This window comes from Lytechinus pictus, chromosome 14, assembly GCF_037042905.1.
Source record: "Lytechinus pictus isolate F3 Inbred chromosome 14, Lp3.0, whole genome shotgun sequence".
In the NCBI taxonomy this organism is placed as follows: Eukaryota; Metazoa; Echinodermata; class Echinoidea; order Temnopleuroida; family Toxopneustidae; genus Lytechinus; species Lytechinus pictus.
In genome coordinates, this window is record NC_087258.1 from 17,369,274 (window position 1) to 17,441,362 (window position 72,089).

A 72,089-nucleotide genomic window follows, 5' to 3' on the forward strand; every position below is an offset into this window, starting at 1 on the left:
AGGTTTGGAGTATATGCTCATGCAGTATGGAGTCCATACTCCGGGTCCATACTTAAAGGACAAGTCCGTCCCAACATAAAATTGATTTTAATAAAAAAGAAAAATCCAACAAGCATAACACTGAAAATTTCATTAAAAAATATTGGAATTTTCTCTTCATTGACAAGTGAAACAACGATAATTCCTCCCTGAACATGTGAAATTAGTATTGTTTAATACTATATGGTTCAGTCAAGTTGGTCCTAATTGTCAAATATGTAAAACATGAAATATTGTATTATTCAAACAATCAAAAACAAACTAAAGAAATAGTGAGTGAAGGACATCATCGACTGTCTCACTTGCATGTCACTGAATTGTGCATATCACAGTTTTGTGAAAAATAAGCAAAACTTTAAAATGCCATAACTTTCTTATTTTATACATCCGATTTTGATGAAATTTTCAGCGTTATGCTAGTTTGATTTTTCTCTATTTATTCAAATCAACATTTTTTCTGGAGTGGACTTGACCTTTAAAGAAACATATTCAAGCACTAGAAAATGTACAAAGAAGGGCCACTAAGTTGGTACATGTACCTGAAGTCGGGCCTGAAGTAAAGAACCTTCCATATGAACAAAGATTGATTCAACTAAAACTTCCTACATTAGCATATATCGCCGTGCGCGAGGAGATATGATCGAAACATACAAGTTATTTCACAGGTATGACCAGGAGGTAGTGCCAGATTTGGGTCAGGTGCATGCGCCTACCAGAGGTCATGAAAAAAATTGTACATTCCGAGGTCAGTAACTGAGAAACGTAAGAATTAATTTTACATAAGAATGAGGAAACCTTGGAATAGTCTGAGTAATGAATAAGTAAATGCACCCAATGTCCACAGCTTCGAGAATGGACTGGATAAGTATTGGAGATGTGAACCTGTGAAGTACAAGTTTGATGCTGACCCACCAGGACATGGTCCGCCCAACTTAAAGAGGAGACAGAATTTGGAGCTGAATCGAGTCTTAGACTGCGTCCAGAAGCATCCATATAGTGCAGTCAATATAGGGTTTGACCCACCACTAATTGCAACATGAGATATTCCACTGCAATGCTTTCAAGGAAGGTCCCCTAAACAACATACTAAAAGTCCCAAGAAATCCAAGCAGAGGAAATTTATGAAATTTGCATATTATGCAAATTAGCCATAAAAAGTTAGAAAAATAGCCCAAAGATTACAAATTGAGCGTTCAAAACAATTTAATTTGAGCGAAAATTCATGATTAATACCTGAATTCAATGTTTATTGTCAAAAGTGCTAAAAAAATTGTTTGCATAATATGCAAATAAACATCCTTATATGGAAAAATGTCAAAGTCTTGTGATTTTCTCTCATTAACTACTTGAAAATTTCATTAATGGGGAAAATTACATGCTGCTATCGCTAAGGACGTTGAATACATTTGTATCCAGCTTAGTGTCTGTAGTGTAATTTGTATATTATGCAAATAAAAGTATCTAACATGTTATAAATATTCAAGAAAACACACTGGTGATACATCCCTCAAAAATTGTAAAGTAGATTATCTATTGAAATTGGAATATGGCAATACCTCACAAGAAGGTTACCATATTATAAGTCCTTAAATATACAGGCATATATAGGAAAATCACAAAATTCGCATTTTATGCAAATTAGCCATAATAAATTACAAATAAGGAAAATAATCCAAATATTGGAAATCAAGTGCAGAAAACAATACGAATTGAACTGAAGCCCATGATAAGTTTTACAAATTTATTTTTTTTTTAAATAAAAATTGTAAATAAATCTACCTCATTTGCATATACATGAGCATCTTTAAATGAAAAAAAAATCCAGAAACTTTGATTTTTCTCACAAAAACAGTTATGAAAACATTTCAGTCTAGATCAATATGTGATCACTAAGAATGGCAAATACATGAATAATCAGCTTAATATCTGAAGTGTAATTTACATAATCATTATGCAAATAAGCATCCGACATGTTATAAATATTCAAGGAACACATACGTGATGCTTTCCTCTAAAATTCCATGTAGAGTATGTGTATTAACTATGATGACCTTCCCTACTCTGGGCATGCTTAATAAGAGTAACAATGGGCATTTGCCTATACGAGCGACATGAAAGCCATTCATAAATTCATGATGAAGGCTTAAAGTGTATTATAGACATCTTTCTCAGATACAGGAATCGTGATTAGACGTTCTTGCTGAATCCAGTTGCTGCTTCATGATGAAGCATCCATTTTCCGTTCTTTCCTCTTTGATAAATCTCCTATGGCAACCATCTCCAGATATAAAGCTATAGTTTCTCCCGGGTAGTTTCTAAGTAAGTCGTATGCAGATAATAATATTAATTTCCTGATATTTATGGTAAACAGAAATTCCTCAGTGAGACAATGAACAAACCAGATGGAGGACTAAGCCAGATTATTGCCTTTCCAACAAGTGGACACAGCATAATGAGACAGTGTGTACCACTTCCAGGATTTATTTGCCACAATGGGTTACTCATGGGCATACTGTGAGGTTATCCAGAGGAATAAACCTTTTAGTAATTATGGTACGACTAAGGATGTTCTTCTGGAGGAATGCTGACTTTAATAGTGTCATGCAGATGTACTTTGGACAATCATACAACTCTCTGTACTGAAATCCGACAAGTCGAGCATAGGAGACTGAATGCCAATCAAGAGGACGTTAACAAGAACACACCGTTAACCATGTCTTCTTCCGACAAAAGTTGCCTCAATGGACAATGGTGTCGGAAGATGTCAAGAGTTTTAGAGAAAGGCTACGAAGGCTTGCACATTTTAGAGCTCCAAAAGCATCAGTAAGGTAAAGCTCAAACTTGCTACAATGCATTAAAGAGTAGACAAGCCTATAATACATAATTTGTTGACCGGATTGACAATGATCCAGGCTGTAACAATTAGCATGTTGGGAGCCCTTAATATCAATAGCTATGACTACATTGGAATATCATTATTAAAGGAAGGCAAAGATTTTTAGTCTTAGTATTCACCACTGATCATGATGACGCTGATCTACAAGTCCTGGGACCCAGTCCTGACCCAGATATGGCCAGATAACATATTGTTTAGTCAAGCAGGTGAAGCCATGCAGACTACTCCAGACGGAATCTCTGCTACACTTCTTAATGGGAGTATTCATCAGATCTTACCTGCCATAAGTTTGCTTTTCCTGGCCTCCCTTTATCATGTTTATACGGTGAAATTTCAAGAAAGTCTAAGTCGTTCCCATCCATATAAGAAAGTGTTGTCAACTCTTACAAACTACACATTGTGCTTTGTTCTTGCCAATCTCATCATCTTGTCAGACTAACAACGCGGCTTAGGAAGCGAAGAACATATTTCCAGTATTTTTCCTTGAATATAAATCATATTAGGATAGATTTGAATGCTTAGTGATAGCAGAATATTAATTTGAAAAACTTAAATGTTTTCACTGCAGTCAATGTGATAAAATTCAAAATTTCTTGACATTTTCCACATAAGGATACTTGCAGATTTGCTAGCTTTTTTAAATAAAGACATTGAACTTATTTATTCATCATGAATTTTTGTTCAAAATTACTCGCTGTGGACAATCAATTTGTAATCTTTGGATTAATTTCCTCATTTTCTATTTTTAAATGGCTAATTTGCATAATATGCAAATTAATTTTCAGGCATTGGGATGAATTCTCATGCTTAGTGATATAGTAGCATATCAATGTCAACATTAATTAAATGTTTTCAAGCAGTCTATATGAGAAAAATCATAATATCTTGACATTTTTTCTATATAAGGATGCTTATTTGCATAATATGCAAATGAGGTAGAATTTTTTGCACTTTTGATTAAAAACATTGAATTCAGTTATTTATCATGAATTTCCATTCAAATTGAATTGTTTTGGACATTTAATTTGTAATCTTTGGATTATTTCCCTTTTTTTTCTAATTTTTCATGGCTAATTTGTATAATATACAAATTTCATACATTTCCACTGCTTGGATTTCTTGGGAATTTTAGTATGTTGTTTAGGGGACCTTCCTCGAAAGCATTTCAGTGGAATATCTCGTGTTGCAATTAGTGGTGGGTTACCCCCCTATTCTGGCTAGATTGACTGGACTAATAAGTAAGTAAGTACGTAAGTAAGTAAGTAAGCAAGTAAGTAAGTAAGTAAATAAGTACAAACGTTTTGTTTTTAGTAAACAAGAACAGCATTACGGGAATTCCCCTAAATAATCCTTACGTCATTGTCCGTGCCGAATATTATTCTTTTTTCAAAGTCTCGATGATGAAATAAATTTTTCTTGAATATGAAGGAAAAATATAAAAGACATTGTAATGACTAATATATTAAAATTTAACAAAAATTAAACCCAAAGATATTTTATTCAAAACTATTTTGATGTTTCATAAGTCTTGAGAGGGAATGTCCATGAACCCAGTAATCGAAAATGAAAAATTAGACTCGTAATTTAGACCATGCAGTTAGCTTTATCCAACTCTGTGGCTATGGTATACCGAATCTTTAACGACGCAATAACATCGGCTCTTCTGGAGTTTTGTCTTTTAAAGTAAAAATACCTCGAGTATGTGAGTCGTTAAAATATAGCGTTCCAGTATTCTTCTCTGAACTATCCCAAATTCCAACTCTGATAGAAGTATGGAGTATCTGTGAAAAATGTCGCTCCGACACGGCTTACAAACCATAATTCGTGTGGTGCGTCGACGGGTGCAGCAACAAGCACAGCAGCACGCCCACGGACATGCAGGCCGACAGAAGCCCGATGTTGCGATTCCAGATCCCGCTCGACACTACAGTGCTAGACCCAATGTTGTTGCAAGTCCAAAGAAGTCACAGAATCTAGCAAACAGGGCTGCGCAAGTATGGAGATTGACACCGGCTTCGTTGCCTCGGATTCCTCTTGCAAGTGGAATTAGAAATGTTCCATTATCATCAAGACGTCCAGTGTTGCCATTATTGCTTGGGTTTGCAGGAATTGGATTTGTCAACCAAGACCAAGTCCAAAATTCTCGACATGGCGGAGCTGCAACTGCAAGGAATGGCATAGATCTCGATACAGCAATAGAACTTGTGCAGGTACAGATCCCTGTGCTATAGTGTGCTTTCACTCCAGTTAAGTGCCTAACGAAATCAAAGTAGTGTATCCCTTGGCCTAGACTGAAAAATCCGCTGTTCGGAGGAGTTTAAAAAAATATTTTCTGATCCAGGGGATTGATCTATCTATCTATCTATCTATCCATCCACCTAGTAGTATCTACATCATATATCTGTCTGTGTCTGTCTATCTATGTATCTATCTATCTTCTATCTATCTATCTGGATGTGTCTTACATCTTGTCTTGTAACATTGATCTATCTATCATCTGTCTGTCTGTCCGTCTGTCAGTCCATCCATCCATCTATCTATCTGGATGTGTCTTGCATCTTGTCTTGTAACATTGATAAGTCATTGTTTTTATGATATTTTGCAGTCCATCTTCAAGAATAACAGCATTAAACCAGAAGATGATCACATCCCAGACTACCCATCCAAGCTGGCCGGTTATACACTTTCAAAAACCATCATCGCCAAGGGAACAGAAGGGGTGGTCTTCGGTGCGAGGCAGCAAGTTACCCATCCTCCACACGAGGAAGATGAAGAGTTTGCTGACCCCTCTAATGGAAACCACCCCGTGTCCAATGAGTTAACAAATGGAGGGGTTGGACAGCAGCAAAATGAGGAGTTGCCTGTCTGTGATGATAAAGAGTGCAATCTAGCATTAAAGGTTTGTAGATTAAGAGAAAGGAGTTGTTAGTTTCACTCTCAAAGAGTGAAAGTCAATCTTGGCATCAGGTTGGTTGCAATACTATCATGAATCTGTGTAGCTTGCTAAGTGTGCAATCACAAGCGTTGAATATCATTTAAAAACTTTTAAGAGTGCTTAATGTGTTTATTAAAAGCCCAGCGCACACTATGCAATCCGATACGATGCAATTTTTTAATATTAAACCTTGTTTTGCATTAAATATGAAAGTACTAAGAAGTAAAAGTATTGTATTTAAAGTTCGGCCTAGTGTTAGGAATAATAAGATCATAATTATACTTTGCGGCAAGCCCTTTGTTCAGAGAAATGTCTAAATCAGCTTCAAGTTGCAGCCGATGATGACGTCATTAAGATTTGTCAATTGAATTTGACTGAATTTCGATTTTAGCTATTCCTACAAATATTCTGAGCTCTGATTGATGAGATTTTATTGGTTGGAATGTTCTAATCAAATGTTATTATAATTTCTTTGAAATTTGGATCGCATTGTGAATGCTAGGCTTAAAAATTATTAAGTTTTAATACATTTACTGCATGAAGCTAGTCAATGAAAATGTTCTTGTAAGAATAGAAATGTGGAAAATTACAAGAATATCTTACTTTACAGTAAGGAGCCTTTGCCATATCTACAGGCAGGTTTAAAAAAGTACACCCCAACAAAAGTTGATTTGAATGAAATAGAGAAAAAATCAAACAAGCATAATGATGAAATTGTTATAGATGGAATATAGAATACGAAAATGATGACATTTTAGTAATTAGTTTCACAAAATCGTTATATGCACATCCTGGGCGCCAGTGGGTGGTATGTAAATTAGGGAAACTTAAATGACATTCATCATATCTTTATGTATAAATTTATAATTTAACTGTATTGAAAGATGTAATTTCTTCTTTATATATAAATGAACCTACTTTGATTCCTCCCACAACACATGGAATTGCTATTGTTATAACCTGTAATCATTTAAACATAGAGTTTCTTTATTTTCAAATGATGCAAAAATAGAAATATTGAATTCAAACAACAAAATACCAAACAAGTAGTGTGTCACATCATTAACTTTCTCATTTGCCTATATCTGTGATGTAAATTTTCAACATAATGTTTGTATAATTTTTCTCTTTTATTTAAACCAGCTTTTTTGTTGGGTGAACTTCCCTTTGAGGGCAAGATGAAAATGATTGGTTTTTATTTTTTTTAAATCCAATGAACTTGCATATATTCTGTTACAAACTTGACAACTAAATCTCAGATAAATAGAATCGCCACTACTTTGATAGTAATTGGTTACAGTAATAAGTCCATCAGGTTGAGTGGATTTTTGTGACATACCAGAACAAAATGACCGTGTCTCTTTTGAACTAGGCAAATATCTTCCATTGATTTCTTCAGCAAAAATAACGGTATATTTACCCAGGGTAGCCACTTCAGTTCCGAAAGTGCACTGAGCGCTGGAAGGCAGCTTGAGCTAAAGCCAGGGTAATAATGATAATAATAAACAATATAATATTTTGAGATAGATGGCGCTATATAAATGGCTATTATTAGTAGTAGTGGTATTAGTATTATTATTATTATGTCACATGGACATTTTTTATTTTCTTTTACCCAACCTGATGGACTTATCTGCCAAAAATTGCTTCTTTTAGAAATCCACTTCCTGTTATTTTGCTGTGTTGAATTGGACTTCTTAGAGGGGAATCCAACCTTGGTCATAAAATGTTTTGTTGGAAAAGAGAAAAATAAGAAAAAACAAGAAAGAAAGAAATCGGATAAGAAATAAGAAAGTTATGGCTGCTTTAAAATTAAGATGCCTAAGACTATGTAAATTTCAAATTGACAGACTGAATTTGTAAATTATGACAAGGGGCAAGGATATCTTTCCCATCTAGGCTATATACTTAGTTATCAGGATTTTGTGGTTTCTCATAAATACCTATTCCCCTGGGGCAGTAATCAGAATAAAACCCAGGTAGCATATTGTTTTATGCCCTCATGGAAGAAAAATACAATTTGAAGTAGAACTTTTGAAAAAAAAATGACATTTTAGCCATTTGATATATTGGAGTAAGTGGAAGAGTAGTCCTTGCCTTACATCATGGGCGTAAATCCATGACGTCATGCTATTCAAGTGGGAGGATGGAACAATACATCATCCCCCCTGAACAATAGGTGTGACACAATAGTGATTTTTTACAACTTTGAAAAATTCATAACTTTTTTATTGTTTGTCCAAAATTGTTCAAAGTTTCACGTACCAACTTGTCTGATTTTACTTGTTCTTCTAAAACACAACTTTTTATTTGGGTAGGATTCCCTTTAATGTGGAACACGTATCTTTGATCCAATGATATTAACAGCTGCCCTTTCTATCATTTTTCTTTATAGATGATGTTTAATTACAACCTGGGATCCACCCCTGCTGATGTCTTGGCAGATTTTGAAGCGGAACGGCTCCCTCTGGTGATGGCGAAAGGGTCATTCTCTCGGTCTAACAAATTCAAAGGTGATACCAGGTATGGACTGTCAAACTTTGCTTATTAGTCACATAATGTCTGTTTATCTTTAGAAGACTATTATATCAGTGGGTATTGAGTTTGTTCCATGACATATGCTCCGGTTGACAATAGCTCTGCTCTAAATTCCACTAACTAACCAAAATGCTAACTTCAACCCTCAATTTAAGGGTAAATTGCCAATTCGTCAACCCACAACATGGTCTAGCTTCATTTAGTCAAATGCCATTCCGTCCATCAACATTCCGTCTAACAACCATTTGGTCCAATAACCAGTTGGTCCAATCATCACTTCGTCTAATCACCATTTCGTCTATTACCATTTCATCTAATAACCAGTTGGTCTAATACCCATTTCCTTTTCATTAATTTTGCTCAATTAAAAATTTAGTTTAATTATATATACCAAATGGTATATGGACTAAATGGCTATTAGACCAACTGGTTATTAGACATTAGACGGAATGGGCATTAGACTAAATGACAGTAGACCATGTGGGGAGAAGACGAACTGATGATAGACCAAATGGTAGTAGACAAGTTGGCAATTGGACTGGTTGGCATTAGACGAATTGGAAATAAACCAATTTAACAGTATACCCTAACTTAAGCCTAACCGTAAACCTAACATAAAACCCTATTGCAACCCTGAACCTATCCATAGATGAAGTAAAGCCTGGAGCAATTGTCACTGGAGCAAATGTTGTGTCACCATTGAATGAAGTAATATCTGTTTAATTTTATGAATGCCATTGGTCTTTTGTCAGATATTGATGATATGAGTGATGATGACTGAAATTTTGATATTGATGGTGATCATGTTGGGTGGTAGTCGTGGTGGTTGGGATGAGGATTTTTTTATACTGATGATGATGATGATGATGATGATGATGGTGGTGATGGTGATGATGATGGTGATGGTGATGATGATGATGATGGTGATGATGGTGATGGTGATGATGATGATGATGGTGATGATGATGGTGATGGTGATTGTGGTGATGGTGATGATGATGATGATGGTGATGATGGTGATGGTGATGATGATGGTGATGATGGTGATGAGTATGATGATGGTGATGATGGTGATGGTGATGATGATGATGATGGTGATGATGATGATGATGGTGATGATGGTGATGGTGATGATGATGGTGATGGTGATGATGATGATGATGGTGATGATGGTGATGGTGATGATGATGATGATGGTGATGATGGTGATGATGATGATGATGGTGATGGTGATGATGATGGTGATGATGGTGGTGATGATGATAATGGTGATGATGATGGTGATGATGATTATGATGATATGATGATGAAAATGATTGTGATGATGATGATTTTTGTGATGATGATGGTCGTGGTGATGACAATGATGGTGATGATGGTGTAAATGATAATGATTAATGTCACGACATGCTCTTGTGATTAATAATTAATATCTCAGAGGGCATACATGTAGGGTTAGAGTTAGGAAAATTTAGAGTTTTATGTTCAGAATAATATGAAGGATTAGGGTTTATTTGGTTTTAGAGGTTAGGGTCTTGGTTTGGCGTAACATGCAGATCTTCCATTTGAACAATTGTCGCTAGAGCAGATATAGAACCAATGATAATGATAAAAATGACTTAATGATATTGATGATGACAATGATAATGATAATGGTAATGAAAACAGCAATTATGATTATGAGGTGGTGTCATTTGTGATATGTTGTTTTCATTTAAATATTTGCTTCTAAGGGTACTTTGCATTAGCCATGCTTGGATAAAATAAAAATGGCTTTCATTATTTCTTAAAACCCTATATATATATATATATTGTGATAGAAATGGATGAAGAGAACAATGGTAGGCGTAGCTTAAATCAAGGTTCCCCAGAGCTATCTGCCCTTTGGAAAAATTGGGGATGCCGAAAAAATGTCTCTGCCGGGATTCGAACCCGGGCCCCCAGCTTGGAATGCATGTGCCTTAACCACTAGACCACAGAGTTAGTTGCACGGGCGATCCTGATCCGATTGACCATCAGATGAACAGATTTTCGACACTATACCAATTATAATTTCTCACATTTATATATAAAATGAAGGTCCTGCATCGGTTGTGGTAGTATATATAACAAAATGCAAGGTGAATAAAACAACCATAAAGAAAAATATATAACATTTATAACATTTATATATATATATATATATATATATATATATATATATACATATATGTATATATATATATATGATTATATATATATATATGATTATATATATATATATGATTATATCCTGGAATTTTCTATATATATATATATATATATATATATATATATAGCTTTATGAATAACCTTGACCCAAATTATAGTGGAATTTCAAGCTGCTCTCTTGGCATCTTTTTTTCCTTCATTTTTTTCTTTGAGCAGACCCAAGGATAGCCTTCATTCCAGTCACCCAAATATAGTTCTGATGCACGAGGCATTTGTGGATGACGTGAGTGTTCCTTGTCTTAGCTCTGCCGTCTCTATGTTTGACATGGCTCTACCAGCGAGGCTCAATCCGATAGGGGCAGGGGCAGACATCACCATGTTCATCGTCATGAAAAGGTAAGTCATCGCCATCGCTAGTCTTATCTAAATTTAGTTATTGGACATTCGGAAACCCACAAACGATGATTATATCCTGGAATTTTTCAGCTCATTCCATGTTTTGGTATATATTTAGTTTGGTATATATAAGTTTCAAGTGTATTTACTTAATTCACCATAAAAACATGGGCACATGAAAAGGAGAGTAATCATTAACAAAGGTGATGGTTTTGGGGACAACAAAAGAGCTTGAAGCCTTATAAACACCGACCCCTTTGTAAAAAAAAAGTTTAGCGAATACAGTATGTGTTACATAATGAAAATAATACACAACAAACAGATCGTTGGGGGGGGGGGGCAAAAAAAAGTAAAGTAGACAAAGAAGATATATTCAATATTAAATAAATATCATGCAGATATAAATTTTAAACTAAAATCGCAATATATATCCTGTAAAATACATTTTCATTTCATCTCCTCCACATCTAAACTGTGATGGGGCATACATTAGCATATGGTCTAGTAATGAATTAGAATAGTAATATTTCATTTGGGGGGAACTACCGAAGATGAATACAGGCTTTTAGCAAATCAATTTTCTTCCATGAATGAACTATGTTGTTGTCGTAACATGCAGGTACAGGACTTCGTTGAGAGATTACTTAGACGTGCAATGTGGTCTTTCCGACCGAACTCTCATGGTCATCGTGGCACAGTTACTTGAAGCGGTCTGTTACCTTGGTAACCAGGGCGTTGTCCATCGTGACCTCAAGAGCAACAACATTCTCGTTGATTACGAGGCAGGTCAGTAGGTTTCGATTCTATTGAAAGCCCTGCGCACTGCAGGCCGTGCTGCACCAGCCTGTGTTTGCTCAATCTTGAGATTTTAGCCCGATCGGCCCTCTTCGCGATTAATTTCGAGATTCAAGAAACCCCGTCTCCACCATCGCAAGAAGAGCGATTCGTGCTTAAGTGAGGCATCGATGCATTATGGTGTGATGCCGTGAATAAATAATCCCGAGTGCGTCTGCACCTGCGAATTAGCGGGATAATTCATGAAATAGCGCGCTATTTTGAAAACTCTGGCTGGAGCAGACGGCCCTAATGCAATTCGTTGATATTTGAATTTCAAAGAAATTGTAATAACATTTGAGATGAACATTCCAGCCGGTAAAATCTCAGTGATCAGTATAGTGGTAGGACTACTAAAAGAAAAATTCAGTCTAGTTTGAGCCTCCCTGTGGGAATAAAAGCAAATTCAATTTCAAATCGCGATTATTCAAATTCAAATTCAATTCGGGTTCATTATAATATACTCATCAAAAAGTTCAAAGGCTAACGATGGGAGTTCACAATCAAAAGCATAAAATATGACAGATAAAATAAACATATAACATGCAGTGAACATCGTTACACCAATTACAAAGAAGAAAATACATATGTTCCAAAATTCATTAACATTATAACAACAAAGTGAAATTTAAAGTGCAGGTGTATATATGAAACATCAGTGTAGGGGCATATAATGTTTGTTCAAAATCAAGAAATCCATTCCTACCCAACTCGACAAGTACACAATTTCCACATTTCCCCAGTGCGCACTGTTCTTGCCCTTAAATCATTTACTTTTACAGGGCCTTCCTTTTGGAATAATTTAGACACCCATATAATTGAGGCGCCCTCTTTATATTCTTTTAAATGTAGGCTGAAAATATTTCTTTTACAATTGTACGCTAGTGGGTAAGCGCCTTGCTCGAGTGACTATCATGTAGAACTCTTTATAATGTATTATTTTTCTACATTTGATTTATCTCGCTTCATTGCGTTAGGAGTTTTTAATCCTTGATTATTTTCTTCTGGGAACCTATATGTCTACAAGCTTTGCTTTTTAATAGGTTCCTCATATTTCACGATATTGTATTTCTTTGTAAAACACTACAACTATGTATTTTTTTGTCATCTCCTCATAATTATGTTCAAGATGTATGTTTTTGTGGAATGTGAAACAATAAATCAAATCAAATATAATGAAACATCGGCTGCGACTTGAAACCAATTTGGACTTTACTCTGACCACAAGGCTTGCAGCAAAGCAAAATTATGATTTTATTATTCCCAATATAATGCCGAATTTCAAATTAAATTGGTTTACTTCTTGGAATTTTCACATTTAATGCAGAATGCGAATTATTTGAAAAATTGCGTCGCATTGGATCGATTAATGTGCGCTGGGCTTAATGTCTTAGGAAAAATGTTACATGAGAGAAGTGGTAACTCTTCCAATGTCGGGACACTCTTTGCATACGAGTCCCACCTTTGTTCTGTGAGTTTTGTTGGCACCAGCGTTATGTCGCTATTCTTCAAACCGCTAAAATTTGCTATCTGAAGTCAAGAAAAGGGTTTAAGCAAAAGGTTATGCATACGAAATAAAGCAATTGCTAAGTCTTGATCCGTTGCTTGGCTGGAAATTGCTTGTGTTTGAGCATCTGACCCATTGATGATGATAACAATGATGAGGAGGAGGAGGAGGATAATGATGATGATGATGATATTAGAAGTAATGTTATGATAATAATGATAATGCTAATGATAATTTATTTTTGATGATAAATATGATATCAAAAGCAATGATATGAAAATGATCATAACGATTCTAATATTATCACGCTTGAATGAGTATAGTGCTTAACATAACAAAGCAATGTCTTAAAGTGCTTTACAGATATAGGTCTTATGACAATTATTTTCATAAAAACTGAATTTCAATCTCAAGCCGAAAATATCTTTTCTCTCTGATTAGCCTTTCTCTTGTGGTCCAGTGGCACTACATTCATCTATCGTTAAAACTATATGATGGGGTGACCATAATTTGCGCATATTATAAAATTCATCATGAAGTTGATATTCAATAAAAAATTTCTCACATTTCACACACAATTACTTAAAATCATGAATACCAAATGGAAGGCAAGATCCTAGAGTCAAAATCACTCGATGGAATTCTTAAGTAGGTCAAGAATTACGCTGGTATCGTGATCTCAAAATTCTATGGCGATCAAGTAGTGCACGCTCGGCTGAAAAAGTGTCATAAAAAAGTGTGACCTTAATTTGCGCACAATCGTTTTGCAAAGCTTTAGAAAAGAAATCAAACAGATAAAGGTAAGATGATTGTAACAAATGGAGCTTAAAATGCCATAAAATCGGTTGGAATCACATTTTACTTGCTTGTGTGATGATCTCTGCTCTCAAAATGGTGATTTCTTGATGCTTGTTTAGAAGTTCGGATTTTCTCGGAATAGATATTTTTGCAAATATTTTCACAAATAGAGATCTTATCTTAGAAAAAATTACCATATTGGGTAATTTTAGGTCGCTTTTTCTGTTGGTCTTATCAGATTTTCAAGATATTCATGACTTTTTGAGATATGCGACAGTGTGCAAAATAAGTTAATGCGTGACATATGGTCACACCACTATACCCCTCTGTTATAAAACAGGAACACCACTATACCCCTCTGTTATAAAACAGTAAAACAGTTGTGCTCAAAAGTTAGTGAACCCCACCAGAAAATGCACTCCTTCATGCTGAGTGTTGAATGGAGACAACAATACTGCAATGTCCGGCAAGCCCAGAGATACAAACTTTATTTTATCACCTGACTTCACAATCGAATATCTCAAAGATGTCATAACTTGAATACTTTTAAATATATTCATTTTCTGATGGGGTTCACTAACTCTTTAGCACCACTGTTTATATTTCAAGAGGGGTATAGCGGCCCTGATTTCGTCTTCCTCGTTAGAAAAGTGGTCAGCGCCTGGCAGCTTCCGATGAAAGATTGTGGTATAAGATTTCGACTGTACTTATCCTTATCTGGTGTAATAGTGTAAACCAAACTCTTACTGGGGCTCTGCCCGGTAGGAAATACATATTTTACTTGTTTTAAGATAATTTCATGTCCCAAAGTCACTCATGATGTAGATGAAGACAAATGAACGTTTTAACAAAGTAAAATGACCCAGAATTGGCAATATAAACAATATTAACTGAAAACTGACCTGCCGAGTCACGCTGTGCTTGGGCACATGGAGTCCCTTCCTCTCTCCCTCCCTCATCCTGTCAAAGTCGCTACTCCAGGAGGAACGCCTTGTTTACTGTCGGCTTACTCAACCTCATTTGTCCAGTAGTGGTGGAAAGCAAAGACACAATTCAGGTTTCGACGCGAGGTTCCCGGGGGGGGGGGGGGGCAGTCAATTATATTGCTGTACACATGCGTGACCAAAAAAACGTGTTTAAAAGGGTGTTTTTTTTTTTTCATTTTTGGACGCGGGCCGCGCGTGCACTCCTTAAGGGTATAAAAAACACTGATTTTCCGAAAAGGGGTAGTTTTGAAAGACTGGTGAATGGTCAATCACAGGGTCAAACGTATTTAGGGTATGTTTTTTTTTTCAAGACTAGTCAAACGTGTTTAGGGTATGTTTTTTCCCCGGGGTCATATTCTGGCGACAACTTGTTTAGGGGCCAAAATGTGTAAATAAAGCCCACGAAAAACTTGTTTAGGGGGTTATGTTGCACACAGAGAAAAACTTGTTTAGAGGGTGTTTGGAAATAAATTGGTCACGCGTGTGTACAGCAATACATTTGACTGCCCCCCCCCCCCCCCCCGGCGAGGTTTTCGTCATGGATTAGTATGAACTGAACGTTAAAACAGAGGGTCGTGAGTTCAAATCCCAGCCATGGCACAGTTCCCTTCAGCACCCACTCAACTGGCTTCACACAACCCAGGTGAGGTAAATGGGTACCTGGCAGGAATTACTTCCTTGCAATGCTTGTGCCCTGGAAATGGCCAACAGGCTATAGCTAGGGTAACAATGTCCAAGTCCTCTTGGAGCGCATAGAGATTTCGTACCATAATGTGATGTGCGTTATACATGAGCTGTTTATTATTATTTTAACTTTTAGTGTCTGGAGCATCTCCTCATGTTGTGGTAGCTGACTTTGGATGCGCGCTTTCTCTGCGTGGGCGAAATCTGATGGATTCCGTGAGTGTCGATGACAGGAATAGGCAAGGCAATTCAGCACTTATGGCACCAGAGGTGAGTATAGATATCTGCCCAACTTTGGCAAAAGGAAGCAAGTGACACATCAGTCAAATATGAGTTATTGTTGTTTCTGAATCACCCATTGTACGTTGCATGTTCAGGCAAAATTTGGGGAAGAAATGATCGTTCTATGGAAAGATATTGAAGAAAATATGCTGTTAAATTGCATTGAAGCCTATGTAAATGACGAACACACATTGCTCATTACCGCAAATGTTACTTTTGGAACTTGCTTCCATTTGCCAAAGTACGGCAGATAATTGTCTTTGAGTAAAGTGTCTGCATGTCAAACCAAATGTCGTAGGTTCAAGTCCCCCCGCCCCGGCGGATGTCTGAAGCCTGTGTTAAGTGTAACCGTGTCCCTCCCCTGTTCCATAGATGTAGGCTATGTTACAGTGGACTCCACTCCGTCCCTCAGATAGGACGTTAAATGGTTGCCACTTGTAGAGGAGAGTCATCGCCTATGCATGTTAAGAACCCACTGCACTATTCGTATAAGAGTAGGGGGTAAACACCCGTGTAGTGGTCCACCTGTATTCCCCCAATCAATCGCGATTACCGCAAGTTCGCTTTTCGCCTCCCAGGCACAGGTGATGCCAAAGAAATAAAATAATAATATCATTAAAGGGATGCTCTAGGATGAAAATATTTATATCTAAATAAATAGAGTATAATTCACAGAGAAAAATGCTGAAAATTTCATCAAAATCGGATAACAAATGAGGAAGTAAGTGAATTTTAAATTTTATAAATATTTTGTGAAAACAGTTATATGCACATCGTCATGAATATTCATTAGGTGGGCTGATGATGTCACATCCCCTCTTTCTTTTTTCTTATGTTACTACATGAAATCATAAATTTTTCTGTAAATGATGTGTCTCCATTATGATGAAATAAGTTGTGGCAATAAATAACTAATGCACTTAATCAGTTGTCAATCCAATTGTTTTAATTCTTGGTAGAGAAATTTTGAATAAACCTAATTTCATAGAATAAAATACAAAAGAACAAGTGGGGATATGACATCATTAGCCCACATAATGGATATTCATGACAACATGCCTAGAACTGTTTCACTGGAATAATGCAAATCTTTAAAATTCAATAACTTTGTTATTTGTTATCCGATTTTGATCAAATTTTCAGCATTTTGCTTTGTGAATTTTACTCTATATATTGAGATAGAAATATCTCCAGCCTGGACCATCCCTTTAACGATTCTCAAAAGAGGTTTCAATTGTACCATGGTACAAAACCATTGACTATGCCGATTTTTGTACATTATTAGCCCATTTCATCGGCAAATGGCGCTAAAAGGAAGCATGATAATTTGAGAAATCTGCGTAGTCCATGGTTTTGTAGCATGGTAAGATTGAAACCTCTTTTGGGGTTACTGGCCATTAGGTTCAAGTAATCGTAGAGGTTTCTGGATTGGGGTCCATGTGTGTTATTATTGCTATTGCGTGGAGCGTTGTGGCCCAGTGGATTAGTCTTCAGACTTTGAAACAGAGGGTCGTGGGTTCAAATCCCAGCCATGGCGTAATTTACTTCGGCAAGAAATTTATCCACATTGTGCTGCACTCGACCCAGGTGAGGTGAATGGGTACCCGGTAGGATTTATTCCTTGAATGCTTCAGCGCCTATATGGCCGCTCAGCTACAGCTGGGGTAATAATACCAAGTATATTTTCAGCGCCTTGAGCACATAATCAATGTGGATTTGGCGCTTTAGAAATACTCTATATTATTATTATTATTATTATTATGAATGAAATATTGGCAATGTCTCCAACAGTATCGGTATACAAATGGTTCATGCACATGTGTTCATTATTACTGTTTGCATAATTGACGAATTAAGACATGCATCATTTGTTTTATACAACCCTTCTAGATCGTGTTATTTGACAAAATAGAAAGAAAGAAAAGAAAAGAAGGAATTAGAATATATTTAACCCCGGTATTTGCCTTTGTCCGGCAACTCCTTTTCTCTGATATTGATAATATGATTATTTTTCCCCACGTATGAAAGCAGTTGTTATTATTATTATATGTTTGGCGTCACCTGTGCCTGGGAGGCGAAAAGCGAACTGAATCAGTATGACTGGCAAGTCTCTCCTCCCGATACAACTGATTGGGGGGAGTGCAGGTGGACTACTACACCGGGGTTTCCCCCTACTCTTATACAAATAGTGCAGTAGGTTCTTAATGTGCAAAAGTGGTGACTCTCCTCTACTATCTGAGGGATGGAGTGTTTTCCATTGTAACATAGCCCGCATCTATGAAACATGGGAGAGACGTTTACACACAATGCACTGGCTTCAGTCATCCAGCCGGGGAGGACTCGAACCCACGATCTTTGGTTCGACGGGCAGACGCGTTACCGACTGAGCCAACAACGCTCTGTTCTCATTCTTTTGTGACAGTTGCGCAAACACACACACACACACATACACAATGTACATACATGTACACACACATGCTCAGTGGTACACACTCAGGCAGAGAGCTCACCGTGCAATGGAAAAATTAAAAATGCACAGTCGCCGTGCAATTGAAAACAAAATATGCATGCAGCACAAAATGGATCAAATGTTACATGGCTTTCAACCAATCAAATAACAAGAATCTTTGCGTGAGTTGTATGATAATAATTACTACATTAGGAACTTCAGATAACATAAATAAGCATCATATTCATAACAATAATGAAAGTAACAGTGATAATGATTAAAAAACAAGGATAATGATAATGATGAATATGAATATGACTACTATTAATAAAAACAATAATAATGATGACAGCAATAAAAGTAATAACTAGTTTTAGCACCAGTATTTCTTTACTTTGAATTCACAATTACAATATTGTCACCTGTATCAGACATCTTAGCTGGTAATTTACAAAACAGTATTGCCCTAGATTTCATAAATATTGAGAATGGATAGGTATATTTATTATGTCTTCGGTCTCTATGTGCGTACTGACTTGGCATGCAGAGACGACGCAAAATATACCTTTGTGTTTTCCCTGGTCTGATATTCGGGCATCTCAGAGACACATAGAAAGAGATACGCATCATATTACTTACTTGGATTTACTTGGATGTTGAGACGTGAAGCAATATGCATATGTGCCCCTCATTGATTTCCTTATCTTTGGTAAGGTCTGTACTTCAGAGGATGGTTGTGCCAAAATTTTTCAAGTCTGGATTTGAACTGATTTAGACTAGTTGCACTTACAACTGACTCAGGCAGGGAATTCCATATTGATCCACACAGCACAATATACATCATAATGTCAAACAAGATGAGACAAACACTCTGAGACATCACAATGGTAAAGCTTAGAGACACAGCCTGCTCAACATGAAAAATAGAATCACATTTGATTTTACTCTAGATGTCTGATTTGGATAATGATAAAAATACTGACTAGCTCTTTTTTCGAGAAGTATCAAATATATTGCCCTTAAAAGAACCATATTGCCCTCGTTTGCAGACTCTGGCCAATATGATTCTATTGCGGGCAATACATTTGATGTTCCCCTCAAGGCCAGTCAATATTATGTAAATAAGGCTCCACACTAACTTTTTTTTTTGTGGCCCGATCGGTTCACCAAAATCATAAATTTCATATTCTTGGTGGACCTAAAGCAAATTTGGTGGCCCTAAAACAATAGATAACATTACAATTTCTTAAAACTTTGGTAGCCCAACCAGGCCACCAAGTGTGGGCGATTACAGAATTTTGGTGGCCCTGACTCTTATTTTTGGTTGCCCCGGGCAACTGCTACTGTCGAGCCCTATATTGTGTATTTCTTGGAAGACAGAATTAAATAATCATAAAAACAATCCTTAAATGTCATTATGATATATCTTTTAAAAACTCCTATATTTTTGGCAAAATTGCATTTAGGTTAAAAAAGGATACCGTGACAGTTGCCTCTGTTACCATGACTACCTTAAGGCAGACGTTTGGGCAGTTGGAGCTATCATCTATGAAGTTTGCGGTCAGAAAAACCCATTTTACTCTGATCGAATGAACAGCGATGGCCATGAATATGGCAATCTTCCCCAACTGCAAAGTCAAGCTGTGGGACTTAAGATAGTAACCGAACTTCTCCTAGAAAAAGATCCAAAGCAAGTGAGTAAGAAAGAGAAGGAGTGTGTTACCATGTTCTTGTGTCATTATATTCCAAATAATTTAATAGTCAACCTGCACCGGCCGCACATCTAATGGATTGTGATGTCAAACGTTGATCCAAGTTGCAAATAAACCATTGTTGTGACATCGGGCACCAATGTCATAAAATATTATATTTATTATCATATGAATGGTGTTTTTGTGAATTATTCTGTAGTTGTTTTCAAAGTCAGCGCTGCTGCTATATTGAATCATGTAATGCAGGTGAGACTGCCAGAGATGCTCCACTTGTTTTATTTCCAGGAATTATTCAAAATGTAATCTTTTTATCGATGTGCAATGTAGATTAGGTGGGGGGTGTAACTTCAAAAGATCCAAAGGGTATGCATGCTATTTACAATCAATCGTAACTTTTTGTTCATAGATTCCTATAGATTAACAGTTAAGCTTAATTGTATGATTTATCGTATCTTTTATGTTACACCCTCAAAATTTGGTCTAACAACCATTTGGTCCCATCATCACTTTGTCTCATCACCATTTCGTCTATGACCATTTCATCTCATAACCAGTGGGTCTTACAGAGCTGCCAAGTACATGTAGTACGATTTTTCCGTATTTAGTACGTTTTTGCAACCAAAATACGGCAGTACGTTTCTTCTTTAAAAAATATGTTTTTTGTATTTAAAAAAAATCGAAATTTATTGAGAAAAATCATCTCTATATGTCTCTATTTCATAAAACGTACACAAATATGGTTATTAGATCAATGTAATTTCAGGTAACTTGTTTTTTTTTTCAATCATTTTGTAAAAACCAGGGTGAGATATACACAAGTTTCAATGTTTTTTTTTTTCCATCTGCAAGAGCAGTGCACATTTTAGCTTGAATGCAGCTTAAGCGCCGTGATGGGCGAGTGCGCCAAGCATTTTATTATGAAATACACTTTTTTGGGGAAAAATACAAAATATTTATCTCACACGGTAAAAATACTGATATTTTTAGTCAAAATACTGATTTTGGGGGATAAGAATACTGAAAATGCAAAATACAACTTGGCAGCTCTGGTCTTATATCCATTTTATTTTCATTCATTTTGCACAATTAACACTTAGTCCAATTAGACCAATTGGACGAATTGGCAGTAGACGAATCGGAAATAAACCATCAGACGGTCGTGTGTTTGAATCCCACCATGGCCTAGCATCCTTTGGCAAGGCATCAATCCACACTTTGCCACTCGCCACTCAGGTGTTAAATGGGTACCCGGTAGGATGCAATAGCCTATGTGATATGTCTAGCAATTGAGTCTTGGAACTCTTGTTGGAATGCTCCCAAGGGAGTGGAGAAAGTGCGTAGATTGTGTGTGGGCATGAAAAGATCCGATGACCTGGGTAATGATAATTACACTGTAAAGAAGCACTTAGAAGCACAAGGTATTAAGTGCTATATAGATGTAAATATTATTTTTATTATTATTATTATAATAATTATTATTGTTAATATTGTTATTATCATTATTGATATTATTCGTATTATTATTATTATTAATTCAATTCAATTTCATTTATTTACCATATAAAAATATTTAAATACAATACAAAATAACATATATAAATGTATAGACATAGCAACAAATAAATACAATTTATACATTCATATAAGAGATGACCATATGGTAAGAGGCAACCAAAAAGCTTAAAATCTTGTAGGCAGGTGTCCCTTTACAAATATCAAATTTTAACATAAACAAGTCAAATAGATCTATGTAATTATTGTACACATTCACACATCATACATAGAATCACCCACACCTAGCACACATCCATGATACATTTCACTCAAACAAGAGAGAGAGAGAGGGAGAATATGTTAAGAAAACTACTATTACTATTACTAGCAAAGCCCGTGGAAATTCCACGGGTTTTGGGGGGTGTGATTAAGTTACCGGTAAATAGAATTTGTTGTAGATTGACAGGTTTATTCAAGATAGGGAAAGAAATAAACATTTGAATTTTTTAAGAGAACATTTTAGAAGGTTGTGGTTGTGGTTTGAAAGGAATGTGTAAGTTAGGTTTTTATTTGAAGTCGTAATTATTTTTGAAAAATATATGATTGATTAAAGGTAATAGGACTTCGCCTTCGCCGTAGTTGCGATATGGACTGAAGTTAGCGATCATAATGATGTGAAACTGCCGCGCGGACACACAGGCGGCGCGGCGCAAACTGCCCCATCCTTCGCGAGGCAGGTTCACATTATTATGATTGCTAACTTCAGTCCATATCACAACTACGGCGAAGGCGAAGTCCCACTGAGAATTCAAACGGCGTCGAGATCGAAGCCGAAATACACTCGTTTTCGATGCTCGATGTGGCTGAAATTCAGGTTATGGATTGAGTAGACATTTGGGAATAAATATGGACAAAATTTTTGCGAAAATTATTATATTATGCCAAAATTAATTGGCGAAAATCGCCCGGTGCGAAAGTGCATTTCAGTTGTGACAGAATGCCAAAATCTCATTTCACGTTCACTTTAAATTCTACACATGATTCAAATCAAAGATCTCGCCATGTTTTTTTCAGCGAGTGTCACACTGACACACAGTCTACGGAGCGGTAGATCTAACTTATACGTACCACTCTCGTCAACTGTACATTTCTGTGCAAATTCAATGAAGTTGACTTCTTTATAAATGCACATTGAATAACTGATGCAGTCATGTGCGGTTGCCATATTTTCAATAAAATAAAATGCAATCTTACCTTACTTTTTACGTCTTCTTACTTCTTGCTTAGCAACCTCTCCGTAAGTGTACACGTTACATAAACACGTACATCAAACTCCTCTTTTTCACGATCGAAAGAGCCAACAAATCTCCAGTTCTACCCACGCCAATACCGAAATCATATCACGTACCCGGCCGAGCGTGGCTGCTGGCTGACCAATCAGAACGCGGCGTTCGGAGACGACCCACGTGACGCGTATGTCGTCTGTAATGGTTGAATGTCGGGCTACAACACGGTGGAAGAATCGGACGACGACTTCGTTGTGCGTTGTCGTAATGGGCTGTGAGTGTGGCGAGTCCGTGAAGAGTGGAAGGCCCAACACGCGGTGCGATTTTGAAGCCCGGGCGTGGCGGATCCTGGGAGGAGATACGGTTCAACCGATCACCCCCCTTTGGGCTTAGAGTACTATAGCAGAGCCCGTGGAAATTCCACGGGTTTTGGGGGTGTGATTAAGTTAAATAGAATTTGTTGTAGATTGACAGGTTTATTCAAGATAGGGAAAGAAATTAACACTTGAATTTTTTAAGAGATCATTTTAGAAGGTTGTGGTTTGAAAGGAATGTGAAAGTTAGGTTTTATTTGAAGTCGTAATTTGTTTTGAAAAATATATGATTGATTAAAGGTAATAGTGAGAAAGTAAAAAGTGATAAAGAGTTTAGGATTTTGGTTAATAAAAGAAAGACAGATAAGAGAATCAAAATGCTATTAAAGTTGGATGAATATGATATTTAGTTAAAGTAGGGTTTAAAAATATTGCCCCTCATTTTAACTATAAAAAGGGAAGTTAAAAAAGTATTTGGTTTTGGAGGATTTACATTAACCCTTTTATTTACTTGTTCAACGTATTTCATTGCATTAGCTGATATTGATTTTTAGCTCCCGCCTTTTATTTTTGTTATTTTTTTTTACTGTTTTTTATTTCTATAGGTCCTAAAAAGTAAAGAAGGAAGAAAACATTTAAAAAAGACGCAAGTTTATTTATTTTTTTTATTATTATTTTTTGTCCCCTTTATCACTAAAAAAAGGATTAAAGAAACAAAATAATAAGTATAAAGGAAAGGAAGGACGAAAGAAAAGAAAGAAGTGAAAGGTAAAGAAAGGATAAATAAAAGGGAAAAAAGAAAGAACAAAGTGAAAGGAGTCAAAGGGAAAAAATATAAAATAAAAAGAAAAAGAAAAAAAGTATGAAAGCAATGGGGCAAAATCAAAGAAGCCGTAGTTGCGATATGGACTGAAGTTAGCGATCATAATGATGTGAACCTGCCGCGCGGACACACAGGCGGCGCGGCGCAAACTGCCCCATCCTTCGCGAGACAGGTTCACATTATTATGATCGCTAACTTTAGTCCATATCGCAACTACGGCGAAGGCGAAGTCCAACTGAGAATTCAAACGAAGGCGTCGAGATCGGCTGAAATTCAGGTTATGGATTGATTAGACATTTGGGAATAAAATTATTATATTGTGCCAAAATTAATTGGCGAAAATCGCCCGGTGCGAAAGTGCATTTCAGTTGTGACAGAATGCCAAAATATCTACACATGATTCAAATCAAAGATCTCGCCATGTTTTTTTTAGCGAGTGTCACACTGATACACAGTGTGCGGAGCGGTAGATCTAACTTATACGTACCGCTCTCGTCAACTGTACATTTCTGTGCAAATTCAATGAAGTTGACTTCGATAAGTGATGCAGTCATGTGCGGTTGCCATATTTTCAATAAAATAAAATGCAATCTTAACTTACTTTTTACGTCTTTTTACTTCTTGCTTAGCAACCTCTCCGTAAGTGTACACGTTACTTCTTGTTAAGCACTGTTCACATCAGTAAACACGTACATCAAACTCCTCTTTTTCACGATCGAAAGAATCCCACGCCAGTACCGAAATCATATCACGTAGCCGGCCGTGCTGGCTGACCAATCAGAACGCGGCGTTCGGAGCGAGACGACCCACGTGACGCGTCTGTCGTCTGTAATGGTTGAATGTCGGGCTACAACACGCAAGTCTACGGCGATTTTCGGTGGAAGAATCGGACGACGACTTCGTTGTGCGATGTCGTCATGGGCTGCGAGTGTGGCGAGTCCGTGAAGAGTGGAAGGCCCGACACGCGGTGCGATTTTGAAGCCCGGGCGTGGCAGATCCTGGGAAGAGATACGGTTCAACCGATCACCCCCCTTGGGGCTTAGAGTATTCATGTATAAGATTAATGTTATTAGTATTACTACTACTACTATTACTATTGCTTTTATTGTTATCGTTATTATTATTAGGTGGTCTGTCTATGACAGATCACCTCTTATGTTTGTCCGAATTTTCTTTCTTTATTTTTATTTATTTTTATTTCTTATTTTTATTTCCTCCATTTCTTGTGGACAGCAAATCTCAGAAAGTTCATATTCAATAATCATCAAAATATCACCACATATCAACATCAATAAGACCTCAATTCTGCAAGAATCTTAATGTCATGACGTCATCATGACGTCATCTAGACGCCATTTTGTAAAATCACATTATCAATCATATCTCCATTATCAATTATCAAAAATAAATCAAATTCACATGACATAAACTTCAGATCAAGGGTCATCAGGTCATGTCATCAAAGGTCACCTGAAGGTCACGACGCGCGCGTCAAAATTTTAAAATGCTAAAAATCACTTTTTGACCAAAACAGAGTACGTTTTAGGTCATTTTAAGCATTTCAAAAAATTGCGCGCGCAAACGTTTCCGCGCGTAACGCCTTGAATGCAACTCAGAAACACCGTTTTTTTTATTTCATTGCATTGATCATATAATTTTGAGCAATTTGATACCTTGATCAACCTTCTACGACCATTAATAAGGAAATTAACACCCGTTAAAGTTTGCAGCACGTGTGCGCGCGAGCTCTCACTATAGGCCATATATGGGCAAAAACATGCCTATAGAAAATCCGCTGTAGCTCTTCAGAACGCATGGGGACCCCCAATTTTTTTTTCATATTTTGATAGAGTATGAACTAGAGATATAATTTCATGTCTCATTTGACCCTCAATTATATTATGACGTCATCAAAATGGCGTCGGAATTCAAAAAATCCATTTTGCCTATTATGACGTCATTATAATTATGCAAATCTTGCTCTAACTCCGTGAATATTGGTCAATTTTCACCCAATTTTTGATATGTTGTAGCTTAGTTCTTACTCTTTTTGAGTTATTGCCTTTATTTTTCATTTTGATAGACAAATCATCCTCAAAAATTGCAAATAATAATGGCATGTCATTTTTACTCATTTTGCGTGTAATCTCTATGGGACATGACTTTTTCTCAAAACTAGATTCTACATTCTTCTATTTCGTAAGCCATATCTCCAATTTTTGTTGCTAGTTATCCCTGAGCTTTTAGTATGTTGTAGCTGAGATTCTAAGCTTTCGGTTGCGATTCCTTCATTTTCCGATCAGATGTCGGGATCATGCCCGTAATTCACTTGCAAGATTGGATTTGAGATTCTGGTGTTTTGCTTACGTGTTAAGTCTATGGGAAATATTCTAGCTCAATCGGTTAGGCGTCAGACTTACTTCTCATTCCATCATGCAGGCAGGGGTTCGAGTCCGCGGGTGAACATGATTTTTTTTTTTTTTTTTTTTTTTTTAGCTATCTTGCCCACGATCAATTATAAGAATTCTAACAAATAATAGCTAAAATATTGCAAAATAAAACAGATTATAATTACTTTTTTATATCATATCTATTTATCTGTCTGTCTATCTACCTACATGACATATCTATCTCTCTGTCTAATATATATCTTTCTGTTTGAATACGTCCCTCTCTCTCTATCTATCCATATGTCTGTCTGTCTATCTACCTACATTGTATATCTATCTGTCTGTTTATCTCTCTCTCTCTCTCTCTGTCTAATATATATGTATCTATCTGTTTAGATATGTCTATCTATCTATCCATCCATCTGCCTGTCTCTATCTATCTATCTATATATCTATCTATCTATCTGTCTGTCTGTCTCTCTATCTATCTATCTGTCTATCTATCTATCTATCTATCTATATGTCTGTCTCTCTATTCATCTATATGTCTGTCTCTCTATCTATCTCTGTCTCGATCTCTATCAATCTATATGTCTGTCTCTGTATCTATCTATATGTCTATCTATCTATCTATCTATCTATCTATCTATCTATCTATATATCTATCTATATGTCTGTCTCTCTATCTATCTATATTTCTGTCTCTCTGTCTATCTATATGTTTGTCTATCTATATGTCTGTCTATCTATCCATGAAGCTATCACGAGAAGGAGAACCATCTTCCAATTTCTCTCTTAATCCTTTGTTATCGCTTCCTTCGGGCGAAGGAACGATATCTAACATCAATTGGCGAGCCGCCAGGCGAAAGTTAGAGCCCGCTTACATAACGCGATAGGACCACGCAGCATGAAGCTATTACGAGATAGCTCGTAATAGCTTCATGATATGTCTGTCTCTCTATCTATATATATGTCTGTCTATCTATCTGTCTATCTATCTATCTGTCTGTCTCTCTTTCTATCTATATGTTTATATATGTTTTATTAATATAACCACCAATCATCTCTCTATCTATCTATATATCTATATATCTATCAATCTATCTCTCTATCTATAAGTCTGTCTCTCTATCTATCTATATGTCTGTCTCTCTATCTATATGTCTGTCTCTCTATATCTATCTATATATGTCTATGTTTTATTAATATAACCACCTATAATTTATCTCTCCATCCATCACTCCATCCATCTAATATAATTATCTTTCTTGTATGTATCTGTTTGATTATGTAAATCTGTTTGTGTATCTATTTTTCAATCTAATATCTGTTTAAATATTTTTTTCCTGTTTATCTATCTATACGACAGACCACCTAATTCGTCCGCATGACGAATTAAAATCTAGTTACTATTATTATTATTATTACTACTAGCAGAGCCCGTGGAAATTCCACGGGTTTTGGGGGTGTGATTAAGTTTAATAGAATTTGTTGTAGATTGACATGTTTATTCAAGATAGGGAAAGAAATAAACATTTGATTTTTTAAAGAGAAGGTTGTGGTTTGAAAGGAATGTGAAAGTTAGGTTTTTATTTGAAGTCGTAATTTGTTTTGAAAAATATATGATTGATTAAAGGTAATAGTGAGAAAGTAAAAAGTGATAAAGATATAGGATTATGGTTAATAAAAGAAATACAGATAAGAGAATTAAAATGCTATTGAAGTTGGACGAATATGATATTTAGTTAAAGTAGGGTTTAAAAATATTGCTCCTCATTTTAACTATAAAAAGGGAAGTTTAAACAGTATTTGGTTTTGGAGGATTTACATTAATCCTTTTATTTACTTGTTCAACGTATTTCATTGCATTAGCTGATATTCATTTTATCGCCCCCGCTTTTTAATTTTTTTTATTTATTTTTTTTTACTGTTTTTTATTTATATTGGTCCCTAAAATTAAAAAATGAAGAAAACATTTAAAAATGACGCAAGTTTATTTTTTTTAACTTATTATTATTTGTTTCCCCTTTGTCACAAAAAAAAAGGATTAAAGAAAGAAAATAATAAGGAAGTATAAAGGAAAGGAAGGACGAAAGAAAAGAAAGAAGAAGTGAAAGGTAGAGAAAGGATAAATTAAAGGAAAAAAAGAAAGAACAAAGTGAAAGGAGTCAAAGGGAAAAAAATGTAAAATAAAAGAAAAAGAAAAAAAGTATGAAAGCAATGGGGAAAAAACAAAGAAGCCGTAGTTGCGATATGGACTGAAGTTAGCGATCATAGTGAAGCACTGTGTGAATGTTGTGCGATCATGGAGCTATGGTGTGATGGTATTCTAATTAATTCATCATTTTTGTTAAAAGACTGTAAACCTGGTGGATGTGAGGGAGTGGCCTGGATGAAAGGAAAGTGAACATGTGTCCAATTACTGATTTGCATATGTGCATTCCCTACATTCCATGCAAAGAGTAAAGGAGAAGACCACCCCACCAAAAAATTAATTTGAATTTAAATAAAAATAAAGTATTGCAGAAAATTTCATAAGAACTATGATTTGAAATTTAAAAAATTACTATTTTGACATTGAGAAATTTGCCTAATTTTTGCCTTATTTTACAAAACAATTATATGCTCATCTTGGTCAATGTGCAAATTACAGAACCGATTATGTCACACACACACTCGAATTTCTTGTGTATTTTTGTTTGATACATGTACATGACATGTATATTTTATTTTAATTTTCTCATTTTCTTTAACAAATTTTGAGAGGGATTTCAATTCTCCATTAACATTCGTAGTTTCCATGAATGTAACATATTGTGATTCGATGAAGAGTTTTATATCAAATTTGCTCAAATTGATATAATAAAATGCAACCAAAATTTAGAAAGTAATGTGATGTGAGTGACATAATCAACTCTATTTGCATACCATTGTTTTGTGTATATAACTGTTTTGTGTTAAAAAGGGAAATATCTCTATTAATTCAAAGATTTTTTGTTGATGTGCACTTGACCTTTAACTCACTTCCCTTCCCACCCCTGCCCAAAGAAGAGTAATCAAGAACTTGAAGTAAGATTTAATCATAGTTATTAATAGCTCCATGATTTAATAATACAGGCCTAAATAGAAATTGACATGAAAGTAAAAAGAGAATAAAGCTGGATAGGAACGGGGAAGGAATATGATTTAAAGAAAAAGCAAAAATATATCCACACCACCCCCCCGAAAAAAAAAAAGTTCCAACGGGTTCGATCCAGGGTCCCTGCACTCGCCAAGCATTGTAAGTCGCCACAGATCGTAAGTCGCCACAGATCGCTCTCATATTGGAAGTGGGTTTTTAATGCTATATCGAATGTTGTAAGTCTGTGCGCCGCTGTTGACCAATCAGAATGCGGCGTTCGGAGCGAGACGACCCAAGTGACGCGTCTGTTGTCTGTCATGGTCGAATGTCGGGCTACAACACGCAAGTCTACGTGGATTTTCGGTGGAAGAATCGGACTACGATTTTGTGGTGCGAGCTCGTGATGGGCTGGGAGTGCAGCGAGTCCGTGAAGAGTGACAGGTGCGATTTTGGAGCCTTGGCGTGGCGGATCCTGGGAGGAGATACGGTTCAACCGATCATCCCCCTCCGGGCTTAGAGTATTCATGTAATAGATTGAGTAGAAGAGTGGTAATCGGTTGTCTCACGATGGATCAAACGTTTTTGGAAAGCGACGTTTCGTCTGCAAGCTGCTAGACTTCTTCAGGCAATGAACAAAGACGCTGCTAGGCACGGGTTATATAGCGAAACGTCGCTCTCCAACAACGTTTGATCCATCGTGATACAACCGATTACTACTCTTCTACTCAATCCTTTGCCACATTGAACCTCTTCCATCATTATTACTATTATTATTACTACTATTACTATTATTATCATTATTATTGTATCCCCAAACAGAGTTCAGAGGATACTATGGATTTGGCCTTGTCGCGCTGCGTCCGCCGCCGCCGCGTCCGCCGCTGCAGAGATTTTCTTGTGAGCGCTCTATCAGTTGCATTTCTTCTCCGATTATCTTCAAATTTGGCATGAAGGTAGAGTATGGTATAGCGAAGCCGCCTATAAATTTTGGTGTGGGTGGAGACATTGTTGCCATGGTAACAAGAGTTTTTGTCTCGCCCACCAGAGGTAAAGGTAGGGATCCAAATGTCGTCTGTCCGTTACAAACCTAATGACACATAAGTCCACAACCGTAAGTCGCTTTTCAACCAAACTTCGATGGTAGATGGACTTGGGGGACCTGCATGTTATGCTGTAGTCGGAGGTCACATGGTAAGATCAAAGGTCATTATCCAGTCAACGTTAAAGTTTACATGCAAGACTCTCTTATGACACCTAACTCCGCAACCTAAATCACTTTTCAACCAAACTTGGATGGTAGATGGACTTGGGGGACCTGGGGGACCTGCATGTTATGCTGTAGTCGGAGGTCACATGGTAAGATCAAAGGTCATTTTCAGGACAACGTTAAAGTTTACATGCAAGACTTTCTTATGACACCTAACTCCCCAACCTTAAGTCACTTTTCAACCAAACTTGGATGGTAGATGGACTTGGGGGACGTGCATGTTATGCTGCAGTCGGAGGTCACTTGGTAAGGTCAAAGGTCATTTTCAGGTCAACGTTAAAGTTTACATCCAAGACTCTCTTATGACACCTAACTCCGCAACCGTAAGTCACTTTTCAACCAAACTTGGATGGTAGATTTACTTAGGCGACCTGCATGTTATGCTGCAGTCGGAGATCACATGGTAAGGTCAAAGGTCATTTTAAGGTCAACATTAAAGTTTATGTGCAAGGCTCTTATGACAAGTAATATTCCATCCCAGTCATTTCACAATGAAGTTTCGATACAATTCTGTTGCATGCCCTCGCAAATCACGGTATTCCTGGGGACCGTTTCATCAACATTTTTGTCCGACAAGTTGTCAGGTCTGACATCTTTCCTTGATTCGGATTGGCTGAGAAGCACTGTTCCTATGGTGACTGTTGGATAAAATGGGACTTGTCGGATAAAACGTCCGACAAGTCCTTTCATGAAACACTCCCCTGGTTATTTTCATAAATGGGCGAGACACAATATTGCTTTTGCCTTGTGGAAATAGCAGAGATGTCCTTGTGAGCACTCTACCAGCTGCATTTCTTCTCCGATCATCTTCAAATGTGGCATGAAGGTCCATTATGGGAAAGCGTAGCGGCCTATTGATTTTGGAGTGGGTGGAGACATGGTTGCCATGGTAACAAGAGTTTTGTTGAATAGCAGATATGTCCTTGTGAGCACTCTACTAGCTGCATTTCTTCTCCGATCATCTTCAAATGTGGCATGAAGGTCCATTATGGTTAAGCAAAGCCGCCTAATGATTTTGGAGTGGGTGGAGACATGGTTGCCATGGGAACAAGAGTTTTGTTGAATAGCAGATATGTCCTTGTGAGCACTCTACTAGCTGCATTTCTTCTCCGATCATCTTCAAATGTGGCATGAAGGTCCATTATGGTTAAGCAAAGCCGTCTAATGATTTTGGAGTGGGTGGAGACATGGTTGCCATGGGAACAAGAGTTTTTGTGGAAATAGAAGAGATTTCCTTGTGAGTGCTCTACTGGCTGCATCTCTTCTCCAATTATCTTCAAATTTGTCATGAAGGTCCATTATGGTAAAGCAAAGCCGCCTAATGATTTTGGAGTGGGTGGAGACATGGTTGCCATGGTAACCATATTTTGGTGGAAAGTTTGGTAAAACCTGTAACATCTGCTTTTTTTCCAGTTTGTCAGAACAGTTGGCACACAGAAGCAATATTAGAAGGTGAAGCGAAGATGCCTATCATTTTTGGTGGGGGGTCTTAGGGTTAGGTTTACAAAATGTATCCAGATTACTCTATAATTTTATTCCCCAACAGGTGATACTGGGCAATATTTTAGCTTCTGCAGAGTCACACTGCTACGTCATATTATTGTCATCAAATTTGGTACCCACAGGCAAAATTTGGGCAGGGTCATTGTCGCCATAATGATTGTATTTATTTGTCCAATTCTGTGTGAGCTCTATATATTGCAATGACGGTTGACGCGGTGGGTTCGGGGGATACATGTATACTCGGCCGCGCGACCCGCCGAGCATCTCTAGTTATTATTAGTAGTAGTAGTAGTAGCAGTAGTAGTATTACTATTATTATTAGTAGTATTTTTTTCTTTTTTTTTCTTCTAGCGACCATCAGCTCAGGTAGCTGCAAACATCCTGCATCTGTTTCTGTGGCAACCATCAGTAAGCAGTCTCGTTCGGCTTTGTCAAGGCCAGTCTTCTGTCAACGATGAGCTGTCTGTCTGGATTATCAAGGTAAAGAATGGGGATGCTGGGATGAAGTCACTTTCGAAAATTTATATGAATACTATAGCATCCCAGTCATTTACAAAGCATTCCATGGGGTTATGATATTCCATGTGGCGTGCTTAATTTTAATTGCCCCTGATGTAAGTGTTTGTCTCACCTGCATAGCAGAGTGAGACTATAGGCACCGCTTTTCCGACGGCGGCGGCGTCAACACTAAATCTTAACCTGAGGTTAAGTTTTTGAAATGACAGCATAACTTAGAAAGTATATGGACCTAGTTCATGAAACTTGGCCATGAGGTTAATCAAGTATTACTGAACATCCTGCCTGAGTTTCATGTCACATGACCAAGGTCAAAGGTCATTTAGGGTCAATGAACTTTGGCCGAATTGAGGGTATCTGTTGAATTACCATCATAACTTTGAAAGTTTATGGATCTGATTCATGAAACTTGGACATAATAGTAATTAAGTATCACTAAACATCATGTGCAAGTTTCAGGTCACATGATTAAGGTCAAAGGTCATGTAAGGTCAATGAACTTTGGCCACGTTGGGGGTATTTGTTGAATTACCATCATATCTCTGTAAGTGTATTGGTCTAGTTCATAAAACGTGGAAATAAGAGTAACCAAGTATCACTGAACATCTTGTGCGAGTTATAGTAGTTTTCAAAATCAGCACTGCTGCTATATTGAATCGCGTGATGCAGGTGAGACCGCCAGAGGCATACCACTTGTTCCATTAAGACAGGGTCACATATCTTCAATTCTGGGACCGATAACATGAAGCTTTGCCATTGATTGTGGTGCTCATGTTAACAAGTAATCATACACAATATTCAATGCAATCAGTCATTGAAATCAGCCCATGATCAATCTCTATGCTTTATGTTAACGGCCCCTGATGAAAGTTTCTCCATTAAGACAGGGTCACATATCTTCGAGCTTGGGACCCATAACATGAAGCTTTGCCATTGATTGTGGGGCTCATTTTTACGACTGATCATATACAATATTAAATGCAATCAGTCACTGAAATCAGCCCATGATCAATCTCTATGCTTTATGTTAACGGCCCCTGATTTAAGTTTCTCCATTGAGACAGGGTCACATATCTCCAAGCCTGGGACCCATAATATAAAGCTTTGCCATTGATTGTGTGACTCAATTTTACATTTTATCATACACAATAGTCAATCCAATCAATCATAGGAATAAGCCCATGATCAATCTCTATGCTTTATGTGAACGGTCCCTTATGTAAGTTTCTCCATTGAGACAGGGTCACATATCTTCAAGCCTGGGACACATAACATGAAGCTTTGCCATCGATTGTGGGTCTCATTTTTACAATTGATCATAAACAATATTCAATGCAATCAGTCATTGAAATCAGATCTACGATCAATCTCTATGCTTTATGTTAACGGTCCCTGATGTAAGTTTCTCCATTAAGACAGGGTAGTCACATATCTTCAAGCCTGGGCCCCATAACATAAAGCTTTGCCATTGATTGTGGGGCTCATTTTTACAATTGATCATATACAATATTCAATGCAATCAGTCATTGAAATCAGATCCACGATCAATTACTATGCTTTATGTTAATGGCCCCTGATGTAAGTTTCTCCATGAAGGCAGGGTCACATGAAGCTTTGCCATTGAAAGTGGGGTTAATTTTTACAATTGATCATACACAATATTCTATGCAATCAGTCATTGAAATCAGCCCCATGATCAGTTATACTCTAATAAAACACATGTTCTGTTGTTTAAAGCTAAATTTGAGCTCTGGTATATAAAGATCATTTCAATAGGAAATGTTTGGTATCACTCCTTAAGTATTTATCATATGCCAGAATGCTGATTTGGAACAGCAAAGTTTAATCAAAACAATTCAGGCTTGCTTGAAAGTTTATTCGTTTCATTGTCACATGCTTTTCTTGGTGTAGCTAACAGGTAATAACATGTGGGACTACACTGTAAATGGATAAGCATTTTTTCAGTAATTTTTTTAAGCCGTGGTGTAGTGGTTCTGACTCTCGCCTTGTAAACAGAGGGTCGTGTGTTCGAATCCCACCGCGGTCTAGCGTCCTTTGGCAAGGCGTTAATCCACACTTTGCCACTCTCGACCCAGGTGCTAAATGGGTACCCGGTAGGATGTGAAAGATATTGTATGTTTGATTTTGCCAGCGCCATAATGAGGCTGCGATGAATGCAAGGAATGCTCCCCAGGGAGTGGAAATTGTGCACTTTACATGTGGGATTGAAATGAATCCAATGACCGGGGTAATAATATGCTGTAACGTGCTTTGAGCCACTCTGGGAAAAGCGCTATATAAAAATTGGCTATTATTATTATTATTATTAATTTTCTGATTTCAGTTGCTCATTACTCTGTAGTTATACATTTTCCTGAAAATTGTTTGGCAGATGTCATTTATTTGTTTATTTTATTTTTGTAATTCTGTGCAAATGTTCTTCAATTCTGTTAACAGTTTTTTCCTGTTGTTACCAGTGCCAGAGTATAATCTTTGATTCTCTCAATTTCCCAGGTCTGTATGCTGCATCAGGTTCAAAAGGGGACAGCATTGACACACCCTTTTAGGGGTCATGGCCCCAGTGGTACGTGGGAAAGAGTCGAAGAGAATCTTGTAGAGACGTTCTTGAATCGTGTCGCTACAGATAGTCTGATCGATGCAACACAATGCCTTATTGAAAGGGTTCGACCTCTCTTCACTGCCAGAACTACGGGAACAGCACAGCTGGCGGATCTGATGACAAGACAATATCAGTACACTTTGGACTTGAACCCCGTCGCTGTTTGAGTTTTCAGGTGTTTTACTTTTGATGCCTCTCTTAGTGACAGTCCGAATCTTGTGCATCTAACATTATACAAATCCAGCAATATATTTTGCCAGTAATGATGATAATAATAATGTTAGAAACACGTAATAATTTCTACTTTTTTCATTATGCATTTAACAATGAAATGTATTGAAGATAGCTTCCCACCAGGACATATGTTGGAAGACGAATATCAATATTTGTTGTAAAATTTGACAAATTGTAATATCACAGGACTTGATTGATCGTACGCTTGATTTTCACGATTGATTGTACATTGTAGTCAATGGAATCAATTGTAGAAAAATGTTCTACGAACACCATGAATAATTTAACTGCACACTGTTGTGTGAGGACATTGGTCTCGTTGATATGTAGAATGAAACAGGTTATCCAAAATTTTTTTTAAAATCGTAACCCTTTGAACCCAAAAATCTGTAATACCGGCTTCACCGTGTATATGCATATATGCATATACCCGAAAAGCCGAAATACCGGCTTCAAGTCGTGTGATTTGAAAAGCAAGGGTTTTTAAATATCAGGTGACATTAGAAAATAATGTCAACTAGAATTTTAATTTGTCATGAGGACGAATTAGGTGATCTGTCTCTGATTTCATGATCACGAAGACAATCAGCATGTTTATTGACATCAATACGATGATCATATTGAAAACTAAACTTTTATTACAAAAAGAACATGATGAATACTCTTGAAAAGAGAGAAATGAGAAACTTTGGAAAATAGGTGTAAATGATACACATGGTATATGTACATGTTATATTAAAAGGATTTTTAAAACTATTTTATTGTGCAATGTTATATACCTTGTAATGGTCATGAAGGACCATTTGTGAAATGTTGAAAAGAAAAAAAAAAAAAAAAATCTCATGTTCACCCCTGGGTTCCAACCCTCGACCCTAAGAACGCAAGTCTGATGCCTTATCAACTGAGCTACACTATTTCCCATAGACTTTACACATAAGCACTATTTCCCATAGACTTTACACATAAGCAAATTGAGAGGATCTCAATCCAATTTTGCAAGTGAAATACGGGCATGATCCCGGCATCTGATCGGAAAATGGAGACCACATTTGCGATAGCTTACAATCTCAGCTACAACATACTCCAAACTCAGAGAAAACCGACAAAAAGAAATGGAGATATGGCTCGTGAAATAGAGGAATGTAAAGTCCAGTTTTGAGAAAAAGTCATTTCCCATAGAGATTGCACACAAAATGAGCGAAAATGACTAACCCCTATAAATCGACATTTTCAGGGATAATCCGTTCCTTAAAATGTAAAAATGCCAACTCATTAGATAGAGTGAGTCCTCAGCTACAATATATAAAAAACTGAGCGAAAATTGACCCATATTTATGGAGTTAGAGTCAAATTTGCATAATTATGATGACGTCATAAGTAGCAAAATGGGAATTTTGAGTTCCGACGCCATTTTGATGACGTCATGATAAAATTTCGGGTCAAATGTGACATGAAATCATATATCCCATCCATACTCTATTCGAATATGAAAAAAAAATTGGGGGTCAATTGTTTACCTGAAATGCTATAATGAGTTTTGTATAGGCATGTTTTTGCACATATATTGTCTATGGTTAGTGCGTGCGCGCATGCGTGCTGTAAACTTTGATGGAGGCTAATTCCGTTATTACTTGTCGTAGAAGGTTGATCAAGGTATCAAATTACTCAGAATTATATTATCAATGCATTGGTATTTAAAAAAATGCCGATCCTATGTTGTATAGTGCCGTTATGCGCGAGAACGCGCGTGTAACCGTGCGCGCGCAAATTTTTGAAATGCTTAAAATGACCTGATTCGTACTCTACTTTGGTCAAAAAGTGATTTTGAGCATTTTAAAATTTTGACGCGCGCGTACGCGCACGTCGTGACCTTTACATGACCTTTGATGACATGGACAGTTGACCCTTGACCTGAAGTTAATGTGATGTAAATATGGTTAATTTTTGATAATTGATAATGAAGATATGATTGAAACTGTGATTTTACAAAATGGCGTCTAGATGACGTCATGATGACCTTTTGACCTTGAACTTGCTTTATACACATCACATGATAAGTCCTCATATCTGATGATATTTTGAAGATAATTGACGATGTAGATTTGGAGATTTTGTGCTAACAAGAAAAGGGCGGAAAATAAAGAAAAATAATAAATAAATAAAAAAGAAAATTCGTACGAAATTAAGAGTTGATCTGTCGATTGACAGATCACCTAATTATAGATATTTAGTCAAACACTTCAGTTTATAATTTTGTCGACGATTGGCTTTCATTTAACATTAAAAATGGCCAAAATATACCATCCTATCAAGAGGCTAATGCGATAATACACAGCGAGGTGTATACGGACCATGCGTAAGCTATTGTTGAATTTTACTTCCATCAAAGCAGTGATTTTGAGAAAAAATTGACAATATTGATTGAAAATTGAGATTGTCATTAGTACTGGAATCTAAACAACATCAGCCGGGCCAGGCCGGGTAACAGCGGAGTGAGGTGCAGCTGACATGGCTGGGCTTGAATCATGAGAACAGGACTTAATTAGGAAATCATTATTTCAAACGTCATTTGTTCTTTCATTTAAGGCCAAATAATTCAATGATGATGATATTAAACAAGATTAGCACTTGTAAGGGGCTTTCACAATTGCTTGTGTGATCGTTTGCGATCATTTGGTCACAATATATGTTGCACAGAACCGCAACGGTCGTAAGCAGTCATACCACAAATTGTGAAAGGGGCTTTAGGAAGCACTGCCAAACACTTGATGTACTAGTATATAGGTGTATGATGGGGTGTCCAAACTTCGCGGACTTTTAAAAAATATTCATCAGGCTTAAATTTGTTCACAAAATATTCATAATTTATACAAAACCAATTCAAGAAATATTTACCACATTGACGGCATGCAAGATCCTAAACTATAAAATCATGGACGAAAATGTAAAGTAGGTCAAGGGGTTTCGCCGGTATCGCTATCTCAAAATTCTATTCCGATCGGCGAATGCGCGCTGTGCTGGAAAACCGTTCTGAAAAGTGTGACCTAACTTCGCGGACCAAAGTTTTTGTGGAGATTTAAACAAAAACTCAAGCTCAAAAAGTGAAATATTTATACCAGATTGACAGCAAAATGCTATAGAATCAGTTAGTACCACATTTAACTCACATTTTTGATGATTTCTGCTTGCAAAATGGTGATATCGTGATGCTTGTTGAGAATATCAGATTTCTTCAAAACGGGCGCCAACGGTGACAAATTTGCCGATCTTTTGTCAATATTTTCATGATTACTGAACTCATCCTAAAGAAACTTACACCAAAGGGTAATTTTAGGTCGCTTTTCACGTTGATGATGTCAGATTTTAAGGATATCGGCTAGTTTTTGAGATAATGACCGTCCACGAAGTATGGACACGCGCGAAGTATGGACTCACTGCCATACAGTGTGTAGTCCTGTTCAGTTTGTTTGCCAACATTTATTTACATTGATTTCAATTATCAAAAAAGAAAAAGGGTGAAGCAATCATGGTACCAAGCAGGGCATAGCATTTGAAATGAAAACCTGTCCCATGGGATTTTAAATAGTTTAAAATGAAGCGAAAGCAGTAAATTCCATTTTTCATCTGTATTTCATCCAATGGGACATTTCAAAAAGACGCATGTGTGACACACTTAATTTCAGTTGCATGCTGTATATAATGCATCATCACATTGGTCAGATAATGTGGCTGAGTGAGATACACACTAGGGCCGTCTGCACCAGCCCGAGTTTTCAAATTAGCGTGCTATTTCTGATCCCGAAAATTATCCCGATCTGAACAACCTCGGGATTATTTGTAATGGAAATGCAATTATCGCGCTCGTTCGTAGGATTAATCTCAAGATCGCAATCCCAAGTCAACTTGGGATTATTTGCAAAATAGCGCGCTATTTTACGAATTATCCCGCTAATTCGCAGGTGCGGACGCATTCAGGATTATTTATCAACGGCGTCAGATCATAATGCATCGGTGTCTCGCTCGAACAGGAATTGCTTTTTTTGCAATGGTGGAGACGGGGTTTCGTTAATCGCGAAGAGGGCCGATCGGGCTAAAATCTCGGGCTGGTGCAACACTAGTCTGTTGGGCAAACCCTTCGCTCGAATTAAGGGTCTGAATGTGCAGCCTACTCATGCCTTGTGTACTAACAGCAAGTTTTGTATGTGCTAGTCTTTATGTGGAGGCACACTTGTTGATCAAAGTTCCAATCAGGGTCTGTGCCTGCAGACTAGTGCAACACCGCCTTATGACGCACACCATGTTCATATTATCCCCTGCTTAGTTGGGACATCCCCAGGGTGTGTGTGTGAGGCTGTGTGATTGGTCCAGTCATTTCAGATTTTTATGTTCATTTCCTGTAGCTTCTTTGTGATTGAGCCAATCACCTGAACATGCCTGTGAAGGACATGTGTAATAAACTGGGAAGTTTGTTTAAACCCATCTCATTTTCATTGGTCTTTCTTTTGTCATTTTGTGACTTTGGATTCTGAAACCAATCAATGCGGAGGCTGTATAGCCTCTGTGATTGAACCAATCTCTCAATTATTGACATGTGCTTTGTAAAGATTATTGAATCTAGCCTGTGTAAAAATATTGTTCATTTTGACTGAGTGGAATTTGTGCAATGCCCTTGTAAATTTTGATTTTTTTAAACCCAGTTCATCTTTGCTTATCATGTATTTTCCTTCATTATTTACATCTCATTTAACGTAGGGCCCCACTCACAATATTTGCTTATTAGGGGTCCTAGAAATCCTTATATATATCATGTATCTTTTTGTATCATCTGAGCATTGATTTGTATTCATATGTCTGATTTTTGAAGAAAAAAATTAACTTGAACTCATCTATGACTGAAATATTGAATTTTGAAGTTATGGGTATTTATTGCAACACAGGTAGTATATAGAATAAAATTTGGAATTTTTTTTTGGTCACTTTATTGTCCACTTTTTTAAGCTATAGAAAATTATTTCATGGTGCAATTTTTCACAACTTTTTAATTGCAACATTTAACATACACGTGGAGCGTTGTGGCCCAGTGGATTAGTCTTCGGACTTTGAAACAGAGGGTCGTGGGTTCGAATCCCAGCCATGGCGTAATTTCCTTCGGCAAGAAACTGATCCACAATGTGCTGCACTCAACCCAGGTGAGGTAAATGGGTACCGGTAGGAAGTAATTCCTTAAAAAGCTGTGTGCGCTATGAACGCCTAGCTTAGCCGGGTAATATAGGAGCGCCTTGAGCACCTAACAAGGTGGATATGTGCGCAATATAAATACCCTATATTATATTATTATATTACACAGAAACAAGTGAGTTTACTGCTCATGTTAAAAAAGATAGTGCTAGGCAATGACTTCAAACTGCAGTTTGGTTAATAATTATTTGATCAAGGTACCATGCTCCCATTCTATATGTTCTAATAATCATTTCCCATGCTGTATGTGTTATGGCAAAGTGAAGACAACTATATCAAAGGACAGGGGCGGATCCAGGATTTTTCAAAAGGGGGTTACACTTTCCCGATTGACAAGCAAAAAAAAAATCCTCATTTTCAAGGGGGGGGGGGCACGATTGTGTTTTAATGGCATTTTTACATTACAAATTTTAATTGTGCCTCTCAAAGGGGGGGGGGGGCACGAACCGGCTGTGCCTCCCATGGATCTGTCAGTGTTAAAGGGTATGGTAACCCTGAAGAAAAGTTTGGTGTAAAAATCTAAAAAATAATAAGAAACATTGGTTAAGGTTTGAGAAAAATCCGCTAAAGATTATGAAAGTTATTAGAATTTAAAGTTTTGGATTTGTGATGCATAAACGAGCTGCTGCCCCATATGTTATGTAATATAGAATGCATGAATTTCATTTTTTTATGGGTCCTGATGACTTATTTTTCTTTTCTTTTCATGACTGAGTGTTAATTTTTCTATTGATATACAAAAGGTAGAGTAAAAAATATTTGCAATTTTCTCACAAAATTGCATTTCATTGATTTTTTACCATTCTCTATGTCACAAATCAAATTATTAAAATTCTGATAACTTCCTTTTAAATTCTTTGATGGATTTTCTCAAACCTTCGGTAATATTTTTATTTATTTATTCTATTATTTTTTACAATAAACCTTTTTTAGGTTGAACTAATTCCCCTTTAACCCATCGAGCTCTATGCTCAGGCCAGGGCCCCGTAACACAAAGGTTAGCAATTAATGGCCAAGTTGAAAGAACATTTCTGATTGGTTCCTAGTCACTCATGTAACAATGATCTTGATAGGTCATTTCATATAGCAATTAATCGCTAACCCCGCGCTAACCTTTGTGTTACGGGGCCCCAGGTATGGAAAGACACGTACTGTCTGTAAACTGTATGCTATGCTGCATCTGGTTTAAAAGGGGGCAAGAAGGACATGCCCTGCTAGGGGTCACGACCCCAGTGGTACGTAGGAACGAGTTGATGAAAATCCCCGTGAAAATCAAAGAAGCTGTAGCCCCTCAAAGCAGTTGGTTCCGGAATTCAAAGTCACAAAAGTCTCAGTTTCAGTCTTCAACAAATGTTCATTCTTTGCTTAACTGCTCTTGAGTCCATTCATGCATTATGTTTTTTCGACCTCAATAGGTGTGTTTAAAATGCCCGGGGGCCACTTACATTCAGTGGCGTAACAGGCGGGGGGCAGGGGGGCAAGCTGCCCCCCATTGGCGGATTTCACCCGGAAAATAATAAACGGGGGGAAAGAAAAGGGAGGGGGGAAGAAAGGGAAGGGGGAAGGAAAGGGAAAGGAGGAAAGGGAAAAATCAAAAGAAAACGAAGAAATTATCATTTTTTTAATGGAAAAGGAAGGAAAGCGGGAAAAGGAACGAAAGAAGAACATTTGAGAAAGAACAAATCATTCCGAAATAGGCCTATGGAAAGCAATAGCATGATGGGAAATAAATTTAAAGATGACAAAATGGCAAACAATAGCGAGAAATGAAGGTTGAATGGAATTAGTCAAAAGCTAACTTGGAAAACAAAGAACAAGAAAAAAAAACTATTAATAACACGACCGGGCTGCCGAGGATTGAAAATAAAGAGCGGGTAGAAAGATGGACTGCAAGCATCCAACATTGTGCTATATAAGCTTGCTAAATTTTATGCAAAAAAGCTACCAGGGCTTTGCCCCAGACCCCTCGCAATAGGGGCTCTTCATCTATAGGCCTAACATTCAAATGGCTCTATAACGCCAACGCCCCCTGTAGGGACCCTTCCTACATTAAGCTTTTCATTCAATCACTGGCGTACATGTGTGGGGGCCTGGTTCCACACCTCAGGGGAAATAAAAGAAATTATAGGAGACAAAGTAATGAAACGAATGGAAACAATGAAATTTGTTATTTGCTGAATATAATGGAAAAATCTATCACCTAATTAGAATTCAATTTCAATAGGCAATTGATTTTTTTTCCAGCTCGCTTTGCTTGCTGGCGACTTTTTACAAATTTTCCCAGATTGCTATGTTTTGCCTTCTCAAAATATTTGGTTCATTACTCAACTGGGTTGAATAAATGTGCTGTGTAAAAGCTATATCCTGTATATACCCGCGATTTGATTAGAAATAGCGGCAATCTGCGAGGTTTAAATGGCTTTAATATAAAAAAGTTCCGGGGGCTCTGCCCAAGACCCCAACCGCATAGCACTGCCGTATATGAGTATGGAAGGGTTGGGCCATGGCCCCCAAAAGTTCTGCAAACAAGAAAAAAAAAAGGAGGAAAGAAAAGCAAAGGAAAAGTGTAGGACTATGATTTTATTTACTGAATATATATAATGTCAAAAATATCTCAAAGTTAGTTTCTCATGAAAAGGTGATTTTTTTTCTAGCTCGCTTCGCCCGCTAGGGATTTATATTAAGTAGCTTTTTAGCACATGCGCCATACTGTTCCCCTCGTTTTTTTTTTTTTTTTTTTTTTTTTTTTTACTCTTCACGCTACTGCCGCAAAAATCCTGTTCACAGTGGCGTACAGACCACAAAAGAATGGAAAGAGATAAGATTGAAATATATTATCTGAATATCATGTCAAAATCTATCACAAAATCGAATTTTTGTATTAAAAATGTCAAAATTTTTGCTCGCTCGCAACATTAAAAAAAAAAGATAAATTCTGCTCGATACGCAATATCTGGCACTCTCAAAATCGTCGCCTCATTACACCATTGCGCCTGTTCATACAATGATATGACCCACTCTCACTAGTACGAGGCTAGTATGCTATATGACCGGGAAATTTTTGGCTCTTGCTCCCCCCCCCCCTAGCCACCGACCCCTGTTACGCCGCTGCTTACATTGACGAGTGGATACCACACGCGAAAAAAACAAACACGTAAAAAGGATGTCTTTTTCAAGATAGGGCACGTTACGTACGTAACGTAATAAGGGTGTCAAAAACACCAAAATAATGAAAAAAGGGTATCTATTTTCGCTAGAAGAGCTACGTGTTTAGGGTCAAATTTGCGAGGGTATAAAAAATTAAGACTAAACTGTTCTATAAAGGATGTACTTTTTGCCCAGAGAGTCAACACTACGTGTTTAGAGTACAATTTGCGCGAGGTGCATGAGGTGGGGCTGTACTAAACTCAATGATGTAGGTAAAACCGACGACCGACGTCGTCCGTGGCATAACAACTGAAATATCGCTGTACTTGTTTAGGGATTCAATTCAGGGAATACTTGCCAAGATACGGAGCCCGGGAAGGGACATGGTAAAAATATTTTTATCTCGTTAAAACGAGATAGTATCTCGTTTTAATGAGATAGTTATCTCGTTAAAACGACATAGTATCTCGTTTTAATGAGATAGTATCTCGTTTTAATGAGATAGTATCTCGTTAAAACGACATAGTATCTCGTTTTAATGAGATAGTTATCTCGTTTTAATGAGATAGTATCTCGTTTTAATGAGATAGTATCTCGTTTTAATGAGATAGTATCTCGTTTTAATGAGATAGTATCTCGTTTTAATGAGATAGTATCTCGTTAAAACGACATAGTATCTCGTTTTAATGAGATAGTATCTCGTTTTAATGAGATAGTATCTCGTTTTAATGAGATAGTATCTCGTTTTAATGAGATAGTATCTCGTTTTAATGAGATAGTATCTCGTTTTAATGAGATACTATCTCATTAAAACGAGATACTATCTCATTAAAACGAGATACTATCTCATTAAAACGAGATACTATCTCATTAAAACGAGATACTATCTCATTAAAACGAGATACTATGTCGTTTTAACGAGATAAAAATATTTTTACCATGTCCCTTCCCGGGCTCCGTACCAAGAGTATCGTTATGTTTCCAATACTTGTTAAGGGTAGGGTTTCACACGCCAATACTTGTTAAGGGGTGCATTTTCAGAATATGCAAAATACGTGTTTAGGGTGCTTTTCGAGACCCCATGGTCGCGCATGGTATCCACTCGTCAGTGGAAGTGGCCCCCGGGTCAAAATGTTAATTTTAACTTCCTGTGACTTCTTCATAAACTGGCAAGTTTGTTTAATCCCATCTCATTTTCATTGGTCTTTCTTTTGCCATTTTGTTACTATGGATTTTGGAACCATGATGTGAGGGGCTACTGCCTCTTGGTGATTAAACCAATCTCTTAATTATTGACACGTGCTTAGTAAAGATGATTGAAGCTATATAGCTTGTGTCAAAATTGTGTTCATTTGACCGAGTTGAATTGGTGTAGTGCACTTGTGAAGTTTGGTAAGTTTCTTTTGGGAACTCAGTTTATAGTCCGGGTTATATAATTGAGCAAGGTGCCACACGGAAAAGGAGAAATTTTCATATAGTACTTCGAGACCATTTTTTTATGCTGAATATGAATATGAGGTAACCAGGCGGTATCCTGAAAATTAACCTGTGAGGGCGCTTTTTTCAAAATGGCCACCAAATTTTCAGAACATTTGAATTTTCTTACATAGATTTCAACATAAACATTCAATTGCCACAAAATTAGTGTCATATGAAAGACAAATAAATTTACTACAATTTGCTACTATTTATAGGGGATAAGTAGGCCATTTGGCTGAGATATACTATTACCATGTGGATGAAATTCCTATTCTATATCATTCTTTTTAACAAATTGATAAGGTATCAAACTTAAATACTCAAATTTCAGAAATGTCGCTTTTTGTATGCATTTCCGTAGACTAAAACGTATAACATGTATAATATGTACAAATGTATAGTTAAAAATTAAATGCAATTATCTCCGGTTTGTAACCACTTGGAGATTTAAAAGTATCGGTATATAGGCTTTTCTCTATCAGCTTCACAAAAACAAAAAATATTGGCGCATCGAGCCCTAACCATCTCAGGGGGTCACCACCCCCCGCCCTTGGCTATATAATTTGTTGTATATTGCCTATTTATTTGAAGAAAAAAAAATCACTTTTTTTTTGAGCACCCATTAGGCAAAAGGCATTTCTGCAATATAATACAACCACTTTGTTTTGAAACCACTTGGAGAGGAAAAGAGTATATAGGCTTTATTCTACCAGCTAGCTACATCTAAAGAAGTGGCACATCAAAGCCTACCCTTCTCGGGAGGGGGGGGGGCTGTGGAAGTCACCCCTTCCCCTTTTGCTCATTGCCAATTTATTTGTAAATCCACCACTTTGGACCCAACATTGCCTCAATGTTTCTCGACCAGTTTCTTACGCTGAATATGAATATAATTATGATCGTAACCAGGCTGTATCCTGAATTTTTTTTCAAAATGACCGCGAAATGTTCAGAACATTTGAATTTTCTCGCATAGATTTTGACATAAACATTCAATTACCCTAAAATTAGTGTCATATGAAAGAAAAATAAATTTCCTACAATTTGGTACTATTTATGGGGGATAAGTAGGTCATTTGGCTGAGATTTTTTTTAGCAGAAAACTGCATTTTTTTGTAACCCCCCCCCTAAATTGAAAAATTTGAAATTTTTTTGTCTCGATGGGTGATTTAAAATGGTGAAATTTCCAATAAATAGGCAATATAAGGGGGGGTGACTTAGGCGGCCCCTGAGAGGGTTAGTTTTCGATGTGCCAGCACTTATTTATATATGTAGCTAGTAGAACAAAATTTTCCTTTTCCTCTCTCAGTGGTATCAAATCAATAAAATGGGTGTACAGCAAAGCACAAACGCTTTTTGGCCTCAATGTTTGGTCCAAAATGGTAATTTCCAAATTAATTGGCAATAAGCAAAAGGGGGAGGGGTGACTTCCACAGCCCCCCCCCCCGATTGGGGTTGGCTTCGATGTGACACTTCTTTAGATGTAGCTGGTAGAACAAAACCTACTATTTCCTCTCCAAGTGGTTTCAAAGTAATTAAAGTGGCTGTACTGTATAGCAGAAATGCCTTTTGCCTCAATGGGTGCTCCAAAAAATAGTGATTTTCCCCAATAAATAGGCAATATACAACGACATGATATGGTCAAGGGCGGGGGTGGCTTCGACACCCCCCCCCCCTGAGAGGGTTATGCCTCGATGTGCCAACATTTTTTTTATGTAGCTGATAGAGAAAAGCCTACTCTTGAACTCTCTAAGTGGTTAAAAAGATAATTGCATTTAATTTTTAACTATACATTATACATGTTATACGTATTAGTATACGAAAGGCGACATTTCTGAAATTTGAGTATTCAAGTTTGATACCTTATAAATTTGCTAAAAAGAATGATGCAGAGTTGGAACATTTCAAGGTAATTGATGAATTTTTCTTAGAATTGTGTAAAATTTTGCAAATTTTTCAATTTAGGGGGGGGTTACAAAAAAATGCAGTTTTCTGCTAAAAAAAATCTCAGCCAAATGACCTACTTATCCCCCATAAATAGTACCAAATTGTAGGAAATTTATTTTTCTTTCATATGACACTAATTTTAGGGTAATTGAATGTTTATGTCAAAATCTATGCGAGAAAATTCAAATGTTCTGAACATTTCGCGGTCATTTTGAAAAAAAATTCAGGATACAGCCTGGTTACGATCATAATTATATTCATATTCAGCGTAAGAAACTGGTCGAGAAGCACTCTATGAAAATTTCTCCTTTTCCTTGTGGCACCCTGCTCAATTATAACCCAGACTATTATATCTATAATTAACAACTAAAAATGGGGGCAATGAGGCCTAGACATATGGTGTTTTTATGAATAATTATTCAATCGTCGTTTTCAAAGTCAACACTGCTACTCGCGTAATGCAGACGAGACTGCCAGAGGCGTTCCACTTGTTTCATGATTAAAGGGGAATCCAACCCAAATAAAAACTTGTTTTTATAAGAAGAAGAAAAATGAGACAAGTTGATAGGTGAAAGTTTGAACAATATTGGACAAACAACAAGAAAGTTATGATTTTTTAAAGTTGTAAATATTGGTAATCACTATACCCATGGAGACTTCAAATTGGCCGCATATGGGGTGTCATAGTGATGTAAGGCAAGGACTACTCTTCCATGTACTCCAATACATATTGTGGCTAAAATGTCATTTTCCCAAAAAGTTTTATTTCAAATTATATTTTTCTTTCATATGAGGACATAAAAATATACTACCTGGATTATATTTAGATTACTGCCCCAGGGGAATGGGTACTTAGCAGAAAACCACAAATCCCTGATAATAAAGTACATGGCCTATGGGAAAGTTGTCCTTGCCCCTTGTCATAATTTACTTACCCAGTTGCCAATTTGAAATCTACATACTATTAGTGATCTCAATTTAAAAGCAGCTATAACTTTCTTATTCCTTGTCCGATTTCTTTCAAACTTTCGCCATTCTGTTTAATTTATTTTTCTCCTTCCCAACACAACATTTTATGGCAAAGGCTGGATTCCCCTTTAAGTAGTTCTCCCACAAAGCCAATTCCGTTTACAGTGCCATGTAACAAAAGCATTTATTTTATCATGCAGTTCGTTAAGATTTAATGCCATTCGTTTTGGAGAATTAAGCAAACTCAACTTTCTAAACCTCGTATTTATGATTTATTAATTACCAAATACTAAACTTATTCAATATCATATATGCAATGAATTAATACCTTCTCATATTTCTTTGTTTGCAAATGCACATTTTTTCATGCTTTTGTTTACCTGTCTTTCGTTATTCACACGTTTCTTTTATATGTCTTTTACTATATTGTGTTTATTACAATAAGTTTATGTTATGTAACATCTTTTTTCCTAATAAGGACCTTTGTTTATGTGATTGTATTAATTATCAACAAAAAGGGGATTTATGGGGAAAAATCTTATGGGCGGTAAATATCACATTATAAACCTTAAAAATATTGAATTCCAGACTGCGTGTATAATTATGTACCTGGGATTCAACGTGCCTCCATTTTGAAAAATGCAAGTAGATTATAGGATGGGGGGGGGGGGGGTCGGTCGGGTGTCCGGACACTTTATATTTTTGAAGCCTTCTTTTTTGTCTTTGGATTACACTAAAAATATGAATTCAATACTTGTAATCATCTTCTATTTTGTTCTTTATAATATTTCCTAACATTTTGTACTAAAAATTTATGAAACTTCGCTTTTAAATTTTTCCAAATGACTTGCTAAAATTGATCGTCCGGACACACAAGCTGTCCGGACACACAACAACTGGGTATATACAGCTGGCGTAAATTTCGAAATCAGTGGCACCTAAACACAACTGGGTCTATTGTTTTAGCTGTCTGTTCGTTGAATTATGCCATAGAGACAGTGGCGTAACTACGGGGGGGCATGGGGGGGGGGCACGTGCCCCCCCAATCGGCTGGCAAAAAAAAAAAAAAAAACGGGGAAAAGGAGAAAAAAAGGGAAAAAGGAAGAGAAACGTAGTGGGGAAAGAATTATTGTTCATTATAATGTTATATTATATAGTGTTATATTACATATAAGAAGCATTTTTTCATAACTTTATGAAACATTATTTGCTTCATTGTGTCTTCATTGTTCCTGGTGCTCGCATAGACTGTTTAACGAGATATATAATCCTGTTGTACTAAAACCTCCCATTTTCAAATCAATATACAACAAATATATTTTTCCTCGCAATTCGAGTTATTATTGTTTTATGTAGTGACATATTCTTCTTTTTCATGACTACTTAAAGTGATTGCCCTATTGTAAGGTCTTAATATAAAACATTTCCTGTCCGTGCTAACGTTCGCATTAGTGGATTGGTGAGATTTCTGCTCTTCATGAACTCCTAAAATCAGTCCTTAAAATGACGATTTTTCTGATCTGAATATCAAAATTTTTCAGCTCGCGCTTCGCGCTCGCATCATTTGGTTAGTGAAATACGTAGGGTCTTAGTGAATTCCTACAAACAAGCCTTAGAATGTCCCTCTTCAGGTCTGAATTTCCTAAATTTTCAGCTCGCGCTTCGCGCTCGCAGTATTTGATTAGTGAGATGCGTATGATAATCATGATTACAATGACTTCAAAAAGTGCGTCATGTGTTTAGATGTAATTCTAATTTCTAACAAAATCAGCAAGCGCTTGGCACTCGCATGACTATGGTGAGATATGTATACTCTTGATGGATTCCTAAAAAACATAGTCCTTAAAATATCCATGTTTTGGGTCAATATATACAAAATTTTCAGCTTGCGCTTCGCGCTCGCATTATTTGGTTAGTGAAATACGTACGGTCTTAGGGATTTCCTACAAACAAGCCTTAGAATGCATCTCTTCAGGTCTGAATTTCCTAAATTTTCAGCTAGCGCTTCGCACTTGCAGTATATGATTAGTAAGATGCGTATGATAATCATGATTACAATGACTACAAAAGGTGCTTCATGATCTGTGTTTAGATGTAATTCTAACAAAATCAGGAAAGGATGGCACTAGCATTAGATGACTATGGTGAGATATTTATACTATAATAATAATAATATAGGTATATTTACCCAGGGTAGCCACTTCAGTTTCGAAAACTGTTCTACCAGCGGGCCCTGCTATAATTATTACCCCGGCTTTAGCTGAGCTGCCTAGGCGCTCAAGCATTCAAGGAATTTCTTCCTACCGGGTACCCATTCACCTCACCTGGGTTGAGTGCAGCACAATGTGGATGAGTTTCATGCTGAAGGAAATTACGCCATGGCTGGGATTCGAACCCACGACCCTCTGTTTCAAAGTCAGAAGACTAATCCACTGGGCCACAACGCTCCACTCTTAATGGATTCTAAAATATAGTCCTTAAAATTTCCCTGTTTAGGGTCAATATATACAAAAATTTTAGCTCGCGCTTCGCGCTCGCATTGTTTGTTTAGCGAGACAGTTATGTATCATGACTACAAAAAAATTGCTTATAATGTCCCTTTTTAGCTCTGAATATCAAAAATTTTCAGCTCGCGCTTCGCGCTCGCACTATTTAATCAGTGAGATACATATCCGTTTAATGGCACTGCATGTCCTTAAAATATTTCTATTAGGTCAGTATACCTGACAACTGAGCGCCCTAAGTGACTCGAAATTTTTGCTGGTGCCCCCCCCCCCAATGCCGTGACCCACGGTACGCCACTGCATAGAGACCTTTCGATTTTCTGGAACAAGGACGTGGCATTGTTGAGTATCGAATATTTGACGGAAGGCGGCTGATTTGAAACAATTAAACTGATGATTTTCAAAGGTTTCAAGGGTGTCATCTACAAAAATGACGAACGGAATTAACTGACAGGGAATATGGGCGGTCCGGAGGCGGGATGGTTCTGGAACAATCTGGGCGATATTGAATTTATCCTTATTTATTGATTCATAAGATAAGATATGATTTATTGACTCTATCGACCCCCTCTCGGGGTATGAGAGTACAAACATAGAAACATATTTACAAAAGATATAAAAACATAATAAATGTGAACATAATAGTATATAAAAATATTCAGCCTATATTGAATACAGAGTAAATACAACATGTAATGTACATGAATGATATAACACAGAGCATATGTGTTTAATATGGATTGTATAGATTAAATAAACAAAAACTAGTATCATACTTGAGCTACATTTTTTTTAATTGTATATTTTTATTTCATTTTTTTCTTTGATTTTGTTTTTGTTTGTATTTTAAAACGTTTTACAAGACTAGCCTGTCTGGCTGTTTGATTATCCTACCGTTATGGGTACGTACAGTTATATTGGTATTACTTTTGTTATTAGGCACATCATCCTCAATATTTGACTTGGGAGACTGGTTGAATTGCAACATGATAGTTCTGGCAAATTTTGCTATTTTTTTAAGCTGGCAAGTATCAGCAGAATTAAATAACTTAAATATTTTAAGTCCACTTGACCTGATGTTATTGATATGTCTTGGTATATACAAGTTTCTCTCCTTCTGGAAGAAAGGACATTCAAAAAGATAATGAAATTCATCACCTGAGTTTGAGGATAAACAAAGTGGACAATTTGTATCCTTCAATAAACTTAAATCATACCTACTATTATTTACAGGTAGTGTATGTAACCGACAGCGAAATTTGCTCAGAGTATTAATATCTTTCTGGCTTAGTACTAAAAAGTGTGTTTCCATATAAGGATCATTTTTAAACATCCTATAATTTGTACAAATACGGTTAGACCAGGTTGATGATTTCCAATCTTGTTGACACATGTCAGAAAGACGTGTTTTCAGAACATTGAGAATCCATTGACTGCTATGTCAATTACCCTGATGCAACCAAATGTTACCTAACCCTGCATTTTGAAAAATATCTTTGATACATTTTAGCCAGAGTGATGTGAAGGATGATCCATTGACAGTGTGCATATGATTAAGCAGGTTATAGAAAATATTTGAATACTTCTGTTGTTTTCCCTTAATTATTCTTAACCAATATCCAACCATTCTACATTTAACTTGGTTCAATATCGGTCCACGTCCTGTTTCACCGTACACCATGCAGTCTGGTGTACATCTATTTACATGTAGCATAATAGTTGATTAGGCCTATTTTCATTTCTCCAAAAAAAAAATACGTACAGCAGAATGAAATATGAGGTACATTATGCCTATAATTTCCATACGACATATTTTCGATAAACTAATGTGAATCCAAATTCAAGAAAACTGTTGACATAATTAGATTTACGTTTTCAGGAAATATACATTGAATTCGCATTAATATACCATTAATTTTGTACCAGATTTACAAGATACAACATAGAAAATGAGATGATTGAAAGAGAAAAAAAACCACTTTACCCTCCCCCCTTCTCTCTTTATTTTCCTATTTCTATCTCTCATAGAGGTATGCAATTCGAGCAAGATATCCTACCACACGTGTTTTAAAGTAAAACACGACATATCAACCAACAAAAAACAGCTCTTTCCGTCAAACGCTCGATGATGAAACAAAATCATACACCTAAAACAATAGCATTGTTAATGAAAAGAGATGAAACCTTTGTGTAAGGGTGTGACAGATTTCGCCAGCTGCGCTGAAAGTTTGATCAATCAATTCAACTATTCCCATACCATAATTTGCAAGGAAGAAGCAAAGAATTTATGGAATTGAAATACACGTTGTCTGATGTAAACCGTCATTACCAGATTCCTTTTAGGATAATATTTTGGGTTCGCGCTTCGCGCTCGCATTAATTTCCCACCTTGATGCGCATCTTGCTCCTAACTGGAAAAACTGACCAGAATAATAGATTTTCATGTCGAAATTACCAAAAGTTTGAGATTGCGCTTCGCGCTTGACTCATTTAATGCCTTGTGAGATAATTTACCTGTTTTGTAAGAACGATCAGTTTTATTTAGGAATACCCCCCTTTTTTTTCGACCTCCGACCAAAACAGCCTATGTCTGGGTCGTGATCTTTGGAATTTTAATCCATGCATAATAGAATGCTAGTCCTACTAGCTCGGATCCCACCTCTGACATGGTGTAAGGGTCTGAAAATTGATATGCACTCGAGAATATTTTGTTTTTGGCCACTATGATACTTCAATCAATTTTAAAATCTACTGGTCACTTAAAATTTCAACCATGCTAGGTTTGTTGTAGCTCCTAAAAAGGTCTAAATATTATTAAGTGGTACTCTCTGCTATATGCACAAGTGAATACATTGACAGAATCTCAAGTTTTAGACTTAAAAAAACTAAAGAGAAGCTCTGCCTAAGAAATTCTGTGAAGTTAAAAACACAAAAGTTTTGCTCATTATCAGGGGCGTAGCTACGGGTGGGCCCGGGGGGCACGTGCCCCCCCCCCCCCCGAGATTTGATGTGCCCCCACTGAGCAAAAAAAGGGAGAAAGAAAGAAAAAGAAGAGGAAAGATAGAAGGAAAAAAGGAAGAGGAAAATATGAGGAGAAAGGCGAGTGAATAAAATAAGATGAGGGGAAGACTTGCAAAAAATCTTTCATGTCACTATATGAAATTTTCGCTCGCGCTTCGCACTCGCATTGACTGTTCGATGAGATTTATATCTTTCCCAATAGGCAATAGGCTGATATGGAGTTTTGAAGTCAATGTACAAAACATATTTCAGCTCGGACATCGAGCTTTCATTATTTTTTCAATTACAAATTTTTAAGTGCACTTTGAAATGTCCGTTTTATGGTCTAAATATCAACATTTTCAGCTCACGCTGCGCGGTCGCGAAGTTCATATTGTCATCGTGTATTCCATAAAATTCTCAAAGTTTCACATGTGATTGTCAAAACGTAGGCCTGTAAGTTAGCACTGCGCGCTCGCATTTTGATTGGTGAGTTATACAGTATCAAAAAAAGTTTACACAAAAAAAAAAATCCTGTAAAATTATACATTTGTAATATCCTCAAGATTTTTCCACATTTCAACATTGGTACAGATCCATTTAAGCAAATGACGATATAACTGTCGAAAAGTATTTCCGCTTGAGTGAGCACCACTTACTTTTGAAAAGTTAGTGAAACATGATTTGCGCAAAACTTTGAAATAGTTATGCGAATAAAAGTAGACCTTAATCATGAAGAACACGTGGAATTTAGCTAGTATAATTGATTTGAAGATATGCCAAAACACTTCGAAGAGTGCACTGCGCCCCACCCCACTCCCCCTCACAACGAGGCCATCGTGACAGATAAATGCATGTGGGCATAATAACAGATTGTCATTACAAAAAAGAGACATTATAAAGATATACATGTAAACATGCTTATGTTACATAAAGTGATACACAGATTTCAAGGAAAGGATGGAATTGAGGAATACTGCAAAAAAAAATCAGTTTTTGTCGAGGCAGTAATCCTACGAGAGAAAGTCATAGAATTGAAGAATTAAAATAATTGTTTAGAAAGGAATATAAGAAGAAAATTGAAATACATTAAAATACATGAAATGGCTTGATTTTCATTTTGCTAATCATTGTCAAGCTTGGGAAAGTATGGAGAAACAAGTATTAAATGAAAAATGAAATGAAAATCCAATTTAAATGATAAAAACTTGGTGAGAAATGCTGGAGATGACTGATACAAACTTTTGTTTAGATTCAGTTATGTCCTCAGATCCAGCTGGCACAAAAAGGGTAAAGGTTGTGCTTACTCAGTTTTGAAATTTCAATTTGGGTGGCAAAAATTGTTACAAAATGCTTGAATGTATCCGTTTTATTTCAATTGACTAAAAGTGCAAGGGAAATGTATAAGAAATATTTCGCATGGTAAGTTTGATTTCTGCGAGCTTTACAAAAATGGACAGTGCTCGCTTAAGTGTAACATTCTGTCAAAACTTTTACTTTCAGTGGATAGATGAGACCCAACCCAAGAATATATGTTAAAAAAAAGTACCCACATCATCCACCTGTTGTATATTTTTTAATTCACAGGGCTTTTTTAAAGTGTAAACTTTTTTGATACGCACTGTATACTCTATATCAATTCTATAACAAGCTACTTAAAATACCCTTTTCATAAAATTCGGCTCGCGATTTGCGCTCGCATTCATTGTTAAAAATGTATTAACCAATGCGTATTCATAATTACAGAATGCTTAAAATGTCCAGTTTCAAGCCTTAATATCAACAAATTCTACGCGCTCATTAAGAATATTAGATTAATGAATAAGAAAATATCATTTTCATGAATTCCTATTAACATAATTGGCCCTTTTCAGAATGGAATATCGACATCTCGCGCTTAGGAATAATAGGAAGATAGTCACCATTTTCGTATGATGACAAATGTCCTTAGAATGTCCCGGTCCTGGTCAAAAAAAAAATAATAAAAAAATATCAGTTTCACGATTCACGCACGCATCATTTATCAAGTGTGATCCACATCCACTTCACAAATTTCTTACACAGTGGTTAAATAGTGCTTAAATTTACCCCTATTTCAGATCGGAATGTCAAATGTTTACAGCTCGCGCTTCGCGCTCGCATTATTGATCTTCATGATTAAAAAATGTATTCAGAATGCCAAGATCTAGGTCTAAATCTAACATGCGCACGCATGTTTAGGCAGCTTGTTCTTTATTTAAACGTACTTAAATTATCCAGTTGGCCAGTTCCATTAAATGATCAACTTTTTTGTTCGTCCGACCCCCATTTTCTCAAATCTTACTTCACTTTATAAACTGACCAAGTCATGGTCCTTTGAAAACATTGCAGACTGTCAAAAGAACAAGAAATCAGAGACAGAAATTTTCATGAAGGTCCCACATATAGGGGGTCGGACGTACATATTTTATGGAATTGCCCAGTTGCAGATCAGAATATTAAAAAAAAATTACTCCTCGCGCTTCATGCTCGCATTATTAATGTACGAAGATACCCAACTACCCCTCCTATTCATTAAATTACAATACATGAATAGAGTGTCCATTTTTTAAAACTAAAATCTCAATTTTCTTCCGCTCGCGCTTCGCGCTAGCATCAATTGTTGAGTTACATACCTATCCCTTTCATTATTACAAAAAGTGCTTAGAAATACATGAAAGTCCCACAAAAAGTAGCCTGCGCTTCGCGCTCGCACTTTGTTTTATATTCAGGCTTATGAGATTATTTCATATTGATGTTATGTTTACAAGAAGAAAGCTAAGATGTGACTACCCCTTTCGAACAAACAAAAATCAAATTTGAGCGGCCGATCGGGAAAATAGGTGAAATTTCGGGCCCCACCCCCCCCCCCCCCATTGGTGAAAGCTGGATCCGCCCCTGTGACACATACACACACATAAGCACACATAAAAAATGTTGATCCCCGACTAAAAAGCAAGGAATCTCCAGTGCCCCAGGAAAAAATCCTAGCTCCGCCACTACTCATTATGTGTATAACTACATTTCGTTACTTAATGTTGCATTATGATATGGTGATTATGGTTTTAGCCAAGGCACCAATCCCTCTTAATTTTTTTTTGGAGTAGGCCTCAGATATATTACTATTATTTTCTAATGAAGATGCCAGGAGGTGCAGCATTGAAATGGTATATTTATATTTTCACTAAAATAAGAGTTAGTAAGTTTTTAAATCTCTTATTAATTAAAAGAAACAAACAACAACCCTTGCCTTTAGTTGGGTATTTTTTTCTTTCATTTTAAAGTGTTCTCAAAATACGACTCTTTTTTTTAGTTCTAACCATGGGAGTGGGATTCCGCCTCCCACACACTTCCCCGTTCGGTTGCTTTGCTCCCTCGCTGTTAACGTCCCAATATCAAAATCCTGGCTGATGTCATCAGTTCCTTTGCTTGCTTGTATACCGATCAGAATGTGCATATAGCTGTTTTGTGAAATTAAGCGAAATTTTGAAAAATGATGACCTCCATATTTCACACCAGAATTATATGTAATTTTCAACGTTACTGTGTTTTTTTTGTTTGATTTTTCTTATTTCTCTTAGTTTGGGGACACTTGCCCTTTGTATAGAGAGAAAATGGTTAAATACTGGGTATTATTTATGATGTTCATCGTGGTCAGAAAAAATGCTAGGATCCAAGGTTGGTTGCGCAGGCAGTGTCGCGTTAATTAGGCCACCGCACACCTTACGACTATTCGCGATCCGATTTTTGGAACAAATCGCATTTTGCTCATTTTCTGAAAATGTGAATGGAACATATCATTTTATTTGAGGTTAAAATTAATTGAAAGAATATCAATATAACCATTTTGAAAGATTGCAAGCCTTTATTTTGGAGTAAAGGCCAAATTAGTTTCAGATCGTAGCCAATCGTACGACTGCTATAACGTCATTACGACTAGATATTTAATTCGCTTTTATTCTAAGAAGGATGATAGCATAATCACATATTAGAACATAGGTATTCGTACGATGATTTCGAACATTACACAGTAAGATATTCCAAGTCTCAATATTAGCATCAAATTCTACTACATTTTATTCTGAAATCGGGTCGCAGCCAATCGTAAGGTGTGTGGTCGCCTTTATAGAGAGAGAGAGGGGGGGGGGGGTGAGGAGGGAAAGATGGGGGTCACCTTCAACCATCTCAGTATGTATTTTCTAAGAATGATACAAACAGTATAATGTGCGATTCCATGATTATTTTCTGACAACGTGAAATTAATTATGTCAGCAGTATCTTGGGTACGAGCTGTTTCGGATTCAGATTTGTGAAAGAGACGTTATTTGAAAATTCTAGGCATAATGTATTTCATAATTATGTTATTCTGCTGCAAGTATTTTTTTTCAAATCAAGAAAATTAGAATTAAAAAAATTGTTCCAGAACCATCCCGCCTCCGGACCGCCCCTATTCCCTGTTAATTTCATTTTTTTTTCATTTTTGTAGATGACACCCTTCAAACCTTTGAAAAACATCAGTTTAATTGTTTCAATTCTACCGCCTTCCCTCAAAAATTCGATACAAAACAATGGCACAATTCAACGAACAGACAGCTAAACAATAGACCCAGTTGTGTTTAGGTGCCACTGATTTCGATATTTACGCCAGCTGTATAATCTACTTGCATTGTTCAAGATGGAGGCACGTTGAATGCCAGTTTACATAATTATATATGTAAGTAGAGCAATAGTTATCTAACGAGATTAGATATCAAAGTAACATAATTACGACTGGAATTTAATATATTTAATTTATAAGGTGATACATACTGTCCATAATATTTATAAAAGTAAATAACAATTTATTTTCATGAATCACCTCTTACAATTATATTAATCATATACATATGAATCATATAAACGTACAAAATAATATATATATATATATATATATATATATATAAACCAAGGATAGGAAGTATCTCAGTGTTTAGCGAACGAAATAGGGTTATATGGGTTACGTTCGTTATTCAGGAGGTTTGAATATTCCGAAGGTTCGTTATTCTGGAGGTTCGAAATTCCGATGGTTCGTAATCCCGAAGGTTCGTTAATCCGAAGGTTTGTTAGTCTGAAAACGAAATTAGGTAACTTATCCTAAAGGTTCGTTAATTAAAGAAAATGGATTAACATTGTGAACTAGCCTCATAAGCCTATGATAACCCCTTTGAGAGAAAAGGCGATAACGCCCCTGATAACGATAGATCAGCCCCTTCCCACAAGGGCGGCGGAACAGGGGGGTAGGGGGCACTTGCCCCTCCTCAAAATGTCCCCCGTAGGAAGTTTTTTTTCAAAATGGAAAATGCCCCTTTTTCAAAATGAAATGTGCCATTTTTTCGAAATGAAATACCCTTTGTTTGAAATTCAACATAATGCATAAACATGTAGGTTAAAAAAACCACAAAATGTTCGACTCGCGCTCGCATCGGTTATTGTTTAGTAAGGTACTCAACCTGTTTCTGGTTATAAACATTTTTAGAGTGTCAAGTTTTCAGGTTGGAATATCACAAATTTTCAGCTCGCGCTTCGCGCTCGCTTTATTCGATTGATGAAATTATATAGCCCATTCTATTCATGAGTCACTAAATGGAGTTCTTATGTACCTTTTCTATGGTCAGTATATTAAAAAATTTCAGCTCACGCTTCGCGCTCGCGTAACTATTTGGTTAGATACAAATCTTTTTCATGATTACAAAAACTGCTCGGAACACACTAAGAAAAATAGGTTCAACTTTACACCTTTGAAGGTAAAGACCGGATGTCACACTGGGCGCACCTTTAAGGTGCAACTTTGTACCTTTTTGGAAAGGTGCAGCTTTGCACCTCTTTGAAATCTGCAAAACCCCACCAAAAATAACAAGCGATTATCGGGACTACTGGTTTGTTCTCTTAAGATTTTTCTATGGATTTTTAGGTGTTGCTTACCTTGCTTGGGACTCGAACTCACCTCGTTGTAACTGCAGTCAAGACCTCTTCCCGCTACAGGCGCGTATCCAGTATTTTGCAACCGGGGGGGACGACCTAATTTTGGCGCCCCTGTGAACTTTTCGGAAATGGCGCCCCCCCCCCCCCCGCCAGGCAATCATGGGTGCCTCAAATGCATGTTGAATTATATTACCGGTATTTCATAATCACGTGAAAAGGGCAATCGAAGACCACTGTTTTTTAACGTGTTCATGAAAAAAATACCATGAATATGTTGTAATACCACTTTTTTGAAAATAATAAATGCGACCAGAAAACACAGAATATTAAGCACTTTGGCGTTTCAATTTGGTTTAACCATAGAGCTATTACCATAGCTCCATGGTTTAACTTCTCATCAGAGTGGTAGGCCCTACTAAAATTACGTGTGCGGGGGCTGTAATTTTGTTTTTTGATTTTACCAGAGGCGGCTCCAGCTTTCGCAAATGGGGGGGGGGGGGGAGAGGATATTTTCATCAATATGTTTCTCGATCGGACATTCTAAGTACTTTTTGCAACCGTGAACATCATGGGTATACGTACAGAGTCTCTCTAAACAATATTGATGCGAGCTGAAAAAAAATCAATATTCTGACCTAAAAAAAAATTGGAAAATCTGTAAGTACTTTTGGCAATCAAGAGTATGATGTGTATCTATCTCAACATATTTTATCCGAACGTGACAATCTTTGATTTTCCGACCCAAAACTTGACATTTTTTGTAACCATGAACAGGATGGGTATCTATCTAAATATTTGATGCGAGCGCGAAGCGCGAGCTGAAAATTTTTGAATGTTTGAATTTGAATTGAATTTCCGACCCAAAACTGGACATTCTAATCATTTTTTAATTTTTGATATGATTTCATATCGATGTATAAAACCTCTTTCTTTTTCCTTCACTTCTTTATCTTACTATGAGATAAATCTTACTATTTGTTCTTTTTTTCTTTCTGATGTTCCACTTTAAGCATTAGTTTAATTTTAGTTTTGCTGTATATAATTATTCCTAATCATATGTAATCTTCCCTTTTATTGTGTGTATTTCTCTCTTTATGCAGGAACATTATGTGAAACAGCCTGCGAGCTGATTAATGTTTTAATGTTGATGTTTTAATGAAATAAAATAAAATAATTTTTTTTTGTAGCCATGAATAGGAAGGGTATCTATCTAACAACTTTTTAGACTCTGCCTTAAAATTTTGACATCCTAAGCACTTTATGTAATCATGAACAGGGTGTGCATCTATTTAATCGATGCGAACACGAAGCGCGAACTGAAAATTTTTAATATTCCGACCGAAAAATTGTCATTCTAAGCACATTTTGTGACCATGAATAGGATGAGCACATTTCTAAACAATAATTGATGCGCGCGCTAAGCGCGAGCTGCTTTTTTTTTGTTTTATATTCTCATTTAAAATTTGGATATTCGAGTAAGCATTTTTGGTAATCATGAACAGGATGAGTATCTAACAAAACATTTTATGCGAGATCGAAGCGCGAGCTGATTTTTTTTAATCTTTCGACCCAAAGTTGGAAATTGTAAGCACTTTACCTAACCATAAACAGGATCATCACCTGACTAAACAATATTGATGCGAGCGCGAAGAGCGAGATGAAAATTTTGATATTCTGACCTAAACTTTTGACTTTCCAGGCATTATTTGTATAATCATGAACAGGATCGGCATCTATAACTACAAGCATTTGATGCGAGCAAACATGAGTTTGGCGTCCCAATGTGAAACATGAATTTGGCGCCCCCCGGTCAAACATCAAATTTGAGCCCCAAAAGTCGAATATGAATTTTGCGCCCCCTCCTTAGGTTGAACATGAATTTGGCGCCCCAGGACAAACATTAAATTGGCACCGCAATTTGAGTAAAAAACATATAAACAATAAGTGTAAAAAATCTTCATACGTCGTAGTTTGACAACTAAATTGTGCATTGGACTACAAAAGTATTTTTACATGGTAAAATTTCACATAATAATAATAATGAAACTTAGTATAAGGCAACATTTCACAGTGAGATAAATTAATTCAAATTAAAGGGATAGTAGAGAAGAGATTAAAAATGGAAAACAAAGAAGGATTATAATGAATCGATAAACTTAACATTTACCTAAATATATGCGAAATATGTAGCGATAAACAAGTTAGAACATTTCAACCCTGAAAATAATATTTGCATGTGTTTATTGCGAACTAGATCAGCCGATATGAGGTAAAGTTTTGAAAGTGAGTAAATAAAGAACAAGAGATTCCATTTCACTTCATGCCAGTGGATTGTACATAGAATAAACAAACATGGAAGAGCGGCAAGTTTTAGTAGCAAAATTTTGATTATCGCATTTTGAAGTATCACATCATTGCATTTTTAATTTCGAATAAATAAAATTATTATAAATGAATTATTACATTATAAAATGACAAAATATTATATTATCAATTGTTAACTTATTACACAATATTATACAATGTATTCATAATTTAAAATTGAGTAACAAAAACACATTATTTATAATCCAATTCGGTCGTCAGTCATCAGTTCGAGTTTATACTCTATTAACGTAGACTTCAAATGGAGATTTAGAATGAGGGGGAGTGGGGTGGGTGTAAGACATAATGGTAATCACTAGCGTACCTATGGGGGGGCAGGGGGCACTCTGCCCCCCTGACAGGCAGGGGGCACTCTGCCCCCCCTGACGAGCCATGCAAAGGACGTATCCCTCCCCCCTGACGAGCTTGAAAGTCCTTTTTGCCCCCCTGACGAGCTTGAAGACCTTTATTGCCCCCCCCCCCCCGACGAGCTTGAAGACTTTTTTTTTTTTTGCTTGTCAATTTTTTTTCTGGTACGAAATCCTTTATTTTTGATTGAAGACCTTTTTTTTTTTTTTTTTTTGCTTGTCAAATTTTTGGGTTTTGATGGTAATCAAGTATGAATGATTGTTTTGGACACGTCCTAGGTCACATGGTCATGGTCAAAGGTCATCTTGGGTCAATAAACATAGTATTTTATCATCATTATTATGCATGTTTTCTTTTGTGAATAATTATTCAATAGCCGTTTTCAAAGTGCTGCGATATCACATTGCGTAATGCAGGCGAGACTGCCAGAGGCAATCTCTTTGTTATAATTCTATTCATATATATTTTTAGAAGATTCTGTTTTGTATATCATTGTCAAAGAAATGTGTAAAGATTGCCTTTAAGTTTACTTTTGGAATAAGGCAACTTAAAAAAGTTTATGTATGAATTATGAATCAATTATAATGATGTCATGTTCTTCGCCTGTTATATGATTATGATGGGGAAGATTTAAAATGTTATTAAACAAAACGACAATTACGTTGATTTGTAAACGTTTCATTGGTGCGACTGTAACAAACACTAGCTGATCCAGGGGGGGGGGGGGCACCGTCCATCCCGTGCCCCCCCCCCCTTTGAGAGGCGTAATCAAAATTTGTAATGTAATTAAATATGTCGTTCTAACACCAGTGTGTCCCTCCCTTCCCATTTTGAAAGCAATGACCCTTTTTCTCTTGCCAAATTTTCCACGGACGAAATGACCTTAAATTTTTGGTGAAAACCTTTTTTTTTGCTTGTCAAATTTTCTTTGGGAAAAATGTGCCCCCTCAGTTTTGGAAACTCCTGGACCCGCCCCTGGAAGCAAAGGTTTAGTGTTGGGATATACTCCACGGAAGATTTGAGAGAGAGAGAGAGATTATAAAGAGAGTGTATAGTTCATTGCCAATATTATTATCATTAAAATTAGCCACATCTGTGCGCCATTGAGTGACGTAATTACGTTTATTAACCAATGAGATTCGAAGACGGAATTTTTAGGTTCCGGAGAAGGGGTGGCTGAGAGCGAGCGCCCGAGAGAGAGAGAGAGGGGGGGGGGGGAGAGAGCGAGTTTAACATACCCACTATCAAACATAAAACGAAGAAAAAAAAGTATGTAATGGATTGAAAGAAAACAAAAACACAAAAGTGAGGATCGCTTGGTTGTAGAGAAATGCGAAGGGGAAATGAGAGGAGGGCATCTTCCTTGACATTGGTTGTTTTTTAAATCAATATTCATTGATTCATCACGTGATAACACCACTTCAACCAATAGGACGCGAGAACAAACCCAAGGCGGATCCGCCACGGCGATCTGGTGGATTTAACTCTGGACTAAACAGGTTGATCTGATCATTTTGCTTCTAACTTGGAGCAGAAACAGACACGTTTTTTTTTTGTGGAAGACCAGATATCCGCAAAGGAATGAAGCTGATTTTGACCGGGCTCCTTCTGGCCTGCATGGCTGCTGGAGGACAGGCGTCTGAGTATGTTGAACAGAAGGGTATGAACTAATCATTTTTATTCTTTCAGTCCCTATAACAATAAAACCTCATATTTAAAATGCAAGGTGAAACGAACGGACATTTAAGTTGGTTTAATGACTTGTTACATTATTTTTGCCGACTAATATTGCATCTCTAGTTTGTAGTCTTATCTTTCCCGATTGAAAGTTGGGTGTTTTTTCAATGTTCTGTTTTTTTTAAAGTGATATCATTTTGTTTCGTCGTTTCTCGAAATTATGCAAACTTTTATCACCATGATAAAAATGTTCTCGACTATTAGAATATTGGAACTGCTATCAATCATTATTAATATTTCAGATTAAGCTATTTCGTATACTCATTACTTGATCCATTGACATCGTATGATGAAGCGAGTGAGCAAAACAAGAGTTCTTTCAAAAGATATATGTCAGAGATCAGGATATTCAGGAGGAAGTTTTATTAAATAAAAATCTTTGATAAGGATATTTGAAACAAAAAGTTGACAAATACAGACAAAATTGATAAACCCCAAATCCATTATAATTATGCTTGCCATTGTCACCAATTTTTTTTTTTCTTGACCAATCCTACCTCAAATTATAAAAGACTTTTCACCCAACTTGCCAAATTGGCAGCATGGGGATTTCCATGATTTCAACGTTTCTACCTGTGAAGCTGCTTGTACTCACGCCAATGTTATCGTAATAGTGTCGTTTATTATTTTGCTTTCTTACATGATTATGAAAGGCCCCTTTAAGTAGTGGTCACACCGCCAGAACTTTGCTGGAGCGGTGAAAAAAAAAATAATAATCGCCGCTCAATACCGTTCACCACCGTTTAACAGAAGTTGGCCACCGTTAAGGCAACGCCGTATATACGCTCGGCCACCGCTGATTGTCCCTCCTACCGCTCCGAAAGTTTTGAGCCGCACAAAATATTGCTAGCGGTGAGGGGCGGGCAATTTTCCACTCCGGCAAAGAACGTCCCCTCCAACAACGCCCAGTCAATGTTTGGCACCGCTAGACGCAAGTTCCTGGACGCTTGGGTCCGCTGGGCCAACGCATAGATCTTGAAAGCTGGACCACCGCTGCGGTGATTAAACGTTACACAAACTTTGGTAGAGCGGTTGTATGCGGTTTACTACACAGGATTGCTGGAATTGTGTCGGGCGTTGAAGCAGCGATCCATTGCGGTGATGAACTTTGGTTTGGCGTTGGTATGAAGGTGTCACCGCTAAACCAACGCTCGCAACCGCTCACTACCGTTAAACCAACGCTAAAGCAACGCCGGCTTCAGCGGTGCACCGCTAAGGCAACGCCCGCGTTCTCGATTTTTTTTCCATTTTGCGCGCGGTGACGAGCGTTGTCAAAATTCGACCTCCCTCTCCCTACCGTTCAAGGACCGCTCCAGCAAAGTTCTGGCGGTGTGTCAACCACTTAAGCAATTCACGCTAGGGCGAGCTGAAAATTTTAATTAACTATTCTGAAAAAGGACACACTAACTGTTTGCAGTGAATATTTAATAGAATACATTTCTCACTATAATCAAACAGAGCGAGTGCAAAAATTATATTCCGACCTGAAAACTCGATTGTGAACATGAAAAGGGTGGATATATCAACCAAACAAATGATGCCAGCGCAAAGCGCGAGCTGAAAATTTTTAATTTCCGACCAGAAAACTGGACAATCTAAGCACTTTTTGCATGAACAATATGCGTATATAACAATTCATGCGAGCGAAAGCTACCTTTCTGAAAAAGGACATGTTAATCAACTATTTGCAGTGACTACATTTCCCACTATTCAAATAAAGCGAGCGCAAAGCGCGAGCTGAAATTTTTTGAGATATTGGATCTGAAAACTGGACTGGTAAAGCACATTTTTATTAAAGAACACAGTACACAAGCACAAAGTGCGAGCTAGTTATCTTCAGATTTAGAACTAGAAACAGAACATTTGAAGCAATGTAGCCATGAAGAATGTGGGCATAGATCTAAGCAACTTGTGAGCGCGCGAACTTATTTTTTTTTACAACCTGAAAATTTGACATATTTAACACTTTTTGCAATCATGAACATGATTGGTATCTAATCAAATTTAGATTTAAAATCGGACATTCCATGCAGTTTTTGTAATCATGAAAAGGAAGAGTATCACTGAATGATGCGAGCGCGAAGCGCGAGCTGAAAATTTTTGATATTTTGACTTGGAAACTAAATGTTTGTACATGTTCTTACATTAAAACAAACTCAGTTTCTGCATCTGTAATTGAACAAGTTCTATATCTCAATAAACATAATGCAAGCGCGAAGTGTGAGCAGAAATTTTATTTCACTGACCCGAAAGGGAACATTTTTAAGCACTGTTAAACATGAAGGAAAATGGTTCACTGTCGGTACAGAAGTGCGAGCTAACAGCTCTTGATATTTTTACTTAAAAAACTTAACATTTTCACACCTTTTTTAATATTAAGAACAAACTCAGATGCAGCATATGCAATTTAACAGTCTGTGTATCTTAATGCGAGCGCGAGCGAATAACATTTTCAGCAAAATTTTCACTGAACATTATAATGCAAGTGCGAAGCGCGAGCTGATTTTTTTTTTAGATTTAGACCTTAAACCGAGACTTTCTAATAATTTTCGGTAGCCTACAGAGAGCTCCCCACGATCGCATTGCGAAAAAAATCACAATTTAACGAGAACTATGCAATTTGACATTATTTTACCGACAAAGATAATTAGACCGAGCAAGAACAAAGTATATGGAGCAGTTAGAACAGCCCCGCGTGACCCGACAGTTTATCATTTTCCGGACAAGTGTCAGTCCAACATCTCAGACTCTGCATCTTTAATTACACCAACACACAAGTTAACCTAATCAAAACCTTGTCTACCCCATTCTCTCTTCTCTCTCTGTTTTGTTCACCTTCCTTTTGTTTTCTTCTTCCTCTTTCTCCCATTATTTCTTTCTTTCTTCCGCCCATCTTTTCTTTCTTCCTTCCTTTCTTTTTTCTTTCTCTTTTTTCTTTCCTCTCTCTTTTTTTTTTCTTTTCGCCCCCTTCCCCCCATTTCACCCGACGGCAGCGCTGATTTACCGACGATTAGTGTGTGTGTGTGTGTGTGTGGGTGGGGGGGGGTGTCGCATCCCACATCCCCCACTTAAGCGACGGCCGGGGGGGGGGGTCTTCTTATTATTTGGCAACCAGTCAATTTGAATATTTTCGTCAATAAAAGCCAAGACATATCGCAAGTACCAAGTTTTATGCAACGGCATCCAGGTGTAATCGAGGTAAACACTGTTCGATTGTTTACGAACCATATCCTTTTGCGACTCATGAGAAAGTCATTTACAAATCTATATTCTGTAAATGGCGTAGACATACCTTCTTACCGGGGGGGGGGGGTGATTCCATTTCTAATAACCACGCACGATGTACACTTGCATGTCTCTGTGCGTGGGTGGGTCGGTATGTATGTATGTATGACTAATGCACAAAATGTGATGGTCCTGTGTCGACTGTGGTTGTATACAGTGCGTATCAAAAAAAGGTTTACACTTAGAAAAAATCCTGTAAAATTATACATTTGTAATATCCTGATCATTTTTCCACATTTTAACATTGGTACAGATCCATTTAAGCAATTGACGATATAACTGTCGAAAAATATTTCCGCTTGAGTGAGCACCATTTACTTTTGCAAAGTTAGTGAAAAATGATTTGCGCAGAACTTTGAAATAGTTATGCGAATAAAGGTAGACCTTAATCATGAAAAACACGTTGAATTTAACTAGTAAAATTGATTTGAAGATATCTTTTACCCTTTTTAACTTGTTTCCTTGCCAAAAACACTTCGAAGAGTGCATTGCGCCCCACCCCACTCCCCCACACACCGAGGCCATCGTGACGATATTGCTTTACACTGAGCTGTGATTTACGTGAAATGGCTTAAGCTTGACTTTCATTTTGTTAATCATTGTCAAGCTTGGGAAAAATGTGGAGAAACAAATATTAATGAAAAATGAAATGTACACCCACTTTAAATGATAAAAACTTAGTCCAAAAAATGCTGGAGATGTCTGATATAAACTTTTGTTCAGATTCAGTTATGTCCTCAGATCCAGCTGGCACAAAAAGGTAAAGGTTGTGCTTATTAAGTGTTGTTATTTCAATTTTGGTGGCAAAATTGTTACAAAATGATTGAATGTATCCGTTTTATTTCAATTGACCAAAAGTGCAAGGGAAATGTATGAGAAATGTTTCGCAAGGTAAGTTTGATTTCACCCTTTCCCCTTGACACACTAGTGTGAACACGAGCATTTCTGCGCAAACAGAATTCTGCGTGCTTTACAAAAAATGGACAGTGCTCACTCAATTTTAACATTCTGTCAAAACTTTTACTATCATTTGATAGATGAGACCCAGACACAAGATTACATGTGAAAAAATTACCCACATGTTGTATATTTTTTAATTCCCAGGGCTTTTTCAAAGTGTAATTTTTTTTTGATACGCACTGTATAGGAATGAAAAGACGAAGTAGAACAACCGAATGGTTGACAAAATAAATCGAATTTTCGCTTTACCAGGAGATGAATAATCAAGAACATCACTAAAACGCAGCTAGTGCACAAGCGGAGAACGTAAATTGAAAGGATAACAAAAAACTGTGGTGTTAACCGGTGGACCACACCAGTTATTTTACACCGGTGTTAGATTGACAGTGTTAATTGAACACCCATAGGCCTACAACACCTTTGGTTGTTACATTTACACTCTTTGGTGTTATGTTCAATCTCTAGGGTGTAATTTTAACACCTCAGGGTGTGGTCCTCTATTAACACCAACTGGTGTCAGTTTTAACACCACAGTTTTCTTTAGGGGTTCAGAACATGGCATTGGGGTAAAGAAATAAAAGTTGCTAGCGAACATGAAGTTTGACCTGTGATGATTTGGTTGTTATTCGGAAAATAATATATTTCGTTTAATGGGCCAACAATGTTGAAGGGGCGCCAGACAGACAAATGGGGCAACATTCTTATAAAAAAAACTGTGAGAAAGCAAAGAAAATGAGCAATAATTTGACCTTTTCAATACAAAATTTAATTTCATAATAGATTTAGATCGACATGGGTTAAAAAAACATATCTTACATTTAACCCTTTTCCTTTCTCTTTCTTTCCCTTTCTCCCTTTTTCTTTGTCGTGATTTCATTAGGGTCCAAAGCCCGGCCCCAAGCCCCCTCTACACACCAGATCAAGCTGAAATTGTTACACTGACTTGAAAATTGGCCGCTTTAAGGACTCTTGTAGATTTCCATGGTTCTTTCCCTTGGGTATACCCTATTTCAAATTTTAGTTATCATTTATTTAGTTTCTTCTCCACTTACATAGTCATTATATAAACCTGAAAAGTATAAAAAAAAAAAAAAAAAAAAAAAACTAGCAAAAATGAAGTGATTTTAAAAAGAACGGTAAAATAAACTGAACACCCCCTTGCATGGTTGCGGAGATGAGTAAATCTTTATTCTTCCTTGAAATCATTTTGAGACAAAAACAAGTAAACATGGTTTATATTATGTCTCTAATATCTGAGACGTTAGACTCGGAATAAATTAGAAGAGATGAACAGATCCCCAGGGCCTATGCGCATACTCAAGGCCAATGCATGGAAGTTTAAGGCCAAAACATTAATCAAAATGGTAGAGTGAGTCCGTAAGCACAGGTTTGCTTGTATGAAAACAGACAAATGAAATAATAAGATGAATAAAAGTTTGGGAACAAGCGATAAAAAAGTTATATGAATATTTGAAATCATTTGGTGATCCTCTCATGGGCAAATAGAGCAATGGGACCTAGATTTGAGATGTCGTAGAAAGATGCCCCAAAACATTTCTCTTTTAAATAAATAAATTATTTATTCTAAGGATAGTACAAACTCTTTGTCCATGTTTCATTTCACAAAACCTCCCAAAAAAAAAACCCACCCGGGGCCATTTAGCAGTTTGCAAGTTACGAGTGACTTTAAGAACGACTGGTGATCCTTTCTTGAGGTAACTGATATTCACCATCAGATGTTCATTGGTGATTACTTAGCGAGTAAGAAAAGATCACCAGTCGTTATACGGACAGCTTTATGAAACGCCAACCTGGGTCCCGCAACACAAAGGTTAGCGATTGATCGTACGCTTGATTTTTGCGATTGATTGTACATTGTAGTCAATGGAATCAATCATAGAAAAATGTTCTACGATCATTGCTAAGTTTTTGTGTTACGGGCCCCTGATAACAACTACAATTTAAATGAAATTTGTAGAAAAGTAATTAGGGAGTTATACAAATGTGACATCACACTTTTTGATCGCATTATACCATTGGGAGAATGTCCACATCATGATGTCAACTTTCTCTTTACTTTCATTTTGTTTAAATCTTTATGAAACTTTCACTGATTTTTTCTTTGATTTTTCTGTGTTCACACAAGCCAACTTGTTCACAGGGTTTCGTTTTCCTTTATAACCCAACAACAAATCATTTGATCAGTATTATTTTGCATTACCAATGAGAAAAGGGAATGGGTATCCCCCCCCCCCCCCCCCGGCGCATGGAATCATGCATTATCATTCAAGCGTAACGGTATTGCATAATTTGTATATTGCATGGTAGGCTGTATTGCGTGTTAAAATCACCTAAAGCATGCAGGAACGAATAGGTTTGAAATCGAAACCGTCTATTTTATCATCAAGATAATTATCAAGTTATTTAGGTCAGATGGAAAAGGGAACTTTCTCTTCATTTTCAAAGGAGGGGGCTCACTTTTGTTTTAACGGCATTTTCACAATTCAAATTTCAATTGTGCCCCTCGAAAGGGGGCACGGGCCGGCTTTGCCCCCCCCCCCCCGATCCGCCAGTGAGCTTACCTGTACCCCCGATCTAAGAGACTAGAATGACAAAACACAATTGTTCAAATTTCATGAGTTATAGAAAGTATTTTCGGGGTGAGTCAAAATTTTGTTGATTTTTTTTTTAATGAAATAAATTCGTAATCAATCAATAATCGATCAATCATCGATCGACCGACCGACCATCCGACCAACCGACCGACCAACCGACCAATCGATCAACCAACCAACCAACCAAAACCTATTTTTCAAGGGGACTTTTGACTGTCGTATATAAAATTGGGCCTACAGTTTACGCCTCTGCGGACAAGGTCCCGAATCAGAGTAGAATCGTCAAAAATTGACTGCCCAGAGGGTCTCCAATGCATCTCTAGAATCAAAACGAATTTCATCCGAATAAATTGTCGCGCGACATCACGTACTGATCCACATGAGCCACGTACATTCGGTATAGTGTTTTGGAGGGTATTAATAGACCAGTTCGTAGTTACTTCATGGACAATTTTGGTCAAATGACATTTTAAAACTTTCATTATGATAGGCAGATTTCAAAGCAAGATATTACGTAAGCTTGCCTTACATAGCAGGATGAATAAATTGAATAGACCAGGTGACTAGGATAGCACACCAATGAACACTTTATGAAGGTATTTGTCGCATTCCTACTTTGAATGCATATCATAGCATGTTGCATAATAATAATAAATAATAGGATATTTATATTGCGCACATATCC

The 72,089-nt window shown here is 36.8% G+C and overlaps 1 protein-coding gene across 1 annotated transcript; it reads left to right on the forward strand.

Moving 5' to 3' along the window:
- Nucleotides 1-4,353: 4,353 nt before the first annotated feature.
- Nucleotides 4,354-40,293, forward strand: LOC129276545 (serine/threonine-protein kinase PINK1, mitochondrial-like). The gene is made up of 9 exons (XM_054912922.2): nt 4,354-5,145; nt 5,541-5,834; nt 8,266-8,393; nt 10,815-10,994; nt 11,614-11,780; nt 15,940-16,073; nt 20,001-20,228; nt 32,796-32,924; nt 35,475-40,293. The coding sequence occupies exons 1-9, from the start codon at nt 4,726-4,728 to the stop codon at nt 35,745-35,747; spliced, it is 1,953 nt and encodes a 650-aa protein (XP_054768897.2). The 5' UTR covers nt 4,354-4,725; the 3' UTR covers nt 35,748-40,293.
- The last annotated feature ends 31,796 nt before the right edge of the window (nt 40,294-72,089 follow it).

What these genes read in the sequence shown, in the direction of transcription:
- LOC129276545 (XM_054912922.2), top strand. Translation starts at nt 4,726, where the DNA reads ATGTCGCTCCGACACGGCTTACAAACCATAATTCGTGTGGTGCGTCGA. An exon ending in AAATTCAAAGGTGATACCAG is followed by an intron (nt 8,394 to 10,814) that starts GTATGGACTGTC and finishes TTCTTTGAGCAG; the next exon opens with ACCCAAGGATAGCCTTCATT. An exon ending in ATGTTCATCGTCATGAAAAG is followed by an intron (nt 10,995 to 11,613) that starts GTAAGTCATCGC and finishes CGTAACATGCAG; the next exon opens with GTACAGGACTTCGTTGAGAG.